Below are 69,258 nucleotides of genomic sequence, written 5' to 3' on the forward strand. Positions count from 1 at the left end.
CTGGAAGCCCGTTCGTCACCTGATCTGAAGGCGATGTTACGTGCTTTCAGTAGTTGGCGAACTTCTTTATTCATCCATGTCACTTCATTTACTCTGTTCTTTCAAAACAGTCACTCTGATAAAAATGGTTGCAGCAAAGTTTGTAACTGTTTTTAATCAGTGATATTTGACTTTCTATCCAAATGTATTTTCCTTTGGAATTGTACTGTCTGAACCATTCAACTTAGTAACAGTTGAGACTGATACTGTAAATCTATTATCTAATTATCTATTTTAGTTGCATTGCAAGAATCTTTCTGAATAAGGACAGGAAATACATGCTGGTTAACTGTATTGACTGTTTTTAAGGTGGCATTATGTGTAACATGTATTGTGCTTTCTACTAAAGCAGTGCTACCTTAAATCCCAGGTGCCTCCCCTTCCGCGCGATTAAACTGCACTTTGTACAAACTTTTCTGCTGCCAAGTGACACAGAAACACTAAGGAACTGGGCTAGGGGTTAGAATAAATATTAAAAGGGCATTGATTTGATAAATTAAACGGACTTCACATGACGAGGAAGAGGGTCGTCAAACAGCATGGTGCATCCTCCGCAGCCAGCAAAGTTCCGAGGTCTGCCCGGGTCCAGAGGGATGAAGCACCGTGAGTTAGTTAGCTTCACTTTACTATGAGTTACGTTAGCTTGTCGTTATTAAATCAGAGGTTATACTGCTGCTAACTCTGCATTGAAGTGCTTCTGGGATTAAAGTCTATATCGATTTATCTTCCCCCCTATTGTTGTCCTAATCAACTAAAAGTTCGATATTTTAGAGATTTCATGATTGCATTTTTATTACAGTGACCACAAGTTTAAATTTAAAGGCTCCATGTCATGCTTTTCAGGTTATTACCCGTCCCCTTGTGTGTTAAGAAGGTTTAATTGTATGCATGTAAACGGTCTGCAAAGTCACAAACCCTCAAAGTAGGACTGCGGAAAAACTCAGCCGTCTCTCAAATTTGCTTGGTCAAATTAGCAGTTCTTCATTTTTGAGTGCGTGATTTATAGCGCCTTTACGGTAATCGCTGAGAAGCGGCACTAACGCAAGAGTAAAATAATGCATGTTTTTTCTGCTTCATGCGATACAAATTATTTTTACCATAAGTTCTTAAAAAAACTAACACTGTTTGACTCAGTCCTAGTTTGACTGCTACCAACAATAAAATGAAGTACTTTTACTGTATTTTTTCTGGGTAATACTCTCAAATTCCCCTCCTGAGAACAAAATCATGCAAATTCTGCTGAATTTGATGAGATAAAATGATTTTTAGCCATACATCCTTAACTCTAACACAGAAAATGGACCAATCCGTGGAGCCGTTACGTTACGTCCGCGGAGCCGTTAGGTTAAGTTTTTGGTTTTGGATTGGGAAAGAGATTCAGAGTGTTGGCAGTACACTTTAAGGTAACAGTGACATTCATATTTCTTAGAAATACTAGAACAATGTGCAGTAAAATAGTTGTCTAGAATACAAATGGTTGCATTACAGCACACTGCAGTTGTGCATTCATTAGAACAATCTGGCATGGGGTTTTGGACCTCTTCTAAAAAGGGTTGGGAAGTTAATGGTAGGCTATAGTAGAAATGTTAACTCTTGGCAGATGAGGCGATGAGTTTGATGGCTGTTGAAATATATGACCTCCTATATGTTTCCCTCGAGCTGTGAGGAGGAATCAGTCTTCGACTAAAAGGGCTCTTCTGGCTGATTAGAGTGTTAATGGAGGGGGTGGGATGCATTGTCCAATAATTGGCAATAGCCTGAATAGCATCCTCTTGCCTGTTGTTGCCTCTAGGGAGTAATGACGGACTCCAATGGCAGCATGCCTTCTTGATTAGATTACACAGTCCTTCTCTCCCATATTAATCCTGCAACTACAGATTGGTGGGACATGTGTGGAGTGGATCTCTACATGCCAATGGGCTTGAGTGTACATTCTCTCGTACATCTGTTGTTTGAATGGCGATGTGTTCATTCACTGTCGACACACTGAACCGCATTTGAACAGCGAACAAACCATAGTGTCAGTCAGTAACTAAGACTCTGAAGTGAATTGGGTTTTCAATCAGTAAAAGTTATTTGTGGTTTCCACCTTGAGACATTACTATTGCTGAGTCATCCAAAAACGTTTGCAGCTCAAACGAAGCAGAGTTGCAGTGGGAGTGAAATAAAGTGAGCCAAATTATCAAGCAGAGGTACTGTATACAAACAGACTTTGTCCTAGAAACCAACCATACAAACTGAATGAAGCAGATTCATGCTCCAAATCTGTGTTTCTTCAAAGCTGTTTGGCTGCTGCTAATGTTTTCTCAGCTCGTTTTACAGATGATTTACGATCCAGGCTTCTGATGACTAAAGTCCTTAATCCGGTTAAAATACACAGAATTAACAATCAGTATCCAAAAACTGTATAATTTAGATGTGGATTAAAAGTGGAGAAAAAACGTCCATTTATTTATTCCAGCACATGCACATAAGGATATGACTGCATTAAAGGAGAGTAAATAAAACGGACAGATACTTAGATAAAAATGATGTATTTCTCCGGGTTTTAAAACGTAAAACGTAGGATAATGTAAGTACACAGCTAAACAAAAAAAAATGTGTCTTTAGAATTCTAATGTGGAAATGTTACATAAACACATTACACTTTTAAATTAACAGATGGTGTTGCATGGTGCTTTTACTCCCCTCAATTGCAGTCTGCTCTTGTTTGGCTCAGTTACAAAAATTACAATTCAACAAGTATTTGAGTCAGTATGCAAGACAACCTGGAGGGTCGTCTGCCATTACTGACACAAGTTATATAAACTAATGGCCAGATGGTGAGTGGTTACATTGATTTATGTCTGTTCTCAGGTCCCGGTGGTGGCTGAAAAGAGGATTATTGGCCCTTGTTATCTTCCTTTTGGTGCCCTGCTTGCAGAGGACACTCCCAGAATTAATCCAGCACCTTGTTTACACTCACAGAGGTATGTGAATTCTATCTTGGCTTCTGTGAAGTATTGTAAATATTCAAGCGGATCACACAAAAAATTTCCGCATCTCCCTTCTCTCCTGTTTGTAGTCAGGGTGCCGTTCTTTATTGACCTGAGCCGACCCTCTGATCTCTCCCTTAATCACACCGTCAACATGTACTTAACATCAGAGGAAGGAATCTCCCTTGGCGTTTGGTGAGTATAGGCCACTTTTGAAATGTTTTTATCTTAGCTATAAAAGGGCTAGGACCTTTTTTTTTAATGATCCAGTTATCAGTTATCAGTTGTGCCTTTAAGCTGCTTTATTGTTCTGCACTGTTCAAGGCACACTGTCCCTGAAAGTAAGTGGAAGGAGGCACAAGGGAAGGACTTGGCATGGTACCAGAACACTTTAAGGGATGGAAGTCCAGTTTTTATATATCTTCACGGAAACACAGGCACAAGGTATGATGAATAATGCATTCGTGTTAAATTGCTCCCGAAGAAGCAGATATTAAATGTTTCACACAGCTAGACATATTTGGGAATGTTAAAAAATTTTTTTTTTTACTATTGGCCCCTGTGTTATCTGTGAATCATTCCAACAGGGCAGCCGCTCATCGGATCGGAGTGGCAAAAGTGAGTGATCATCGGCACAAACATATTAATCTTTTGAAGGTCTAATAAACGTAAGAAGCAGCCATTGTGAAGACAAATAAGCATTATGTGTCAACAGGTATTGAGTGCACTTGGTTACCACGTGCTGGTGCCTGACTACAGAGGTAGGTGAAAATTAAGATTTATGACCATCTCCACGCTTCTTTGGCTTTTTATTGATTGTAATACACCAACCTCTCAAATTGATTGAAAATCATTTGCAGGCATAAGATGTAGAGTGATGCACTTGTGCTTGATGAGTTGTTTGTTGTTAAGTCCTCAAAAGACAGTAGTTCAATTTAAGGTCAGACGCTAGTGCAGGTTTCCCTCTGAGTGGCTGCCCCCTGGTGGCCGTGAAGAGCATCTCTTGGGATCTGACGGTGAGCTGAAGTTGATGAGAGAAACTTTACAGGGTTTGGAGATTCCACCGGGGAGCCGACTGAGGCCGGTGTGACCACAGATGCCCTCTACGTTTACAACTGGGCCAAAGAGCGCAGCGGGGACAGCCTGGTCGTCATCTGGGGACACTCTCTTGGCACCGGGTCAGTGACAAAACACTCCTTACCTCAGCATTTGTCTCAAGTAGAGACTTACACTTAACTTCCACAAGTTAATTCAGGTCAATGTTATGAATGTGTATAATATGCTTTTCTTTTTTTAAATATTGGACTTTGATGTAATAGACACCTCTCTATCCTTTAGTTATCTTAATTGCTGTTGAAACAAAAACATTTGCTGTTCCTCTTATTTGATATACTACCTTATACATGTTTATAATACAGCAGCGACTTACACCATTTAACCTGAGCAGGGATGGCCATGGCTGAACAGATGAAAGAGACCCACACACAGAAACATCTAACCATTGGAAATCATTGCTGTGCAAAACACTTTGAATTCAGCACAGAATCACTACAAAGGAGACTGAACAAATGTTTTCCCTAAATATTGATTAGTTACATAGCTTGATTGACTCATTGGTCCTTAATGTTTCACCATTTCAGGTCCAGTTTATTGAAATGCCAGTGGCAACTATGCAAATAAAATCCTAAATAGTGAGTGTCAGACAAATATTGATACAAACTTTAGATCTCATCATATGAAATACTATCATGTCTGTCAATATATCGACGTAAATGTTACTTTGAATTATATTTGACAGTGCTGTACACATGAAGGCTTAACAATTAGCTCACGTCCATCAAACTCAGAGTTTGAGCTGCTTCCAAAAAATAAACAATATTCCCTTATTATTAAATAAGATACGTATGTGCTCTTTTATATAATATATAACACATTGTTGGCTATACTTTTGTATGCTGTCTGTTGTGAAACATTTGGTATGTTTTGTTATATGCATTGTATGTATTTACTGTACTTGGGAGAAGAAAAAGACACATTTTAATGGTGTAAAATAAAGTAAAATAAGGCAAAGTAGATTTTTAAATATGCTGATAGGAGAGTCATGTTGCATAGAAGATTATTTAAATCAGAAAAGGTTGATTAAGATTAGCCCACAGCTACAATGCTAACATCAAAACTAGCTGAACTGTTCATTCCAACTACACTAAAAGAGACACTGAGGATTTTTCTCTTCTGTGCAGAGTGGCCACTAATGCTGCAGTTAAACTGCATGAGCAAGGTAAGTTGATACCAGTGTATTTTGGAAAATGGAAATAAAAGGACTCTTGATGACTGTTTCCTGTTTTCAGGGAGGAGTTTTGATGGTGTGATTCTGGAGGGTGCATTCAATACTAAAGGACAGGAGGTGCCGACTTTTACCTGGGTAAACTCCTGGAACTTGTCACTTCTGACATGTGGTTTGTGCATTTCAAGTAGCTGCTTCTTCATTATGCTTAACCTTTTAATGTATTATTTTCTTTCTGTTCTAAGTATTACTGGAGGCTTCCAGGCTCTGGATACTTATTCCCAGATCCAGTTGAAGAAAACAAGGCTTTATTTCCTTCTGAAGAAAAGTAAGTTTCCATTTAATGCTTGCTTTAAAACAACAGTTAATCAGCTATTAATATTGTTATTACAATTAAAATGCAATGACTTAATAATATGGACTTGTTATCTTGCAGCTTGAAGAAAATGACATGCCCGATCCTTTTCCTCCATTCAGAGGACGATCACTTGGCTCCAATTCAGACTGTTCAGGAGGTATTACTGGCTCAGAAAGCTGCATAGATTAGGTGTTTTCTGTGGAATAGATTTTTGTTGTAACTGGACCAAACTTTCCTTGCTTTTTTTCTGTCCCAGATGTATGAGTTAGCAGTGAAGGCCCAGAATGCAGAGCGGGTCAAGATGGTGCCATTTGACGGTTCTCTGGGGTATCTGCACAACGGCTTATATCGAGACCCCCATCTGCCTGACAGCTTACAGTGAGAAAACATTTCACTCATTGACATTCAAATGGTTATTTTTTGGCAAATATGTATCTGTTCATATCTTCAACATGTATTTCATCATGTCTCCTCCGTAGGAAGTTTGTCCTGTCGCTGTAAAGTTGGAAGCAGAAGACTTCAGACACACATTGCCAATCAATTGCTTTTGTCTTTATGACTGCATTTGCACAAATATGTGATTTTCTTTACTTTTCAAATTTGTTTTTGTTTGTTTTATATCTTATTTTTTTCAAGAATAAATGCAAACATTTTTCTGGCAATCGTAAAAAAATGGTGTGATTTGTATGAGCCATTGTAGCAGAATCCACCCTCTGCTGGGCATTGTGGTGTGGTGATAATGCTCATCTATAATTCCCAATAATGAGTTTTGTAATCCAAGGCTTAAGATGTCTATGTTTTTATTTCAGAACAATACATGGAGAGCAGCTGCTGGCAAATGTCAGAAATGAGTTGTGAATGTCTTTCAATTCAACCACAGGATATAAAGTGCATTCCTATCGGTTGAAAGAACCTCAGTTCAAATGTTTTTGCCTTTAAATTATAATAAATCTTTATCACTGCTAATGTCAACAAGCAATGCATTGGTCCGTCTGTGTAATGCACTTTTACATTTTGGTTTCATTAGTGTAAAACTCCACAGAAGATGTCCTCCTTGCACAGATAGTAACTCCCCTTCACCTCTCAGTAATTCACATGAAAAGGGATTAATCCATATACATGCAGCATGCTGGAAGTTGCATTGAAGAAGGGACGTTTTATCCATGCTTCATATTAGTTCTTTTAATAAACTGTATTTTTTAAACATGCCTTATTTAAGTCCCCTCTGCTCATTCTAGTGATTTGTATAATGTATAGTTGGCAAACCTGTCAATAAGGCCTTCCAACCTCATATTGTACTGACACACATCTACATTTATATGCTGTTTACTGGTGTTAAATCAGTGTATTTTTCTTTGATATATAGGGTTAGGGTCTGATCTAATTAGAATTCTTAATTCAGTTATATGTCACATTTGGGTAGATGTTCAAAAACATTTAAAACTCAAGAGCATGTCGTCAATGAAGTGGCATCTGTCTCCTTTTGATGAGAAGGTCTGACCACATTTGTAGAAGGATTTATTGAAGGGGAAAGTGTATTTGCAGTACCTTTGAACTACTGCTGTAGATGGAAGATTGTTAAAAATATTGCCCTTTTTATTATACTACCTAGGTGTTGTGATTGTGATAAGAGAAGTACAAATAGCTGTATTCATGAGTTATAAAGGGAAGTTGTTGAAGGTGTTTTATGTTCTCAACAATCCATCTATTCATTGGCATGTGTTAAGTTGTGGTATTATGTTATCCAAACTATCCCCAGAGTGGTATCATGAAATCCCAAATTAATGGGTTAGGGTTAGGGTTAACCTGACGCCGTGGTGAATGCTTTAAAACTACACATGGAAATGCATGAAAAGTGAAATATTGTTTTGAAAACTTCAGACCCATAAGAAGGACTCTGTCTGAACAGTGAATATACCTGTATGTTGTGCGCACGGAACATGTTTCGTGCACCTCCTCTGTCAAAGGTGAGTTGAAGCTCCAGTCTTGCCAGTCGGATGACGTGGCTGAAGGTTGCGGGCGATGCGCCGACAGAGTTTCATTACTCACCGTTTGATCCATCGCTTTTCACTGTGACTGGTTGATACGAGTCACGTGACTCAAGTCAGCCAATCCTATGTGGATGCGGTGTGCGCTCGTGAAGCGCTTACGCCATATGCGTACGAGAGCATCCCTAAAATTGCCTCTGTCATACAACCAGGAAGAAGGTGGGATAGCCCTACAAAGCTAACATCCCCAATCTTTCTGCATACTTTCTCCGAAAATAATGGGGTCTTCCAGGTGGAAGGTGGCAGCAGCAGCCTTTCTCGCTATAGTGGGCGCTTTATTACCTGTCGACGCAGATGAACATGAACACACGGTAAGACGCCGTTTTGAGAGGCCGATTGAAAAGGGGGAGCCTTGAAATTAATGGACGTTTGTGCTCTGTGTAACCTGCTAACTGTAGCTGCGACGGCTAGCACGCAAGAAAACAGAATTACATACACGAGAGAGTGCACGCCTGGGCCTGTTGGGTTATTTATCGATATTTGGCGAGCTATTAAATATATAGGCATTGAATTAGCGAGCTAACTTGTTTCCACTTATCGGCCTAAGTGCTTAAAGCTAACGTTTGCAGCTAGCTTGTTAGCACGTCTTACTCACTGGTCTTCACAAGCTTCCCTTGAGCACCGGAGGAAACTGCAAGTTAGGCTTGCTAGCGTTAGTGAGTTGTTCAACAAAATCAAGAGTACGGCCGTTATAAACGTGAAAGGCTTTTAGGAAATCCAGACAAAAAGGGTTTCCCCGAAGTGATGACTGCGATGGCTGTTATTTCAGCCAACATGACATATGCCGAAACAACAGCTAAACGTCATGGCCTCTCGCTATTTATTCTGTTCCCTTCGTTTTATTACACACATACGCCGTAATTAAAACTGATAAACACATTATTAATGATTTATTAAAGTGTCTTCGTCACTTGGAATGGCTGTTTTAGGCATGAATTCAGTGGAAACGGATATCGCGTTGACGTTTACTTCCTTATCTGCAGCGTCGTTAACGTACACCACTTTTTTTGTTGTGTCTCACAAACGCAGTGATAAGTGTGTTGCATTTTCTTATGTTTGAATGCAAAAGATTCAATGGAAATGTGATGATAACGTTTCATCAGACAAGTCCTTTTAACCCCGGTGCTTAAATTAAATACACCTGTTTAAGTTTGGTCCTTATTATGAGGGTAAACATACATGCAGAGTTATTTAAAAGTCACACTTTATCTGTTTAATGTTGAAAATATAGAATATGAAACCACTGAGACTAGAAGAACTGGTTTAGCATTCCTGGACTTCACAACAAGAGTCCTTGTGTTTCCTCTGCAGTACATAGAGAAGGAGGAGGTAGTTTTGTGGATGAACACAGTGGGGCCTTACCACAACCGCCAGGAGACCTACAAGTATTTCTCTTTGCCCTTCTGCGCGGGCTCCAAGAAGACCATCAGTCATTACCATGAAACCCTCGGAGAGGCTCTGCAGGGAGTGGAGCTGGAATTCAGCGGCCTCGACATCAGATTCAAAGGTATTCTGCTGTTAAAATGACTTATTGGGCACACAACTGATGAGAGCATTGCAATACTACTTTGTCATTTGTCTCTGCATTTGTGGGTGTACTCTGACTTTCCCAAACATAATTCTCACTTGTTATCTTGTGATTCTCGTAGATGAAGTCATGCAGACAACATACTGTGAGATTGACCTGGACAAAGCCAAACGGGATGCCTTTGTCTACGCCATAAAGAATCATTACTGGTACCAAATGTACATAGATGACCTCCCTATCTGGGGTAAGTGATCCATTTCTTTAATTTTTCTAAATGTCCTTCTAGGCTTGATATAGCTCTAATAAATTGGCGGATACTAAATACACATGCTTTTTAGCTTTCCTTTTATTATTACTCTGTTTATAAAGTACTTATTTTCTAATGGTATCTTCCATTCGGAGTTCATTTTACAAAGGTTGTTAGTGACCCGGCTTCTTGTGTATCAGTGTGTTTATCTTGTTATTGGAGAAGTTAAACCAGTTCTTATGCATGGATGGGACTATCCAGTCATTCATCACTGGCCAACTCACTACAGGAGTTACTCTACACTTGTATTGTGTTTGAAATAGCTTACTGAAAAGCATTCAACTCATTACTTGTGCTGGCTCTGTGCTATTCTTGCTTGGTTTTTTGTCAAGAATCTCTTGAACAATGCAGTGTTTTGGTGGATTAGCTGCTGTCTTCAGTTACATTTTGACAGATTGTATTTGTGATAAATGCTGCAAAAAAAAATACTCAAAAACATCAGATAAACCTCCTATTTAATTATATTATAATCATTTTATTCACTGGAATGCTTTATGGAAAATGTATTGGTATATGGAACCAATTTGACATACCAAAATAATTAAATACATCATTAGAATGTGTTAAAAAGTGCTTCACTGTCAAACTTTTCTTAATGCTGCAACTGTGACAAGCGATCGCTGCGAAATTATTATACAGTATGTGGTTATAGTTTGTACAGAGGCGTCACTCCTACTCTAACAGAACCGTCCAGGCTGAAGTTGTTGGTAGTGGGTGGGACTCTGGCAATTACTAAGACCGTATTTTAAGTTGCACACACAGGCCTTACTCACAATAAACAAATATAGACTTTAACCTCATGTCCGGTTCGCCAGCGTGGTAATCAAACAATTGCTCTTATCACGTCTGAGACGTTGATGTTTGACGTAGGTTATGCAGCAGCATCTGTAGTTAATCACTTCTTTCCCACAACACACTTGCAGCAACACTTCCAGTGTCTTATGTTAGTTAGCCTCCTAAGGATGGTTAACTCGACTAAAAACAGTGCCCATCAACATCTATTGGTTATCTCCAGTGTTCACAGAGAATCATATGTTTATTGCATCACAGATAGTGAAAATCCTGTCTTCTGGGAAAATCAAACAATCTTAAATAAGGTCATGATCAATAATAAAGTTCCCCTACTTAAATATAAAAGAGTAATGGCAACATTGGGATTAAAATGTATAAATGGCAACATTGTATGAGTGTGTTCTTTATACATGATAACACGAGCATCCTGTTGAGTCGCTTCAGAGCAATTGTTTTGCATTAAACTGATATGCTCAGAGACTTTGCATCAGATTGTTTATGGAAGGCCAGTAGAGACCCGCTTTGTTTGCCCTGTCCGTTTGACCTCTTCTGAAAGAACCAGAATAATAATTCAACGCATGTAAATGTTATTAAAGGTATTGTTGGTGAGGCGGATGAGAATGGAGAAGATCATTACCTGTGGACGTACAAGAAGCTGGAGATCGGCTTCAATGGCAACAGAATCGTTGATGTGAATCTGACCAGTGAAGGCAAAGTCCGACTCGTGCCAAACACAAGAATAGCCATGTCCTACTCGGTGAGCACAAGATCCACACAGTGGTTCTTTTTATATTGTACTATATTTCATGACTCTAGTGTTTGTCTTTTAATCTCATGTCGTATAAAGTAGTGTTGCCTCGGGTAGTCGTATAAATGAAGTGTTTCTAGTCAAAATATGAATGTAAACCCTTCCTGTCACAGGTGAAATGGAAGAAGTCGGATGTGAAGTTTGAAGACAGATTCGACAAGTACCTGGATCCATCCTTCTTTCAGCACAGGGTGAGTTATATGTCATTGTTTGCGCTGCATCGTGTAAGCCGAGAGCGCCGATGGCTTGTTTTAACAGGGCGCTTATGATTGATCACAAAGCAAAAGTTGAGCCTCGTACTACGAAACGTTTGGTGTAATCTGCAGGTCTGTTAACCTTTGGCTGACTCTTTGACTCAAACTGCTTTTGTAGCAGGCCATCAGCTGGGCTCTCTATAAAAAAGGAAGTTAGACTGATTTCCATGTCATCTATATATTTTTTGTATCCACCAGCTAATGGAAGATAACTTTGTGTCCTGCCCTGACTTTGTAGAGAGAAGCTGAGCCAACTGAGAACAAGCGTTAAAGAAAAAGCAGTATTTTTAGATAAGAGTAATGGATTCAGCATGTTGTTTTGATTACTTTTTTCGCACAAATCGATAGTCCATGGTTTGTTATTGAGCCTTTTGATATTTGGTACATTATGGTTTTGATACAAAAATCTTTAGAAAATTGTTACTTTTTAAAATAATAATAATTGTCTTTACTTTTAGATTCACTGGTTCTCCATCTTCAACTCCTTCATGATGGTGATTTTCTTGGTGGGTCTGGTGTCCATGATTCTGATGAGAACACTAAGAAAGGATTACGCCAGGTATAGCAAAGAGGAGGAAATGGATGACATGGTAAGTTATAAAGAGCTTTAGAAATTAGAACATTGTTATTTGTTGATGTTAAATTTGAATTAAAGCGTTTATTTTTCTGATTTTCATTCCTTTTCTCTTTCTGTTTTTCCTATTCCTATCTTTGTACTTTAATATAGGTGATGGAAGGTGTGATTCAATGCTGTGTAACTGTGTGCTTTGTTTTTATGAACTCCTTCTGATTTTGCATTGTCCCTGTTCTTCATCAGGACCGAGACCTGGGAGATGAATACGGGTGGAAGCAGGTTCACGGTGACGTGTTTCGGCCGTCCAGCCATCCCATGATGTTCTCCTCGCTCATCGGCTCCGGCTGCCAGATCTTCTCCGTCTCCTTCATCGTCATCATCGTCGCCATGGTGGAGGATCTGTACACAGAGTGAGTAGCTAACTGCCTGGTAGCTTATTGTTCTCATTGTGTGTTTGGGGTACGATGAGAGGATCCTGTTTGATAAACCCTATGAAATAGGAAGAATTGTTTTCTCTACGAATAAGGAAAGAGACTGAACGGGATATTAGAGGAAAACTAAAAATGGTATTCCGTTAATAAAGGAAATAAATGATTGTTTTGACCGAAAGTTACTCTGCATGTGTTTTCTCTTTAACGTTATGTAGAGTGTAATTTAAAAGGACACTATTTAATATTTATTGACAAGCTTAGTTTAAAATGTTTATTATTGATTTTGGAAAAACGGTCCCTTTTTTAAGCGCTCTATTAAAATGTAGCTTAGAGAAAGAGATGTGTGTTTAGACGTCAGTGTAGGAAAACACAGACGCTGAGAGAGTAGAGACCTCTCAGAGCTCCACTCATACCTCGGTTCTCTCTGCAGGAGAGGATCCATGCTGAGCACAGCCATCTTCGTGTACGCCGCCACCTCCCCTGTCAATGGCTACTTTGGGGGAAGCTTGTACGCAAAACAAGGAGGTAATACAAAACATTTCAATGCCTCACGTTCTCTCCTCTCTTTATTTCCTGTCACACATGTCTCTCATGATTCTGTTTGATTTGTCTGAACAATCCAGGCAGAAGATGGATAAAGCAAATGTTCATCGGAGCGTTCCTGATCCCAGCCATGGTGTGCGGGACGGCTTTCTTCATCAACTTCATCGCTATCTACTACCACGCCTCCAGAGCCATCCCATTTGGCACCATGGTGGGTTTTGACACAGTAACACCTCCCTAAAAACCACAAAGATATGAACAGCATCCTCCCAGTCAACAGCTTCAGTTTGTGTGGTTGTGTGATATGATGTAGACTTTATCTATATCAGCCTGGAGCAATGACAAGGTGGTTTTTTTTCTTCATTGAGTTAGTTAATGTTCAGGCTAGAAAATGATCCTTTCCTCATCTGAGAACATTAAAAACAGATCACATCCTATAAAATACATTCCACATGACGCCGGGACCCTAACTCATAGCAGTTTCTCAACTCTGATGAGTTTAATTGTGCATTTACTCCCAAAGTTTCCAAACTAAATGGCAAGAAAACAAAACCATGAATGCTTTCCAGATAAATACCTCAGATACTTAATTGCAAACAGCTGTTTGTCTGCTCCACACAACACGCCAGAGTTGTTAAGTGTTTATCAGTGCAACATGAGATCCATCAAGTGTCAAGTAACGATATTAAAATCAAACCACCAAATAGCCATGATCCAACTACAGCGTTATTTCATCCGAAAAATGTTGGGGCAGTCGTAGATTGTTTTGGCTAAACCTGAAGGTATTCTGATAATTACCTCATTACTATATGCATTTGTCATCACTTTGTCTTATTTATTTGCATTTGTACTTCTATATTGGACTATTTTACATAAGGGAAAGCTAACAATCAAGCATCTTAAAACAATTGTAACTGTCAATTGTAGTCCTTTGTGAAATAGCGATGTTTATAGTATGGAAGTTAACGCTTTAGCCTCTATTGGCTAGCCCTCCAACACATTGTATGTAATAGGCTTAGGGGCGGGACATATATAACTAGTCGACCAAACAAATCAGAGCAGACTGGGCTCTGGTTTCAGACCGAGGGTGAAAAGAGATGCTGCAGCACAGACGGTGTAAGAAAAATAAAGAGCTTTTTGAACATTAAAGCATAGAGACACGTCCCAATAGAGGAACAAAATATGAACTGGAAAAGGGGCAATATAGGGCCCCTTTAAACCAATTGAATTTCTAGGACACAGTCAAAAGGACAGTTGAGATGGTGTATCTGAGAACACCCTGTATATTAAACGTGTGTGTTTCCTGCAGGTTGCTGTCTGCTCTATCTGCTTCTTTGTCATCCTGCCTCTTAACCTTGTGGGAACAATTCTGGGGAGGAATCTGTCCGGCCAGCCGAACTTCCCCTGCCGAGTGAACGCCGTGCCGAGACCCATCCCTGAGAAGAAGTGGTGAGTGTGGCCTCACACATATACATACGTTTGTTGTATGTTGTACAGAGCCTAATATAACATCATAAGAATTGTTACTTTGTTTTTTTCTAGGAAAACAAATATGTTTAATTTACAATTATAATAAGCAGTTACAAAAGCAAATGTTGGGTATATTAAATGGAGACATAAGAGCTTGAATAGGTACAGTCAGATAGCTAAAAGGACTGCTCCATTTTCTTTAAACATTAGTCCTAGTTCCAGGCCTGTTATATTGGTCTCCAGCAAGCTGTATGGCAGCAGCTCATTTGAGTGGTATTGTGTGCTTCAGCTTGAAGTACAGGCTTTTTACTAATAGATGTTATTTTGTAGTAAGGGTTTGTTTTGTACTTGGAGAAGAAAACGCTGTACAATGGTTCAACCAGACTGACGATCAAAAGAGCAGAAAGAGACAAAGATACTCCTGAGCAACAGTTCAATAAGAATAAAAGAAAACAACCAATCAATGGTTGAAAATGTGAAGGGTAGCAACGAAATGTGTGCAGATTAAGATAATAACAGGTTAGTCTCGAGTCAGCACTATTGGAACACCAGCTGAACACACTCTTCAGTCTAACCATTACATTACATTACATTGCATTGCATTTAGCTGACGCTTTTATCCAAAGCGACTTACAATAAGTACATTCGACCAGGAAGATACAACCTTGAAGAAAACAGAATCATATAAGTACATCAGGTTTAATAGAGCCAAACATTTCAAGTGCTACTCAACTGGCTTTACATAAGCCAGTCCTTTAACCACTGAGTAGACTGAAGAGGACTTAAGGAAACCGCTTCCTGAAATGTTTCAAGCCCAATTGAATTGCTACGGTTCAATAATGATGATGGGGCTCTTCAACTATTGTCGACTGAAAACAAATAAAAAATGGAAGGGGTATTTGGGAAAAAGATGGTTCCTGCAGTGTTTTCTCTGTCATGCAACAGTGGGGAAATCGACTGAATGAAAGTTAGTCATTATTTTCTCCTTCTTTTAAAGCATTCGCTATTGAAATGTAAATAAAACATTTGAAGTTTAAATGGCCGTTATGGAAAAGTCAATAGAATAGCTGATTCTACACTTCAAGATTCTTGAAGTGTAGCACCGGGCGTGCCGTGTTTACATCGCTGTAGAGAGAAGGGTGATCAATAGGCAGTGAGGAAGTTGTACTTGACGCATGAAATGAATCCTAAGCGTTGTAGGGTTGGTGTTAAAATGTTAGACAAGTAGGAAATGGCATTGCTGTCTACACATCCTCTCAGGATAATGAAAAATATCAAGCAATAAACCCAGTGCATGAACATTTACAGCCTTCAGAGGCTGTGTGGGCAGCTGTGACTTGAGGCCGCTGTCAGACTTATCTTAAGTTTCCAATCTGTCTCCATTTTCCTTCTCATAACACTATAAGTCACACACCCTTTGTTACCTTGTGTCAGGTTCATGGAGCCGGCTGTCATCGTCTGCCTCGGAGGGATCCTTCCGTTCGGCTCTATTTTCATTGAAATGTAAGTCATTGCTGTAGAACTGAACGTTTTTCTTTTATGTAGCAAGTTTATCTTTGCGGCAGGTGACAAGTTTCCTGTCTTCTCTTCTTCAGGTACTTCATCTTCACGTCCTTTTGGGCCTACAAAATCTACTACGTGTACGGCTTCATGATGCTGGTCCTGGTCATCCTGTGCATCGTGACCGTGTGCGTCACCATCGTGTGCACGTACTTCCTGCTCAACGCCGAGGACTACAGATGGTGAGAGTTTGGCACCAGTGTTGACAGCAACCTTCCCCGCACAGTGAAAGATACAATATGTAACTTAAACCTAGCAAAATCCATAATTTGAATCGCCTGTAGTGCTGTCGTTTCCTCTCTAAGCAGGAGTCGGCATCGATATATGACTTTCCATCTAGTTTGAAGCTACGGGTTTTTATTGGACACACTTTGAAGATAGTCCATTACAGCATATTTTAATCAGATAAAGGAATTTAGTCATGGGGTCTCAAGTTATCAGAGAAACAAGCTGAACACACTTCAGCATCAGCCAAACACCTTCACAGAAACACTGAATTTGAACTAACACTGGTTTATTTAGTCTTTGAATGGGTTTTTATTTCCCTGGCCCTGTTAGGGAGAAAAGACCTGCAAATCATTTGTCTTCTATTAAAAACCCTTTTAAGCGATGAACAATAAAGGAATCCTAAAAGAAAGAAACTAAGGGTAGTTATGGCAATGCTCCCAACAACTCCTGTCACCCCACGCTTCAAATCGTCCCCCAAACCCATTGAATGAAAGACCCATAGTAGTAGGAAAGTAAATGTTATGCGTTCAAATTAATGTCCTAGAGTTTAGTGTTGGGAAATAATTTACTCCCTTGCAGTCAGCCTCTTGTTCACCTGCATTAGTGTCTAATCCAGAGCTGAGAGAAGGATTAATGCACCAAACAATGACCTACCTAACTAACTTTGGTTTTCTCTCTTTTCTAGGCAATGGACAAGCTTCCTCTCCGCTGCATCCACTGCTGTTTATGTTTACATGTACTCCTTTTACTACTACTTCTTCAAAACTAAGTAAGTGTAACACTGTATCAAGCACACAGGTCATATACAATCAAGAGAGTACAAAAGCAATGAAATGCATTTGTTAAATGTTTCTCTTTGGTGCATTTCAGGATGTACGGGCTCTTCCAGACGTCCTTCTACTTTGGCTACATGGCTGTGTTCAGCACCTCTCTAGGAATCATGTGTGGTGAGTCTCAAATATAGTTGCTTTAATACTCTAGGACCTTCCAGAGTAAAGAAATTAGGGCTGTCAAACGATTAACATTTTTAATCAGATTAATCACAGCTTAAAAATTAATTAATCATGATTAATCACCATTCAAACTATGTCCAAAATATGCCATTTCTTTATGTATATTGTTGTGGGAATGGAAAGATAAATGAAAGAAGGCGGATATATCCATTTAACATACAGTATGTATGTATGTTTATTATAACATTGTTCTGTGTGTCAAAATGAAAGACAGCCCACACACCCATCAATCATCAAACCGTGGGGTCTTATTTCATTACGTGTCGGTAATGTTGTACCGATGTATATAGAGATGTACTACAGCAAAAGTATTCTCCGTCGGGACTTCCTGCAACAACACCACGCCGTTATCTTGATTCTGATTGACCAGAAGACATTATCAAAGATGTTCTATTGAGAAGACGATCACTACGTGACAAAAGTTTACAAAACTGTTTCTAGTCTTCGGTATTTCCAGACAAGTGGCTACTGAAATCAACCTTACTAACTGCTGTCTGTGCAATTTACTGCGATAATTTTGACAGCATTAAAAGAAATGCATCACTTCTCGACTCATAACACTCACAAAATTCAATTTACTTGAAAAAGTCATTGCAAAATATATTGCTTTACTTGGAAAATACTGCCTTTTTCATGAATGTGAAAGATGTTTTGGCAAAACAGTTATGTGAATTATTAGCGAATATGCAGAGCTCCGTAATATGTTTCTGCAGCTTCCCAAAGAACCCTCTTAAACCTCTTACTTTTCTGTGACGTTTGCTTGTATAAGTGTTCCAGGTCAGACTCAGCAAACCTCATAGCTGTACAAACCTGTTGTAAACGTCTTGTTTCAACTTGATGAATGCTGTCTGTTCATGAGGAGGTGCACGTTCCTGAAATTGAATCGTTGGCACAATGATCCCGAAGCACAAAATTGGCCCGACGGCAGTCTCTGACACTCCGAGTTGAATCCCTCGGGCAGGAGCACCCGTCTGATTTCTGCTTTAGGCATTTAAACAATAGAGCAGATGGTCAAACAAGAAATAAACAGTTCATAATTATTCTACTATGGATTGCAGCCGCATCAATCAGGAACGTTTTTAACAGCTGCTGGGTGCACAGTGAGAGACGACTCCCCAAAGGTGAAGCCAGCTGGTTAGTTAGTTAAAGTGCTTCATTTGTTTCTGAGCCGTGCCTGTTTTTTTTTAACGTCAATATTGCTAGTGATTATGTCGGTTTGATTGTGGGAAGCAAACATCTTCACTCTGCAGCCAACTAGTGCTTGGTTAAAGGGGCCCTATTAGGTTTTAGGGTTTTTTTCCTTTCTGTACAGTAATATATGATTTTGTGCACTGCAAAGGCTAAACTCCCAAAGTCCCCCCAAAGTACTTCCCCAGCCACAGCTGGTACTGTACACCTTTCTCTGTGTGCACTACCTCCTTCAGGGTTGCTGGGATGTCACCTTTATTGGATACCTTCACCAGTAATCATTTCCCTCGTCCTGTGATGGATTAACCAACAAAGTGCTTGCAGTTGCCAGGCCACCTTAAAGAAACTCACTGAACTCTGTTGTTTTCCAGGTGCCGTTGGATACATGGGAACAAGTGCCTTCGTGAGGAAGATCTACACAAATGTAAAAATTGACTAAAGAAGCGAAGCAGCATCACAGGGATATAAATGCATTTGCCTCGTGTATCCTGAAAGACGGCGGGCACAAGTCATTCTTTATTCCTCTTTTTTTCCCTTGCAAAGAGAATGTGAGAATCTCACTTTGTACAATGTCGTTTCTTTTTTCTTCTTTTTTCTGAATGAATTTCAACGCTGCAACTCAGAGTCTGCGGAAAGAGATTTCAAACACAAGGTTCTGTTTTTATGAGTTGTTTCAAACAAACGTTGGGCAAATGTTTAAGGCTGACATATTTTCCAACCCAGTCCCACCTGAGACCAGAGAACATTCACGTTTATCGCTGGGATAGTGTAGCTCTCTTCAGTGAAGAGGCCTAAGTGTATTGAGAGCCTACGTTCTGTTCAGTCAGAATATTGGAGTTGGCTTTTGCGCCGTGTTCTGACTCCATTTCTATTTTGTATTCTTGAAGTCCCTTGAAATATTGTTAACACGCAGTAAAGGTTTGTTTTGGTTAATGTCCACTGCAAAAAAAGATTAACTAGTCAAGAGTCATTCCCCCGTTTTGACGATTCTTAATTCCGTTACAGTAGCAATCCATCCAGTTGTTGAGGGAGATTTTAGTCCTGCTGTAGTTCACTGTACAGACGAGAACAGAGGGACTTATCAACGGTTGAGGTACAGTAAGAAAACCAATTTTTAAATGGATGTTTGATGTGATCCCATTTCCCCGTTCACCCGGGGTTTTCTTAATGTTTGGGTTTGAATGAAGTCTACTTGTAAAGATAATATATGGATGGGTGGGAGTGTATATAACCTTAATAATGTACCTTTAGACGTAGATCCCAAATGTATTTTCGTTGTACAGATTTACTACAGGGTGTTTTTTTTGTTTTTTTTAATCTAAACAAAAAAAGGTTTTTCTTTTCCTCGTTTGGGATGGGGCTGGTGGCGCTGTTACATCTTGCCTGATATTGCATGAAGTTTTCACCAAACCATCTGCTCATCAAATTCCACTTCTTCAGTCAGCGCTGTCGAGATTTGTTTTCCCCTCTGATTGTGAGCATCTTCTCGAAATGTAAAAGGTACATTTTGACGCCGTGCTTGTGGACTCTTTTTATTTTGATTTCTTATATTATTTAAAGCTTTAAAAGCCTCTGCATCCTCTGGTAAGCCATTTCCCCTTCTGTTCTTTTCTAACGCTAACCCCAAACATAATTTGTGAATGTCAGAAGCAATGAGGCGATGGCTTTGTTTCCGCAAACATACTGTACAAGGTGAAGTTTATGTACACTTAAAAACTAGATGTTTTCATAACCACACGCAGTGCTGGCTGCGGAGTGTTTCAAACGCTTTCCCCCCCATTTTGTGTAAATACAGTATGTACCCTACTTGTATGAGAAGTGGCAATGCCTTTTCTTTTTTTTTTCTAATTTCCAGTTCTCCCCACTGAAGTTGATTTTGGCACCTCATGTTGTGTACCAATGTCTGATTAGACATTCTGAACCTGCATATTAACTTGCTGTAAAAAGAGAAAATAAACATGTTTATGTACAGGGGTTATTAAGTGTGGTTTTCACTGAGGCTACATATTTTGGAGTTACTAGAGATGTGTTTCTCTTTTATGCCAATGTAAATTACATTCGGTTCAATCATCAGGAGGAATAGCACATTCAGTTTCAAAACAAAGAGCTGACATTTATAAAGAATATATTTATTAGCATACTCAACAAATGGATATTTAAAATGTAAACTAAGTGTACATGTATTGTTAGTTATGAATTCCGTCTTTAGTTGACTTTTTCAAAGTACTCCTTGGATCCTTCTGGTGTTGGTTTGATCTGAAAAGTTAAAAAAACTGAGCGTTAAAAACTGATTTACTTGAAGCACAACAGTTTCTACACACTTCTAACATGATCAAAGAAAAGACCGTTTGCAACAGATCTTAACACTGCAGTCTCAATGCATGGGTTGATGGTGTTGGAGTCTCATGGCATCAGAGGTTGAGAGACTCACCGTCGGGGACTCGGGGGTCCAGCTGGCTGGACACACCTCACCGTGAGTCTCCACAAACTGGAAGGCCTTCACCAGGCGCAGCGTCTCTTCTACACAGCGGCCCACTGGGAGGTCGTTCACACTCATGTGTCTCACCACGCCGTTTGGATCGATGAGAAACAGGCCTCTGAAGGACAAAAAATAATTAATCAAAACCACTTCTGTAGTTCTCTACAAAACAAACGAAAAAACCGATGACAAAATGTACACTCGCACTGGCATTAAGAAAATGAAAACAGTCATTAGAAATGTTTGGATCACACAATCGTACACAGCGACCGCTAGAAGATAATTGTATACAGTTGCAAGAAAAAGTATGTGAACCCTTTGGAACTACCTGGATTTCTGCATAAATTGGTCATAAAATGTGTTCTGATCTTCATCTCAGTCACAACAATAGACAAACACAGTCTGCTAAAACTACACAAACAATATGTTTGTATGTTTTTATTGAACACACCATGTAAACATTCACAGTGCAGGGTGGAAAAAGTATGTGAACCCTTGGATTTAATAACTGGTTGACCCTCCTTTGGCAGCAATAACCTCAACCAAACGTTTCCTATAGTTGCATATCAGACCTGCACAACGGTCAGGAGGAATTTTGGACCATTCCTCTTTACAAAACTGTTTCAGTTCAGCAATATTCTTGGGAGGTCTGGTGTGAATCGCTCTCTTGAGATCATGCCACAGCATCTCAATTGGGTTGAGGTCAGGACTCTTGACTGGGCCACTCCAGAAGGACTATTTTCTTCTGTTGAAGCCATTCTGTTGTTGATTTACTTCTGTGCTTTGGGTCGTTGTCCTGTTGCATCACCCATCTTCTATTGAGCTTCAATTGGTGGACAGATGGCCTTAAGTTCTCCAGCAAAACGTCTTGATAAACTTGAGAATTCATTTTTCCCTCGATGATGGCAATCTGTCCAGGCCCTGAGGCAGCAAAGCAGCCCCAAACCGTGATGCTCCCTCCACCATACTTCACAGTTGGGATGAGGTTTTGATGTTGGTGTGCTGTCCCTTTTTTTCTCCACACATAGCGTTGTGTGTTCCGTCCAAACAACTCAACTTTGGTTTCATCTGTCCACAGAATATTTTGCCAGCAGTGCTGTTGAACATCCAGGTGCTCTTTTGCAAACTTCAAAACGTGCAGCAATGTTTTTTCTGGACAGCAGTGGCTTCCTCCATTTTATGACCAACTTATGCAGAAATCCAGGTAATTCCAAAGGGTTCACATACTTTTTCTTGCAACTGTAATTCTAACAATTATAATGTGGCGTATACTTTATCTGCAACCGTGCGGTAACACTGGCTTTAAACAGGATGAATGGATGTGCATTTGAATGCCAATTATGCTTGAAGCTTCCTAACTATTCCGTTTTCCACCCTTTGTTGTAAAAAGATAAATTAGTGATATTTCCCTGTTGTCAGACGTGTATAAATGACTGACGTACCTCAGTGCGATGCCTGCACCCTCCAGCAGCACCCCGTAGTCTTTAGAGATCTGCTTGTTGAGGTCGGACAGTAAGGGGATGTGGATGTGACCCAGGCCTCCAGTCTGACAGAACACCAGGAAACAACACCTGTTAGAGTAACTGACACTACTACTGCAGTAAACACATCAGACATACAGTCAGTCATTTGCCAACGCTCCTTTGTGACCCAGATCAAAGAATGAATGGAAAAAGTCAGCGAGTTGAACTCTGCACCTAGTCAGTTTCTGAATAATGATCAAAGAGGGGGAGCACCTTGCGTGGCGTGTTGATCCACGCCAGGTGGGTGAAGTGAGAGTCCACAGACACGCCCACCACCTCACAGTTAACATCGTGGAACTCGTTGGCCTTGTCGCTGAATGAGATGATCTCTGTCGGACATACAAAGGTGCTGAAACAAAGAGAAAAAAAAGATTCAGTGAGGAAATATTATCTGACCAAATTCACACCTAAAGACAATTAAAGGGGCCTTATTATGCTGTTTGGGGCGTTCCTTTCCCTGTAGTGTTATATAGGTTTTTGTGCATGTAAATGTTCTGCAAAAGCTCAAATCCCAAAGTTCCCTCCAGAGGGAGTTTCTCTCCTACACACTCCACCCTGCCTGAAACACTTCGATTTGACTCCATTGTTTACTTCGGTAACATTGTGACATCACTTGATCCAACACATTGTACATGATAGGCTAAGGTGCCCGCCAGGCGCTGCAGCAAAGCAGTATGAGAAAAATAAAGACCTTTTTAAACATTGAAGCATGTAAACATGTCACAGTAGAGGCACACATTACAAATGCACATAATATGACCTCTTAATTGAGAGGACTTTTATTATACAAGTCTGGTTTAACAGCCTGTTGTGGGTGGATGAAATGTTATGTTTGATAAGTAACCGAGCATTTGCATGGACATGTGGAACTGAATTTCTCATTTTTGCTTTACTGTAAGGGTTGGCTGGGACTGCTCTCAGGTTTTTTTTGTAAAAGTTTATTTTTTCTTTTTCTTTTACACAAACTGCTATTTTACTGCTTTTTGTCTCATGTTACCGTTTTATGTTTGGAAACAAATTAATAATGTTTTTTCTTTTTTCAAACGAGATGACTTTCATTCAACAATCTACTGAGCTACATAAAAGTATAATATCACTCAATGTGCATTTCAATCAAAGGGTATTAAGAGCCCTTCTTCTTTTTTCCATGTCACAAACACTCACAAGTCCAGTGGGTAGAAGAAGAGGACCAGGTATTTGCCCTTGAAGTCAGCGAGGCTCATCTCCTTGAACTCGCCATTGCTGACAGCTGTGCCCTTGAAATCAGGAGCCGTCTGGGTGACAGCAGGGGCCCATCTGGAAGAGCCTGATATGGAAAAGACCATTTATTCTTTCTAACTATTTGCCTAGTAAAAACAAGGGAACTTACAGTGTATAGTACAGAGAACTCTGTGTGCAATCTTATTTATAACATTGATGGAACATGCCTGTTTGTGCAACTGTAAAGAACCTGACAGTGTACACAGTAAACTGATCAGTAAGTTAACCAAACATTTTTTTGAATATTTTACATGTGCTAAGATAAGGCGTAACATGTATTATTGAAATAAATTTAAATAACAAAAACAAAATGTTTAATATTCTGATATTATTGCTTAGCTATAACCTGAGGACTTGCTTTTATAACAACTCCAGAGAACAACAAATGATGTATATTATCCTGCACATGAAGATAACCGCTTCTTGACACTGAAACATCTTTGAGAGAACAATATAGATTTGGTGATTATTTAGTGAAAAACTTCAAACAATAAACACAATTGGCCAAACCAATCTCCCGTGTTTTGCCCTCAAGTCAAAGAGATTACGTTTACATATGAAGTAATTCAAATGGTTGCAGATACATTTTTAGACGGAAAATAAATGGTGTCTGCTGTAGAGTTTAATCAGCATTCGACTGTGTATCGTGTGACTTAGGTACATACTGGTAGCGAAACCGGCTCTCTGCAGTGACGGCGTGCTGAGGATCCTCCTAGCTCCAGACGCTCCATGCTGACAGGAGGCTGTGACTTTCAACCCTCCTGCTGCAACCTTAGCCTTAAAAATGTTTAGAAATTCAACATGAACAATTCAGAAATACACTGGAAAGAAAATCTCAAGATATTTTGTGAGTAACTTCACAATACTTATGTATAAAGGATGAACCATCCATGTCTGTTTCAATTGTATTGAGACATATTAGTCCTATTTGATTATTTGTAGATATGAAGCCCCATATAATAATGTAATTATTATCAAAGTGCATGTTTTTTTGTATAAATATCTACAGTTCTGTTATGCCAACATGGACCACCACGTGTGGTATAAAATGCTTAGTTTAGGATAATTCCCGGATTTGTCATAATATGAAAAAGACGACGCTGCACTCAGCCATGGAGAGTTTGTTGTGATCACACTCCGAACAGTGATATCACAGCAGGGATCTCCATCAGCGGCCAAGAGCAGAACACCTGCTGAGAAAGCTCTAATTGGTGTTAATAATGAGAGTGAGGACAAGCACGTTAAAAATAACTGCAGGTCTGATGTGAAGTCAATGTTGTGGAATTAGAAAATAATGTGTCCGTGAAGAAAATACCAAAAATGATATATTTATATTGCATTCTCTGACAGGTTAGTTAACTAGTATTAGTAATGGAGTGTTCTGTAATAAATAAAGGATGATTTTCTTTGTATTTAATTTGATTTAAAGTTGATCATTTAACTAACTTTGTCTTTTTAAGGATATTGTTCAAACATGTTACTGCTACTCTGATTATATGCAAATATGACACAATACCTAAAAACATCAAGACCAGGAAAATATTACATGTATGTGTGCTCGTTAGCTGGCACAGTGTAAAATTGCATTTAACATACTTTTGTATGATGTAATGCTATTCTAATTGGGGGGGAAAGGGTTCATTGTGCGGAATGATTTATAATGTAACACATGCAGATATACTCAGCAGATTGAGAAACAAACATACAGAGTCGGTGGCTCAGCACTTTTAGCTTTCACAGACCCAAGTCGTGCAGCAACATAAAGACGTTATTAAATCACATTCATGTATTTATTTGCATGGTTAATATAACATAATTGAGTAACCTTCCAAGCAAAGCTACTTCTGTTGCTCCAACTTTAGAATGAATCCTTACATGCACTGCTAACAAGATTTAAGAAGATTAACTGGATATATTTTGTAACCCATTTTAGTACACAACAGCGGCCGCGGACCAGAGGTTTGTCAGTACTGTGTCAGTTGGTGCTCGGGTTCACTTAAATGTGCAACACACGTGCGAGTACACAAATACATCGTTTCTTGCTATTGACACAGTTATTAGTTAATAATAAATAGCATACTAAGCATAAATACTTTAAATATAAACATGTGACGCTATGTTGGAGAAGTTTCACTCACAGATGTCCTCAGAAGTCTCCCGATAGAGGCTGCCATTTTGGATTGTCTGTCAGAGGAGGGCGGTTATGGCTAGAAAGGATCCGTCTAGTGTAAATATGACGTCACGTTCTCGTTGTAACTCTCGTTGTAATCGGAGCGGCTCGGAAACACATCTACAGCAGTAACATGATGCAACATACACAATAATGCAGCAGCAATATTAATAGAGAAACATCAGACTTAATAGTAAAACACTGCAAGGGAACATTTTATTGCACCAGGAGCTATCTTGGGACTTTTACTGCGACAACGTTGACTTGCCTGTGAATAAAAAATAAACCATAGTGTTGGTGATCTACAGTGTTGTCATTCTTCTTTGAACACCAACAAGACCGCTAACACCCTATTTCAACAATCACACTCCCTGTCATTGACATAATTAATAGATAGTTTAGCTTCTCACCATCATTTGCTGTGGCCAACTGATGTTAACGATCGTAACTGAAAGGCTGCCTACCAAACGTAAACATTCAGCCACGTGAAATTCAGCCAAACTCTCGCGAGAGTTTTACACAAGACGGATCCTTTCTAGCCATAACCGAGGAGGGCGGCCGGTTTGTTAAGCAGGTCGTTGCGTCATGTACGCACGTGCTCGACGTAAACCTGTGCTCTGAAAAAATATGAGCATAAAATTATTCACTTATATGATATTCTGCACCAAATAAAGTGATGTTAAACTGATTATCCGAAGATACCTGTCCTGGACCCAGTCAATGGTAAACAGGATGCTGTAAACACTCGTATGTACCATGGACATTAAGATCCTCAGGTGTTGAGAAAATGATAAATGTACTCAACCTAATATCACTTTGCATTAAAACTTGAACCAAAGCATGCTTAAAAAATTAAGGCTAAGTCACTGACCTAGTAAACTGAAATAGCAGTCTATAAAACAATTATTTATTTGAAAAGGTTGAACATATTTTTATTTAATATTCAATTATACCCCAAATTTCCCTTACATTTTTTTGTATGGCTTTTCTTTAAATCAATAAATAACGTCTGCGAAGTTATGCGCTTCATACTTTTAGCATCAACTGCACTCTTAAAATTAACACAACTTGGATACATCAGATTTTTCCGATGTCCACGAATGCAGCACACAGTACACAGCCGCCCACAGCTGAACACGGGGTTGAAGGCGGAAGTATTTGCTCAAGATTTGAATTTGACCTTAAAAAGCACAACAATACATGCTGTTTAAATGTGTGCTGCAGAAGGGTTATTGTGACTTATTTAATTTCTGAGAAGTTCCCCTGACGTTGCCCTTGCCACGACCCCTGGCCGTTGTCCCAATGGATCCTAATCTGTTGTTTTGGAAAAGCGAAGGACAGGTAACTGTACACAAACGTTTTTTATATTCAGCTAGAACTGAAACCGGCGTTTACATATCATTTCAATCAATGTGCTAGCACTTTGAATGGTTTGGCTTAATTGAAGCTAATGTACCTACATGATTCTTGTTACTCTGTACCCTCCTGGTTGAATGCACATTGTAAGTCGCTTTGGATAAAAGCGTCTGCCAAATGAAATGTAATAATTTCATCCAAACATGTTTTTAAATAAATGTTCCTTTCCTTTTTTCAGTCGTTCTTTAGTCGGTTCAAGATCTGGGTTAATATCCTTGATCCCACTTCCCTTCTTTCCTCTGATGTAAGTAGCTGTCACTACAGTGTTCATATACTGTGAGATGCATGTGTGTAAGAATATAATGCTTACAAGTCATGCTTCTCTCTGCAGGCCAAAATAGAGAGGGCTCATGGTCTGCTTAGAGGTGGACAGAAACTAGATGATTGGGTCAGATTCTTTTTTTGTATTACTTGAATTAGCTATGGTCAGATGTATGTACCTGATTTATTAAAATCTGTTTGTTTCTTCCTGTAGAATGAAGAAGCAGTCACCCTATCACTTGTAAGTTTTGAAAGAAAAACCTTATGTCTCTGAATGAATTAGAATTCAGTCATGTTTTCCACAATAAACCTCCAGTTCAACTTTATATATCTTCAAACAGAACCTTTACTTAATTACAAATGTATTTTGTATGTGCTGCTTTTTAATGAGCGCTCTGTGTTTACAGTCATCTGTCCATGCTGACTCTGGTGATGTTCTTCCACTTATGCTCCGCCCTGCAGGTGTGGTAAATCTAAGCTTTGACACATAGTTTGCATCCATTATTAAATATGTTCACATTTTTATCATGTAACAAGTATAACAACTGTATCAATAAAGTAGATACTGATGCTCTTACTTCTGTTATTTTTTTATAGCATTTTTGTCCGCATCAGCACCTCTGGTATGTTGGTCATCTAGTAAATATATAAAATAAATGACAACTTAAATAGTTTTTTGAAATAAAGGTTGTTACATATTCAAACAAACCTCTTTTTCAGGTGGTCGCCAGCTTTTTGCCTCACACCAATGTGAAATATGCTCTGCTCTGGCAGGTAAAAGCATATTCATCATATTAATAAAAGTGCAGTATATTACATGTGGGTATTATAACACAGTTCATTCATGTTTAAAAAGAAAAATGCATTCTTTCAGTTTTTCCTGCAGAGTTACCAAACTAGGTTCACCCTTGCAAACAGAAATTCTTCATCAGAAAAGGTAACATTGTACACTCTGTCCTATCACATTTTTAACATGTTTTTATGACAAACTGTCCTTTGACATTTTGAATAATTATTTGTCATACCATATCATTACATTGTTGATGTTTTGTGTGAAAAACTATACTTTACATTTTGTATTGTTTTTTTTTATGCATCTTTACTATTACATTTTTTAAATATTTCTTAAGATCTACTATACTTTGACGTATTTTTGTTTTTCGTTTTATGGTAAATAGAGTGGTGCAGTGACGAGTCCTGAAACCCGGAAGTGAGTTAGCATTTTACCCTATGATTTTACCGATACCGGTTCCCTCGTCTCAGAGCCAATGGGATTTCTCCATAGGATTTTGTAAAATAGCTCGAAATAAGGTCTGTGGTTGACACAAATTTAAGAGACGGATCACGTTTTGTTCTACGACATTAAATACATCAGCAGTGACCCCACTGGTGATTTTTGAAGAGTTTACGTGTCTGAAAAACGATGGTTGTTAACAAGTGGCTGAATAGGACTACAGAAGTTGTGGGGAAGTTGTACGTCATTACGCCAAACTCGTAAATACTCCCACTAAGTTTGTTTGCCCTGTTCTGCTTGAAAGCAAGTACCTGTGCTTTTGCAAACTGTTTAAACAAAGTTTTAACTTGTACAATTTTGAATCTGTATTTTTGAATATCGATCTTAAAGGTGGGTAGGTAATTTTTGGAGAAACCAGCTCGAGTGCGCTAGAATTTGAAAATACACAGCCGGAAAAGTTCTGCCACTTCCTTACAGAGCCCATCCTCCAACACACACAATGACCAATGAGGGGCACGAGATAAGTTTGTGCACAGATGGAAGGCTGACAGGCAGGTAGGCCATCCAGTTATTTTAGCTGGGCCGGCTAAAATGATTGGTCATGCTTTTTACAGTACCAATGCTTCCACAGATGACCTTTTTTATGGATTTTTTGTCAAAGCACTTAAGATATTCATTGCTATCTGGATGTTAAGAGCATTCCATGGAATACAACAAAAAGTGTATCTCGAGCCGGTTTCTCAAACTTACCTACCCCACCTTTAAGTTGGCGTGACGTTGAAGTCGTGCGACCCTGCTGTCGTTCGTTTATAGCATAACATTAGCATTTTGCTTCTGGCGATTAGATTTATGATTTGAAAATTATAAAAGTAGGGTAGACATGTGGATATTATCCGGCTGAACAAAACATGCATTTATCAAACAGGTTCGTTTTCCACAGACCTTATTTCGAGCTATTTTCCTAAATCCTATGGAGAAATCCCATTGCTTTTTTGTCGAGGGAACCCATGCGCAGCTTATTTCCGGGTAAATACATCATCCCTGGACCACTCTATTAGTCTTGCAAGATAATTTTATGATATACCATGCTCTGAATTTGTTACACTGTACTACGATATCACATTTTTATGACCTATTATACTTTGACATCTTAAACATATTTGTATTATGTGCCATAATATAGGAAATGTTCTGTATGGCATACTGTACTATCACATTTTTATGACATACCATATGACTTTTTTATTATTTTGTTATGCCATACTATAACATCTGTAACATGTGGCATACTAAATGAATTAGATGTTTGGCATACTATACTATTTTATTATGTTTTTGACAGTGTACTATACCTTTTGCTATGGCATACTAGGATTTTAATATTCTTTGAATGCCTTAATATACTTTGACTTTTAATTAATTTTTTCTGGCATTAGTTCATATGAAGCTTTCAGTCCTTCTCTGTTCCTGCTTCTCTTAATCACCTTTATCTCTCCCCACCAGAGTAAGAAGCTGTCTTCGAGGCAGCTTCTGTTGAGCGCTGGAACCGTTTGCTATGCAACATGTGCAGGGGTGTGTATAACCTGATTGTAACAATGGCATCTGTGCCATGTTTATTATGATGTGGCAAGTCAACTTTAGAAAATGCTGCTTTTTAAAAACTTTTTTTGTTTCAGTCCCTTCCTCAAATTATGATTTATAAACTTGGTGTAAGTAGTGAAGTAATCAAGGCTGTCTTAAGGACCATGCTACCAATCCCTCTCTCAGGTAAGTATCTATGAAATATAAATACTGTTCCATACATCTGAATACTTTATTTTGCATTTCAGGTAGTATATGCGTAAATTCCCCCCAAAGTAGACAAAAAGTACTTCATCATTTTCATTTCCATTTAATTGTGGATCCAGTATTAGCAGGTAAGACTTTTTAAACTAACATGTATGTGTACCTCTCTCCAGCTGCTGTGGCCTTCATCAGTGTGTACACTGTCAGAAGTGAAGAGTCACAAACTGGGATCCAAGTGTTTGATTCTAATGGAAATCTGGTCGGCCTTTCTAAAGCAGCGGGACACAAGGTTAACGAAAGAAGAGCAAAAGGACAGAAATACACATTACACATTTCTTTTTGAAACATAGTTAAATTGTTCTTTATGTCCAGGCTGTGAAGGAGACTGCACTGTCAAGAGCAGCGCTGTTCGGTACAACCGCTGCTGTCCCTTCCCTCCTGATAACACTCTTATGGAGGTCAGTCACGTTTACAATAAGTTACATTTACCTGGTCGGACGCTCAGATTTAACCAAATAACTTGTCCTTTTTTAGAACAAGAGTGATCCAGAAGAGCTCTGTGCTGATCGCTCCTCTCCGTTACATGAGTGTTGCGATGGGTTTTGGCTTGATGATCCCCGTCTCGTTCAGTCTCTTTCCACAGCTGAGCACGGTGAGATTCAGATCATCCTGTACTGAAATGGTTTCCTTGTGATGAACTCAGCTGACGTTAGCCTTGTTTTACAGATAAAGAAGGAAAACGTGGAAAAGAACCTGCAGGAGGCAGCTTGCGAAGGACTGTTATACTACCATAGAGGACTCTGAGGACCTATAAATACACAAATCTACCAAAACACATGTTGCTATTACTCGCTAGTATTATAATAAATCTCTTCTTTAGCATCATGCAGCTGAAAATGTACAACGCATGTAACACACTCAAAGATGCCCAATGGAAAAAAATACAGTTTGAGAGATTAAAACGCTTATTTTTTATATTAAATGTATTCATCTGGAATATTAATTGTATTATACATTGGAAATATTACATGAATTCATTATAATACATTTATTTTCCAAAGTTAAATTTGCATTTATTGCACTGTGTGTCTGAGGCACAAAACCATCTTTTTGGCAATGTGCTTAAAACAACAGCGCTAACTCAACGTGGATAAAAAGAAAACGTGGACATTAAGACACATGATTCAGTATAAATCAATATGGACATGGAAACACTAATATTTGATCAGCTGCATTTTGATGAACACCTTTTGATAAAGTTTTTTAAAAAGCCTTGTACATCACGATATGCTTGTTTTTAAGTAATTAGTCAAATACAAAATGTGAGTTAAAAAAATGATATAAACACACACATTATGATCCAATAACCACAAATGTAGTTTCTATCAATAAGCTTTTTAATATTAATAATAACTGCATTTCAGCTGCTGCGTATTTATATCTCTTTACAGCGTTTGCACAATATTCCCATAAAGGCATGTACGTGCCGCTTTGCACTGTGGGAGCTCAAATCTGGGAGGATTATTAGATGTACCAGCTGAAAAGTACCAGTTTATTTTCCTCCGTTTCACACAGTTAGAGAAACACTGTAGATCCTTATTGTCCTTAACTACTGATTTCAAAAACAAGGCTAAAGTTACTTCATATTTGTATGCCATCAAATACCATGAAAACACCTAAACATTCAGTGTCCATCTTACTTTTTTTGGCACTTACAGTAGTTCCAAGCCCACTGATACATGCAGCAAAACTAATGTATTCTTGAATTGATCAAATAAAAGGCTTTAACAGCTGGGCAGTGTAAATGTTAACAGCAGTTAACTGAAATAGGATTAGATTGTGCACTTTTTGGGACTATATTTTGCTGTGGATGAATACACATTTGGTGCAGTAGTGAGTATTATAGTCAGCAGCAGTCACTCAAGTATTCACAGTGCCCATATTCATGGTAGTAAAATGCAACATTTAGGATTCAAGTCATTGTTGTTTTGGTCTTTTCAAGGGATTTGTTGGCAATCAAAAATATATAAACATGTATTTATTGGTACAAGTAAAGATCTGAGTCATGTGACACTTTCCTACCTCACATGAAGATAACTGTGAGAAAGTGTCTTCTGTTCACTCTCATAAGAAGAGAGTGCGCACAAGCCTTTAAGACCACAGGAGATGTCCTGACATATTGAGAACAGCAGAGCCAGAGTCCATGCTGTAAGAGACGGTAACATCATCCTGCAGCAAGGAGTCTGAAAAATAAAAAACTATATCCGTAAGAGCTGCTCGGCAGCTGCCAAATGAAAGAGGAAGTTCTCTGTGGCCGGGGGGAAATGATGCAGCTTTAAACTTTCCAACGTGATTTTAGAGTCTTCACACTGATCAGCCAGGGCTGCCAAGTTAGCCAGGATCTCTTTAGTCTTGACAGAAATATCCTGTGGAGTAATGAGTGGGTGTCAGATTCAGGACGTTAATTCTCGATTTCAGACGTGTGTTCTGAGGATCTCACCTTGATGACCTGACTGTCAGACCTCTCAGCATCCTCCGCAGACTGCAGGATGAGAAGTCCAACGTCTTTGTGCAACTTCCCCATAGCCATGGCCTCTGGGGGGGGGGGGGGGGGGAAGACTTCACATCAGTCTGAAGGAAATGCTGTCCTGCTCTATGTAGAATCAAAGGGCTCTTAAAAACATACTGCTTTCTCTCTGAACATACCTTTGGCACTCTGGGATACTGTGATGACGCTGTCCGGGAGGTTCACATAAACATCAAACAAGTCCGATCTGTTGCTCACTTCTGGATCTACAAACCCCGCTACATATCCTGCGGAGAAACATATTGTTGGGTGAATAATTCATTTCCCCAGCTTGAGATCTCAGAGCAGATGGTGGTTTATCATCAACAGAGAGGAGGAGAACTAAGAGTAAATAAAGAATCCTCACCCGGGCATTTCTTCAGATCCTCTAGTTCAGTATCAGTCAGGTGAACGTACGGGTGGAGGATGGACCAGTCCTTCCTGTGCCAGGTCAGAGAGGGCAGGACTCTGAAGGGACACACAGAAAGACTTACACACGGAGGAAAATACTCACCTCTACAAATACAAATGTCTAGCTAAATAATTGGAAAAGGGATGCCAATATCACTGAGATAACCCATTTCACATGTTTGGATTTTGAAAGAGTTCTTGACATACAGTCTATGTGCACCTGAGGATAATAAGACTTAATGTTTTGAGCAAAAATGGATAATTTCATTTTCTATAGCTCTTTTTCTAACCAAATCTAACTGATCAAACTGTTATCACAGTAATAGTTATGACTCATTTGGGTTGTCTTTCTCTATCGGAGTTCTTAGATGCAGCACTTGTTAAATAATTGCAATCAACTGGGCTATCCATTATCTGCAAGACTTTTAATATTAGAATTATACGTATTTGATTCTGTAATTAATCTGCCCACTTTTTATTGCCATCCTTAATTTTTTATTTGAGTCTAAATCGCACCTTGTAAACTCCAGCAAGGCTTCAATCCGAGGGTGATGGACAACAATCCTCTTCTTCAGCATGAGAGCCGTGTACAGGATGATCGTCTCCAGGCCAAACTGAGACACCACGTCTAGAGACAAAGAGAGAATGCAGACATGAAGTGCACTGGATGACCTGCTTTTACTCCTTAGGAATCCAAAAATGGACACTGACTATAGAAGTTTCTCAATACTCAAATTTCCCCTCCTCGACTCCTCGGTTCTCCGGTAGTGACCCGGAAATGAATTTCAGCGCGCCATGTTGAAGGACATCTCATTTATCTAAATGCACTTCGAGGACCGAGCATCGAGCATCGAGGAGGCTCTCTGGAGGAGCTCTAACCGAGGAGACACTGATGCATCCTCCACGGCTCCTCCACGGATACATTTCCGGGAACTGTGGATGCGTGACGCACGGCCGGACTTATCTCAGCCAATGACAGCTCTGCATGCATCCCTTGGATATTATTTTAGTAACTGCTTTCATCACAACGCGATGTTTACAGTGAGAACAGCTGTGAGGTCCGTGCAGAAAGCAGAGCAGTGTGTAAAATATATATCACTCAGTATAACAGGCCTACATTACTTTGTGTATTTGTATGCTGTAGTTTAGTAGATATCTACAAACAAAGAGTCAATATTTTTCTAAGACCATTTAGTGCTTCACATAATAAAATACAAAACGGCTGTAGCCTGATTATGCTTTAGGAGCTGTAGGTGTGTGTGGTACAGTGTGTGTGTTGTACAGTGCGTAGATGCGGCGGACAGACGGGTCTCAGTGGGTTTGGTGTCCTATGCTTACTTTTAATACTTCTACAACTTTTGGCCCGTAATTTCAATTCCCCATTTCAGCGACCAGAGAGAGAGGGGGGGGGGGGGGGGGGGGGGGGAGATATATCCAGTCTCTGATTGTTTGACGTTATTATGAGAGTGCTCTCATACTTGTTTGATTCTGAAATTGTATATATTTATATTTTATATGTGTGTGTGTATATGTCCGCATCTGTAGCCTATTATTGTCTCATTATACCGCACTGTCAATGAATTAAAAGTAAATATATAAGTCGTCATGAACACATCTGTCCATCAGAGTGCTGCTGTGCCTCCTGTCATCATTAATGGACGTCTCTTTAAAATGACCGCTCAGAGGAGAGGAGTTCTCGTTTCTCTAATCGCCTGCTGCTTCCACTCCTCTCTCCTCGGTTCCCTTCCTCAGTCCTCCTCTAGCATCTCCTGTGGGCGGCACCAAGTCTCGAGGATAGGAGTCGAGGAGGGGAAATTTGAGTATTGAGAAACCTCTAATGGGTGCGTTTCATTTCGGTTAAATGGAATCCTTGCGTCCCTCACTTGCGTCGTTTCCCTGCGTCTAGTCCCTCCCACCATGGAAGCATGGAGAGACGCAAGGAAACCACGAGAAGCAGGGAAATTAGTTTTAAGAGCAATGGGACGTCCTTTCCTTTCCACGTGAAGCGACGTCCGTTTGTGATGACACCGCACAGCTGATGTCTGACAGCAGCTCTGTCCCCGTTGTTTTCACAAACACCCCCGCCTCTGTTAGTACACATTTACTGACTACATTTGTATCATCTGTTGTAGACCCAAATAAATAAAATAAAATAAGAACTCATTCTCAAAAAAGATAAGCGCCATTCTTAAAATGTATAAACGAAAAAAGCGATCATGAAAATGTTTCCAATAAATTAATAAAGTAATTGTTGACCACTTTGTTGTTCAGATATATTACATATTTATAACTAAATGATACATTAATTGAAACAAAACACAGTATGGACTGAGGAGTGACTCCCGTGAGGTTCATGTATTTTCTTCACTCTGCTGGGAAACAGCTCTCATGTCAAGAAGCATCAGATCAGTGCATGCGCTGCATCGTCCAATCAGTGAGTAAGGGGGCGGGGCGAGTGTCAGAGGATTTCATCGGAGGATGGTCTGATGGTTCCTCGGTTATCGCTCCTCCATTATCGCTCCTCGGTCCTCCGGCACAAATAAGGCCACTGGGACGCTACTCAAGGTGGCGCAGACAAATCAACTTCCGGTGATACCGAGACCGAGGAACGAGGAAATGAAAAATAAGAGAAGTGAAATGCACCCAATGTTTTAAAACAGCTGTCTGTAAGATCAGATGACAGATCATGTGACAGTTACAGTAAATTGCTTTTTTCATCTTTTTTGTAGATGACTTCTGAAGATAATTGCTAGCTTTACATAATATTTTGGTGGCTTCTTAGCAAATCTGCTGTATATGCACACACCACTTTTTAGTTGTTTTACTAGAGTTTTTTTAAAACTATCTTTTTCATTTCACCTCACCAATTTTTGGTTGGATACACATTACATAAAAAGCAGATAAAAAACATTTATATTCCAGGTTGTATTGGACCAAAATAGTGAAAATAATGTGACTTATTTTGCAGGGGAATGTACTACAGTGGCATGAACAACGTATTAGTAGGACTTGTTTATTTGTATTTCTGCATGAACGTTTAACAATCACAAAAGGATCCCAACATACTGGTTAGTGTTCCTCTTGAGAGACTGAGGTGTCTTACCTTTGACTGATCCAGCCAAGAAGGCTTTCCGAATATCGTAGTCCTTTATTAGAAACGAGCCGTTTTCATCACTCTGGCAAATTCCTTTCGTGAGGACGGTGACGTAAGCCTCCATCATCTTCACTGGGCTGCCATGTTTGATGTACATCCTGGAGAATACACAGTAACACATCCTTCAAATGAAAAACCCTCTTGAAATAAAAGTGTAACAACAGTGTTATCTGAGTTGAACACTGTACCTGCAGAGGATTCTGCTGAGAGCAGCATACTTCTCAGGGTTGAAGTCTTTTGCAGTAACAACTATTGAAAAATGAGTGACCTTGAAGGGAGAAAAAAAGAGACAAACAATAAACTCTATAGAAAGATAGAAAAGTAACTCTCATGTTCCTTGATGGAGATTCTAGTAGCAGCTGACTCTCTGGACAGTGTACCTTGTTTAGCGCTGTGGGTTCCTGCACCTCCACAGTGCTGATGTAGAACCAGATGCGACAGAACTGCCCGAACACAAAGGTGTGGAAGTCCCGGCTGTCCTGAGTCAGACAGCACTTGCTGAGCAGGACTTGCCTCAGGTCTGAGCTCACAGAGGGATAGCACCACACCCACAGAGTGTCTCCGTTCACATCTTTCTCTGGGCAGAGGGAAAGAAAACCAAATAAAACATAATATACTAATTTCATAAAAAATAGATAGCCAGTAAAGGGAAAGTTACCATTTTTTTTAAATAGGGTTGTATAAATAAGTCCATAGTCAGTGTATACCTACAGTAGATGACTGTTGGCATGCACACACAGGAGTACTAGCATTGAAGCTAAGCAATATCCTGCTGTGAATGAGGGTAGCAAAAATATTTAAGCCACCTACAAAAAGGGCCACCTTCAAAAGTTAAAATGCCATATTAATAATATTTTCACTGTTTACCTTTTCATCAGTGAGCCCTTTCTGACTGAGACCTTATGCTGTTAAATCCACTTATGCTCTCTTCACAGCCACCATTGACCAAAACAGTTACTTTACCTCGCCGAACATGGGAGTTGCTGGCTGCCTCGATTGGTTAGTTTGTGAGGATCAGTGTGTGACTTAAAGAGAACGTTTTCTTTCCTCAAAGTCAAAGAATAACACAAACAAACAAATCAATCAAGGAATCAGTGGACCAACAACTTTAGTTATCAACGTACAACTAATGTTTTTTTTTTAATGTATGTGTTTGGTGGCTTTGAAGAAGACAGATAACTACTTCAGATCCCTGTCGAAAGTTGTGTCCGACCTAAAGATTAAAAGACTAAATAAATATTTCTTAATATAGTGCACACTAAAACTGATGTTTTAGGTGGCCTTCCTTTTAGTTTGCTAAAATATATTTAGCTGTTGCCAATTTCTAAAGCACCACACTGCTTTCCTTCCATGCTGGTGCTCCTGCCTACCAAACTGGGGGACATGGAGCTCCATCTACTGCAGCAATACACTGATAAGTCACTCACACAATCCGAACTATCCCTATGGCATACTGTTGCCTTCAGGCAACAAACCACTTTTTTCGACCTCACACTGGCCCTCTAAATATTTTTATTTTTTTAAATATACACAATGTCACCTGACATGCTGGTGTCCAATAAAATGAGGGAATTATATGGGTATGGCCTTTTGTCTGGGGGTGGAGCTGTCCTTTCTGCAAGCAAAGCTGCAGGGGACTCAGGGCCACCACTTGGTAAGATACATTTCATTTTTTAACATATTAGAAATGTGTGTGCCCTGATGAACCTGGGGGCTGTGTTGTCTGGAACCTTGTGTTCCTGGTAGGGTCTCCCATGGCAAATTGGTCTCAGGCAAGGGGCCAGACTAAGATTGGTTCACAAGATCTCATGAAAGACGACACTCGAAGTGAGGATACCCGGCCCGGAGGAAGCCCGGGGTCCCCTTCTGGAGCCAGGCCCAGAAGGAGGACTCGTCGGCGAGCGTCTGGTGTCCGGGGTTGCCACGGAGCCCGGCCGGGCACAGCCCGAAAAGGCAACGTGGGCAACACCTCCGCTTCTCCGTCCCACGGGCCCACCACCTACGGGAAACAGCGATGAGGTCGGGTGCACTGCCAGAAGGGTGGCAGTGAAGGCAGAGGGTCTCGACGGACCAGACTCGGGCGACAAAAGCTGGCTTTGGGGACGTGGAACGTCACCTCTCTGGGGGGGAAGGAGTCGGAGCTTGTGCGGGAGGGATAGACCTGGCAAGCCCAAACGTGTAGTTTAGGTGAACTGGTTTGTTATCCCGGGGGACTCCCGAGGCAGCTGCAAGGTACCGACAGGCCCGAAGGGCAGCAGCCTCAGCCGTGGCCGAGGCAAAGCAGCGGGTGTGGGAGAAGTTTGGAGAAGACATGGAAAAGGACTTTCGGGCGGCACCAAAGTTGTTCTGGAAAACTGTCCGACACCTCAGGAGGGGGAAGCAGGGAACTATCCAAGCTGTGTACAGTAAGGATGGGACGTTGTTGACCTCAACTGATGGAGTGTTAGGGCGTTGGAAGGAGCACTTTGAGGAACTCCTGAACCCGACGACTCCGCCCTCTATGTTAGAGGCAGAGCTGGAGTATGACGGGGGATCGACACCAATCTCCTGGGGGGAGGTCACTGAGGTCGTCAAACAACTTCACAGTGGCAAAGCCCCGGGGGTGGATGAGATCCGCCCAGAAATGCTGAAGGCTCTGGATGTTGAGGGACTGTCATGGTTGACACGTCTCATCAACGTTGCGTGGAAGTCGGAAACAGTACCGAAGGACTGGCAGACCGGGGTGGTGGTTCCCCTTTTTAAGTTTACTCTAAGGTACTCGAAAGGAGGGTCAGGCCGATTGTCGAACCTCAGATTGAGGAGGAACAATGCGGATTCCGTCCTGGTCGTGGAACGACGGATCAGCTTTTTACTCTGGCAAGGATCCTGGAGGGGGCCTGGGAGTACGCTTATCCAGTCTACATGTGTTTTGTAGACTTGGAGAAGGCGTATGACCGGGTTCCTAGGGAGTCACTGTGGGAGGTGCTGCGGGAGTATGGGGTGAGGGGGTCTCTACTCAGGGCCATCCAATCTCTGTACTCCCAAAGCGAGAGCTGTGTCCGGGTCCTCGGCAGTAAGTCGGACCCATTTCAGGTGAGGGTTGGCCTCCGCCAGGGCTGCGCTTTGTCACCAATCCTCTTTGTAATATACATGGATCGGATATCGAGGCGTAGTCGTGGGGGAGGGGGTCTGCAGTTCGGTGGACTAAGGATTGCACCACTGCTTTTTGCAGATGATGTGGTTCTGATGGCTTCATCGGTCTGCGACCTTCAGCACTCACTGGATCGGTTCGCAACCGAGTGTGAAGCAGCTGGGATGAGGATCAGCACCTCCAAATCTGAGGCCATGGTTCTCAGCAGGAAACCGATGGACTGTCCACTCCAAGTAGGGAATGAGTCCTTACCCCAAGTGAAGGAGTTCAAGTATCTCGGGGTCTTGTTCTCGAGTGAGGGAACAATGGAGCGTGAGATGGGTCGGAGAATCGGAGCTGCGGGAGCGGTACTGCAGTCGCTTTACCGCACCGTTGTGACGAAAAGGGAGCTCAGCCAGAAGGCAAAGCTCTCTGTCTACTGCGCCATTTTCGTTCCTACCCTCACCTATGGTCATGAAGGATGGGTCATGACCGAAAGAACGAGATCGCGGGTACAAGCGGCCGAGATCGTTTTTTTCCGCAGGGTGGCTGGTGTCTCCCTTAGGGATAAGGTGAGAAGTTCGGTCATCCGGGAGGGACTCGGAGTTGAACCGCTCCTCCTTTGCATCGAAAGGAGCCAGTTGAGGTGGTTCGGGCACCTAGTTAGGATGCCACCTGGGCGCCTCCCTAGGGAGGTGTTCCAGGCACGTCCAGCTGGGAAGAGACCAAGGGGTAGACCTAGGACCAGGTGGAGGGATTATATCTCTTCGCTGGCCTGGGAGCGCCTTGGGATCCCCCAGTCAGAGCTGGTTGATGTGGCCAGGGAAAAGAAAGTTTGGAGCTCTCTGCTGGAACTGCTACCTCCGCGACCCGACCACGGATAAGCGGGAGAAGATGGATGGATGGATGGATGAACATATTAGAAATGTACACAACTTAAAATAAAAAAATACATGCATGTGCATGAATAAGTAAAGAAGTATATTTGATTGTTTAAAGACTTATTATGTATTTATTAATGAGCTAAAACTATGTTTTTTTGCGCGTTGCCTCAGGGCAACACTGTGCCACTTGGACCACTTTTTCCAGGCAATATCATGCAAGTGTGCAAATGTGCTCAGCTGTAAAATTATAAACCTAGTCAATGTTTTTACTTTACCATCTACTGATATATATAGGAAGTGGACACCAAAACATGTTATGGGCAGAAGGGACACGATCAGGCTGTTAGGGCTATTCCGTCTGACAGTGAAGGTCAAGATAGGGTGTCACACACACACACACACACACACACACACACACACACACACACACACACACACACACACACACACACACACACACACACACACACACACACACACACACACACACACACACACACACACACACACACACACACACACACACACACACACACACACACACACACACACACACACACACACACACACACACACACACACACACACACACACACACACACACACCCCCTTTTGAATTCATATAGAGTTGTTTTTTCTATTTCTTCTGAATTGTAGAAATCCTTGGTGTTACAATACCCTCGTAGCACATTGTGCTACGAGGGTATTGTAACACATTGTGCTACGAGGGGACCCCTTAGCTCCTAAAACACATGGTGAAACATTTTTTTCCTCCCAAAATAAAAAGTCATGCCATAGAGGGTTTTAACATACTGTCATGCCAGGCAGAGCTCCCTGGGAGCAAATCGTTATCACATGGGGCTCCGTGTTATGGGATGCGTTTAGGAACTCATTGACCCTGACATGCAGGATCAATTAACCAATGAGGGACATGCAGGCCTGCTGATGAGACAGTTTTGGGTCACACTGATGTCATGTGATTCTCCTGCACGTAATGAGGCGCGAGCTACACTAGAAATCCTAACAAGAGACGATTGTTTTAATGAGACTTACCGATTAATCCAACGCTTAACATAAGCTGTGTTTCAGTTGCTGCCATATTCCATACCTGAAGGAGTTGAAAAGCACAAGTTAAATGAAGAGAAAACAACAACAATCCCCTTATGCACAAACTAGTGTCACTGTGAAGTACCTTGAGGGCTCCTGCTACTTCCGAAAAGCACAATGCGATGCAGGACAGATGTATTAGGACAGTAAAAGTGTTGTCAGTGGCCTGGGTGTGATTTATGCTGTCAACAGACTTTCCTCTGTGCGACTTCTGGGTCTTCCTACTTCCGGGAAAAGGAGGATTGTGCAGGAGGAGGAGACACGGTGCTGACAACCAATCACAGCTGCCGAGACTTCCGCTGGACTGGTGTGTTCAATGTTGCTGCAATTATTCGACTTTTTCTCAATTGAGCAATTTATCATGGTATAAAGATCTCTACATACACAGCAATATAATCAAATCCATAACATAATACTTTAAATCATTCTGAAATACATTAAACTCAGTTTTAATTGACTGTCCATAGCAAGTCCATAAACAATGACCTTTTGATAGATGTTTTGAATTTGAAGCAAGTCATTAAGCCATAATGCTTCAGAATACATACATTGTTAATTGATCAGCATCAGTATCATCACCAACTGCACAATTATTGGTTTTAAATCAAAAATAATCGTAGTAACAATTCACTGCAGACACATAATACAGCTACTACTAACAACTAAGTGAGTCACCAACCAAATACCTTTTGGCATCCAGTCCTTGTAATATAATGGTTTACATATTCTAAAATGAAACAACTATAGCCTATGTATCAAAATCCTTGTGTATGAAAATAAATTATTATCCTCTAAACTTCTGGCCTGGATCAGTCAAACTTTGTACATCAGCTCTGTAATATAACCTTATTGTCATAAAATATAAATGTTGATGTTGATATTGTTTTAAGAACTCATAATATAAATGACACAGGATATCCTTAATCTCTATCGGTTGATACTGAGTCAAGTTTGCAGTGAAGGCTACATTATCATCGACATGTAACCAGGGTTACCTGAACACACCACCGGGCATAGGGGAACTTTATATACACCCAGGGTTGCCAGGTTTGTTGAAACCGCTCTTGCATTGGTTTTGGTTCAAATTAAGGCTATTAAAAATAGATTATTTAGGATTAGGCAATTCCGTACACTTCATGGTATTTCGTTATATTTTATTTCAAACACTTTATTTAGCTGGTACTTTTTTTAAAAGTATCAACTAAATAACCCATGGACACTACCAGTGAGGTAGAAGTTATGCGGCAACACAATTAATAATATTTGGTCAAAATACAGAAAAAACACATAATCAGGACAATAAATGATGAAACCACAACATTGGAACTCAAACACAAATGCCACAGAAAGTCAGTGGCTGTTAATAACAGTTTTTAACCATGAGGTCTATAAAAGATGTGCCTAATGATTAAATCTGCACAAAATAAATGTAAGAGATAGTTTTTTTTACAAACAGACTGTGATTAGTTTACAAAGTTTACATATATGAATATTAAGATGTAAACACCCTGAGAATATGGATGCATTAAACCTTAATATTGTAATAATTGTTCGCACTCAGTCCCTTCACGTGTAAGAGGGATAGTGCATGACTGCTCTGGCAACCCATGAAGGCCGCTCACGAGGCTCTTCCTTTCTCAGCCAGCACCGTATCAGCCGGTGAGTGCGTGGCGTGGATGGACTGGTGAAATTTGTCAAAATTCACTCTACTCAGCCAATTTGAGTCTCACTAGAACGCCGCAAACATGCCGGCGTATTTTCAAAGGCCGGAGAATGCTCTGAAACGAGCGAACGGTAAGTGGAAAGACAACATCATGTTGTTCAAATGTCAGACATTCATGCTAACAAGCTAACATTAGCTAGCCGTCGTCACTGATGTTCCGCTAGTTAGCTTAGCATGTTAGTAAGGCGGGTAAGCCATATGTGTTCACGGCTTCATTAAGCTAACCTGGTCTGCGATGTTTGTTGTACTGACAATTGATTGCGGCAGTGACACAATACACATCAGTAGTTAGGTGGTCATCAGATGACATTCAACACTCGTGTCAGCTTTAACGCTGTTTTCACAATGCCTCAGCTGTTGGTGCTTTTTGTTCGTGTAGCTTTGATGCTAATGTCACGTTCACCAAGCACCACGGGCCTAACAATGTCAGGCTGATTTAGCTAACCACGGTAATAGAGCTAATGCGAAAATCCTGTGGTTTAGTGGTTATGCTATGTTTTGAATGGTTATTAATGACATGTTATGAATCTAATGTTGGTCTATTTCTGGATGTGTTTACACAGAGTTTCTTGAGGTGGACAAGAAGCAGCCAGCTTTGGATGTTTTGTACGATGTCATCAAGAGCAAGAAACATCGAACATGGCAGAAGATCCACGAGCCCATCATGCTCAAATACCTGGAGCTCTGCGTGGATCTTCGCAAGAGCCATCTGGCCAAGGAGGGTCTCTACCAGTACAAGAACATCTGCCAGCAGGTGTGTGAAATGTGTTATGTTTGCAAAAATGGGGTAGTTGCTTTTGTCTGACTTTTTGGAAATTAAATTGGAACATCTTGCTTTCAGGTGAACATCAAATCTCTGGAGGATGTGGTTAGGGCTTACCTGAAGCTGGCAGAGGAGAAGACTGAGACCGCCAAGGGGGAGTCCCAGCAGATGGTCCTGGATATTGAGGATCTGGACAATATCCAGACTCCTGAAAGGTGAGGATGATCAAATGTCAAATGCAGAATATGTTTCGGTGAAGCATAAAGGGGCTTTAATATCAATAGTTGGATATCTTTTAATTTACAGACAGAAAAAACTGAATCTAAACGTATCGTTTTGTCCGATGATTGTGTTATACAGTTTACTGGTTTCACTTTTAACACTAAGCTTGTTGTCACTTTAGTGTTCTCCTGAGTGCTGTGAGTGGAGAGGACACTCAGGATCGTACCGATCGCCTGCTGCTCACTCCTTGGGTGAAGTTCTTGTGGGAGTCCTACCGCCAGTGCTTGGACCTGCTGAGGAACAACTCCAAGGTGGAGCGCCTGTACCATGACATCGCCCAGCAAGGTATTGACACACATGGAATACTTTTTATTAAGGATGTTTTGTTTGCATTACATTTTATATTGTCTAAATTGCTACCATATGTCCAAATGATAACCTATGTACAAAAAATGGCATCGGCACCAATTTTTAAATAAAAAACTTTCTCATAAATCAAAACGACTAATTCAATAGGTTTCATTATGAAATAAACATTTTAATATTTCATGTGAAAACTGCTTTTATCTATATGGTTTTAATAAGATTATACCAAGTTATGAATATATTCAAATGTACTCAAAAAGAAAATGATGAAATAGAAATTCAGCCATACATTAAATGTTGAATGTTACAAACTAAATGCTGATAATGACTGGTAATCTTTTTTGCAGCATTCAAGTTCTGCCTACAGTACACCCGTAAAGCAGAATTTCGCAAGCTGTGTGACAATCTGCGTATGCATCTGGGTCAAATCCAGCGCCACCACAACCAGAGCACGGCCATCAACCTGAACAACCCAGAGAGTCAGTCCATGCACCTGGAGACTCGCCTGGTGCAGCTGGACAGTGCCATCAGCATGGAGCTCTGGCAGGTCTGTACACCATACACTGATTTTGTCTCAAGGGATTAATACAACTTATAATATAAAGTGTATGCTCTGTATGAAAACCCAAAGGCAGTATAGTAAATACATGTCTTCCAGTGTATTGACAAATGTGACATACTAGAAGTGAAGCATTTATAACAATGTAGTACTGTTTGTCTTTTTCCAGGAAGCATTCAAGGCTGTTGAAGACATCCATGGCCTGTTTGCCCTTTCCAAGAAGCCTCCCAAGCCCCAGTTGATGGCCAACTACTACAACAAGGTGTCGACTGTGTTCTGGAAATCTGGAAACGCTCTCTTCCACGCCTGCACCCTCCACCGGCTCTATCACCTCTCAAGGGAGATGCGTAAGAATCTGACCCAAGATGAGATGCAGAGGTATTTTATTTACTATCCGTGTACATATTCTGCTTTTGGTAGTAAACAAATGGTTAATGATGCTTACTTTGGATCTTCAGGATGTCCACCAGAGTCCTCCTGGCCACGCTGTCTATCCCCATCACCCCCGAGCGCACAGACATTGCTCGGCTGCTGGACATGGATGGCATCATTGTTGAAAAACAACGCCGGCTGGCCACCCTCCTGGGCCTGCAGTCTCCACCAACCCGGCAGAGTCTCATCAATGACATGGTACAGCATCTGCATATGAAAGCTTTGTTATGTATTCTAGGTTTCAACAGTGTTCCTCAAACCTTTTTTAGTAGGTACAAACAAAACTCTTAATTGTTTGCTTTTGTGATGAGTAAAATGGTTTGAAATGTGTCTTTAACCTGATCTTGTAAGGCTGTTAGTACATATTGCTAATACGTTTTTATTCTAATGTTTTTATTCTAGGTGAGATTTAACTTGCTGCAGTATGTTGTACCCGAAGTGAAAGAACTGTACAACTGGCTCGAGGTAGACTTTCACCCTCTGAAGCTGAGCGGACGAATGACCAAGGTAAACATTTTGCAACAACCAGCTTTATAATACGGACAGTATACAATACATTTTTGTCATTTTAGTTGCAGTTAATTTACAAAACTTTTGGATTAATTGATTGTAGTTGGTCATGTATCATTAAAGCACATGTTAACACACGTATTATCCCACCAGGTGCTGAACTGGGTGAGAGACCAGTCTGAGAAGGAGTCTGATCTGCAGCACTATGTCCCTCACCTGCAGGGTAATACCATCCTGAGGCTCCTGCAACAGGTACGGTAATTCACTTCACTCTTCACGGCAGGAAATTATAAATGGCCCGCTGGCCCGTAAGCACTATTTAGACACCCCGGGCCAGCATAATGTACTTTCCACTTGCCCGCTCGGGCCACTAAAAATATTGCTTTAAAAATTGTCCTGTGGTATTGGTATTTTGACTTGCATTTTAGTTGAATTGTTTCATTTATCAACGCTACAACATAGCGTTTCGTGAGGCGGTTGTCGTTGTTGTGTGAAAAGCAAACAGCTGTTTGCTCCGGAGCGCAGCGCAAGCAGGCTCCCGTGAGCGGGAGCGCGCTCCTTCTTCACTACAGACTATCGCGCCACCTAATCATTCGCCAAAATGTTTTTAATACCAGCGGTAACCGGCCAAGCGCCGGGCAAAAAACAATCTTCAAATAATAGAAAGTCACCGGAGGAGTTAAAGGAGAGTGACAGGGAGTATGAGAAGAAGAGGGAGAGAAAGTTTCAGCCAGCTTGATCGATGGAGTTGTTTTCTAATGGTGCAGTGACGCGTCCTAAAACCCTTTTTATAATCTATCCATTAGATTTATGATTCGAAAATTATAAAAGTAGGGTAACAAAACGTGGAGATTATCCGGCTGAACAAAACGTGCATTTATCAAACAGGTTTGTTTTCCACAGACCTTATTTCCAGCTATTTTCCAAAACCCTATGGAGAAATCCCATTGCTTTTTTGTCGAGAGAACCAGCGGCTTACTTCCTGGTTTTAGGACGCTTCACTGCACCTCTCAATATGATGCCAATATAAACAAGGTCTTATGTCGGCTCTGTGTACATCAATGCCGACCTATGCTGACAAGTAAGTGAAGAGTAGACAATATAAAGGTATTGGCTATAGGGAAATGTCCCAGCAGTTTAGGAGAATGAAGGTTCTAATCTAATCTATTACATAGCCATTACATGTCTAACTCCTAATGACAGGAAGGCAGAAAGCAAATTATAAAAATAATAATACTCATAATAATAGCAGACATTTTTTAACAATGACCACAATATCATTATTTTAATAAACCAAATATGAACAATTGAGGAAAATGAGGAAGAACTGATGATTCAAATGTTGTAGTACAAGTAGTAATGTAGTTAGTGCATAAATTACTATTGCAACAAATGTGTTAATGTTTTTCATTATAAGTCGATTTTTTTTTGGACGAATGCTCCGGGCCAGTGTTTACAATGGTGGGGCCAGTGATAATACAATTCCACCGGCCCGGAGGGCCAGTGGCATTTTACCCTTAATGTCTACCCCTGCTCTTTTCATTCCACTGGAATGCTCTATTCTTAGAATATAATAGCTGAATCCCTCCATTTGTCTCCATTGGTTTTATTAGGTTGCACAGATCTATCAAAGCATCGAGTTCACCCGCCTGGCCTCCCTGGTTCCCTTTGTGGACGCCTTCCAGCTGGAGCGCTCCATTGTGGATGCTGCCCGCCACTGTGATCTGCAGGTAAGGTCAACCCAAGGAGAGATCCATAAACTACTGATCAACCGGTACAAATTGTATAACAGTTGAGTGTGTTTTTATTTTGACTGTTTTTAACAATTCATCAAATATTTGCTGTTCCCTGTAGGTCCGTATAGACCACACCTCTCGAAATCTGAGCTTTGGCTCCGACTTGAACTACTCGACCAAAGAAGACGCCCCTGTCGGTCCATTCCTGCAGAACATGCCATCAGCGCAGATAAGGAACCAGCTTACTGCCATGTCTTCTTCTCTGGCTAAGGCCGTCCAGGTCATCAAGCCTGCCTCCATCTTGGTGAGTTCCCTTCCTACTGAACTCTCATATACAGGCACACAGAAACAGCAATATTAGCTTTTTACCTACCTGCAAATAAAGGTATCTTCATGTGATAATAATTCTATACTAAACAGCATTTAAATATGTCTCCTTCTCAGCAAGAGCGCGAGGAGCAGAGCCAGCTGGCAATGGCTGCCTATCTGAAAAACGCACGCAAGGATCACCAGCGCATACTGGCTCGCAGACAGACCATCGAAGAGCGTAAGGAACGCCTGGAGAGCCTGAACATTGCGCGTGAGAAGGAGGAGCTGGAGCTGCGTGAAGCTGAGATGCAGAAGGTTCGCAAGGCCGAGGAGGAGCGACTGCGCCAGGAAGCCAAAGAGAGGGAGAAGGAGCGCATCATGCAGGAGCACGAGCTGATCAAGAAGAAGACAGTCCGTGAGCGGCTGGAGCAGATCAAGAAGACCGAGCTTGGAGCCAAGGCGTTCAAGGATATTGATATTGAGGTAATATAGATGTAACTCCATGTTGCAATACATGTTCACTGTCATATTAGGTTTAAAGTTGAGACTAACAAATATGTTCTGTACAGGACCTCGAGGAGCTGGACCCTGACTTCATCATGGCCAAACAGGTGGAGCAGCTGGAGAAGGAGAAGAGGGAACTCCAGGAGCGCCTGAAGAACCAGGAGAAAAAGGTAACTTGAGTGAGGCATCAGTGAAAACATCAGTCACTTAGGTGAGAACTGGACACTAATCTATCTTTCTCTCCAGATTGACTACTTTGAGAGGGCCAAACGTCTGGAGGAGATTCCTCTCATCAAACAGGCTTATGAGGAGCAGCGAATCAAGGACATGGAACTATGGGAGCTCCAGGAGGAGGATAGGGTATAAAAATACATACATACATAAAAATAAACACGTGTATAGATCTGATAAATTAAATGAACCCAGGTGAATTTGTAGAATATAAGATTTGTGTCTTTTCTTATTGTAGATCAGTAACATGGAAGTCGAGCGGGAGAAGGCTCTGGAGCACAAGAAGCGCATGTCCAGGATGATGGAGGACAAAGAAAGCTTCTTGGGCAAAATAACTGCTGCTCGTAGCTGTGTCTATGAGGTAAGACTTACCCCGTCCACACAGCGGCGTTGGACGCTTCTTCCAACGCTTCTGCCCAGTCACTTTGAATGGGGTGACGTCACTTTTCGCCGAACTGCATTGTGGGAAGCAGAGCGGAGCTTTCCTGGCGTTTCAGGCTGCAAAAATTGAGCAATGTTCAACTTTTGAAGCCTCGGCAGAAGCGTCAGCCAATCAAATCCCGTTTATGCAAATCTGCCAGTACAAGCACTGCCTGTCAGCCTTCCATCTGTGCACAAACTTATCTCGTGGCCTCATTGATGATGCACGTTCGTATGTGTTGGAGGAGGGACTCTGTAAGAAAGTCTGAAGGAAGAGGCCTATTTTTTCCGGTTGTGTATTTTCAAATTCTAGCGCACTCGAGCTGGTTTCTCCATTCTTACCTACCCTACCTTTAACTCTTTTTAGGGTGCAGCTATATGTTTTATTTATTTCAAAGTGGGCCCATTTTAATAATATTTTTTTTTCCTTCAAATGTTCAGAGGACTCCCCAAGTGATGTGTTTAATTTATTTTAAAGTAGGCCTGTGTATTATTTGTAATTCTCCTTATAGGAGTTCTTTGTTTCTTATTAGAGGTTAACAGTTGTATATAATGTAATAAATAGCCTAATAAATGTAAAAAAACTGTAGTTTTTGTCTGATATAACAATAAATACAACTTTATTAGCTATCAAGCTATGAAATATGCTTTGCGGCTCCAGACAAAAAAATTTGGGGGGAAAAGGAGCAAAATGGCTCTTTTGGTCAAAAAGGTTGCAGACCCATGGTCTAAGCTAACGCACTATATGCTCCGACCGTCCACACTCGCAACAACGGCCTATACCGACATAAATAAACCAGTGACTATACTCGCCATGACCCGACAGACAGTCTGGGGTTTGCTCATGTTTAACTTTTGTCTAGTTTCTGAACAGATATTAGAAGCTGTGAGCTCTGAGAGCTAACAGCTAACGTTGGTTTTGTGGTTCGCATTGAAGATGACGTCACAGCTCCGCCTACACTGCGTTACTATAGTTACTGCCCCAGCTACTAAACTGTAATGGAAACGCAGCATAAGTGAGCCTGGCCTACCGAGGCCTAACTATACCGTACTAAGCTGTGCGAGGCCCTGCAGTGGAAATGCGCATTACAGCAGTCATTTGCTTTTTGCAACTTAAGTGCCCCCTTGCTGGGGCAGCGAAATAGTTTTTTTTCTAGGGTGCAGTGTTAACAAATTCACTGTTCTGTCTTTGAAGGAAAAACTGAAAACCTTTGAGGATCGCTTGGTGGAGGAGAGGAAAAAGCGCATGGAAGAAAGGAAGAAGCAGCGCAAAGAGGACAGGCGTAACAACTTCTACCGTCAGAAAGAGGAAGATGCTCAGCGTATCCATGAGGAGTCACTCAAGAAAGGTATTTCATTTCTGTTTTCAAACTTTCATGCTAGGAAGCGAAGGAGGACATTTGGGTGTTCTTTTAGCAGTTGTTTTTGGGGTTGTTTCATTGGCCTGATGACTTTCGCATGGGTATTGGAATTGGACATCACAAATGATCAGTCAAGAATGAATGTTTTTCTTCCAATAAGCAAGGCCACTCCAAGTATATCGCACCCTGTTATATATGTTTTTTATCCAGGCTTAACACTAGAACCGCCAACGGGTAAATTTTACCCGCAGCTGTTTGATTGTATGTAACTTTTTTTCAATTAAATATTAAAGTCTCCCAGTCCGTGACTTTTCCTGAAAGTGTGTTATGTAGCACCCTCTGTTAAAGATTGTCAATATGAAGTCAGATTGAAAAAATCGCCAAAAGATTGCCATTTATACCTATATCCGGTTAATATTTACCTCATAGAAAATGCAGCGTAAACATGACGTGCTGCTATAGCAACGCCTTTTTGTCTACTGCGGTTCCTTATAGATATATTGATTGAGAGATAGATAGATAGTAGGGGTGTAACGGTTCACAGAATTCACGGTTCGGTACGTACCTCGGTTTGGGGGTCACGGTTCGGTACGGGTTCGGTAAAACAAGAAAAAGCAACAACAAAAAAGTCCCAATTGCATAATTCCAGGTTTGTTGTTGTTTATTTTTTAACAGTAGTGCAAGTTTCAGTTTAAAAATAAGGAACTCTAACATTTTGAATAATTAACTGTATTACACTGTGTGAGACTGACCGTTGAGCGGCCCAGACCAAGCAAGGAGGCAGAGGCAGAACGTCCAAAAATATAACCCGACGTGGGCATTTACTCAAATATGCGTACAAAGTTCACAGCCTCAATCATGCTGTTCTCCTTTCTCACATCCTGCAGCCACAACGATCTCACACACACCCTCAGCACTACAAGAAACAGCACTTAAATATACAGACTAATTAGACACAGGTGAGGGGGAGCAATTAAACAAAGGTGAGGGGGGAGGAGACAACCCAGGGCCCCAGGTGCACACAATCATTAGCCACAGACATTCAACATATTATTTGCACCCTGATTACACTCAACCGCTGTCATCCTTATATACCAGCATCCAGACGAAATTTCAAAAAATACGGTTTAATCAGTTAAAAAAAATACTAAATTCAATAATTCGTATAAATTATGTGCAAATACCCAATGTTAACTGTAATGTGCAATCACGCTAATAAAGTGCAATATCACCCGGCCCAAAGCCGTCAGTCCATAGTGACGAAGTCGTCACATTTCCTTCCTCCTCTCCCCAGGAAGCACAGTGTCTTACAGTCTCGGGACCACCAGTCAGCCACCCGGTTTCAACGCCGCCACCTTCAGCGGGGCCAGTGAAGCCGTTAAACGGAAGCTGTTTGTCCTGTTGTAAGGCGTTGGTCTACCTCTATTCCAACCCAGGTTCTGTCGACTCCTCGTGGGTTCGTTAGCTTTTCCGTTAGCTCGTCCGTTAGCTTCTCCGTTAGCTCGTCCGTTAGCTTCTCCTCCTTGTCTCTTGTCTCCTGCCGCCTCAGCAACCGTGGCCCCCTGGTCAGTTCCAGGCCTAGCCACCCCCAGCCGCGGTTCCTCTCCTTGGTCCCTCTTCTTTCCTCTCGTCATTGTCACCTCCTCACTTGGTCGAATCCCACTTCTGACACCATTTGTGAGACTGACCGTTGAGCGGCCCAGACCAAGCAAGGAGGCAGAGGCAGAACGTCCAGAAATATAACCAAACGTGGGCATTTACTCAAATATGCGTACAAAGTTCACAGCCTCAATCATGCTGTTCTCCTTTCTCACATCCTGCAGCCACAACGATCTCACACACACCCTCAGCACTACAAGAAACAGCACTTAAATATACAGACTAATTAGACACAGGTGAGGGGGAGCAATTAAACAAAGGTGAGGGGGGAGGAGACAACCCAGGGCCCCAGGTGCACACAATCATTAGCCACAGACATTCAACATATTATTTGCACCCTGATTACACTCAACCGCTGTCATCCTTATATACCAGCATCCAGACGAAATTTCAAAAAATACGGTTTAATCAGTTAAAAAAAATACTAAATTCAATAATTCGTATAAATTATGTGCAAATACCCAATGTTAACTGTAATGTGCAATCACGCTAATAAAGTGCAATATCACCCGGCCCAAAGCCGTCAGTCCATAGTGACGAAGTCGTCACATTTCCTTCCTCCTCTCCCCAGGAAGCACAGTGTCTTACAGTCTCGGGACCACCAGTCAGCCACCCGGTTTCAACGCCGCCACCTTCAGCGGGGCCAGTGAAGCCGTTAAACGGAAGCTGTTTGTCCTGTTGTAAGGCGTTGGTCTACCTCTATTCCAACCCAGGTTCTGTCGACTCCTCGTGGGTTCGTTAGCTTTTCCGTTAGCTCGTCCGTTAGCTTCTCCGTTAGCTCGTCCGTTAGCTTCTCCTCCTTGTCTCTTGTCTCCTGCCGCCTCAGCAACCGTGGCCCCCTGGTCAGTTCCAGGCCTAGCCACCCCCAGCCGCGGTTCCTCTCCTTGGTCCCTCTTCTTTCCTCTCGTCATTGTCACCTCCTCACTTGGTCGAATCCCACTTCTGACACCATTTGTGAGACTGACCGTTGAGCGGCCCAGACCAAGCAAGGAGGCAGAGGCAGAACGTCCAGAAATATAACCAGACGTGGGCATTTACTCAAATATGCGTACAAAGTTCACAGCCTCAATCATGCTGTTCTCCTTTCTCACATCCTGCAGCCACAACGATCTCACACACACACACACCCTCAGCACTACAAGAAACAGCACTTAAATATACAGACTAATTAGACACAGGTGAAGGGAGAGGAGACAACCCAGGGCCCCAGGTGCACACAATCATTAGCCACAGACATTCAACATATTATTTGCACCCTGATTACACTCAACCGCTGTCATCCTTATACCAGCATCCAGATGACATTTCAATAAATACGGTTTAATCAGTTAAAAAAATACTAAATTTAATAATTCGTATAAATTATGTGCAAATACCCAATGTTAACTGTACTGTGCAATCACGCTAATAAAGTGCAATATCACCCGGCCCAAAGCCGTCAGTCCATAGTGACGAAGTCGTCACACACTGTTAAAAACACACACTCAGATGCCCAGATTATCTATGCAGTGTTTCCCCTAGGTTTACTGCCCTGGCAGGGTGCGGCTCGAAAAATTTTTTCGGGGCGCCCACATTTTTGTTATCCTCTGGAGCAGAGAGGAGCTGTGGATTATTGTTATTGATATCGTACAGTAACAAAGTATTTGTACATTAAAAAGTAATAAAATACAGTGTTACACTGTGCTGTATTACTTTAATTCAAACTGTATTCCCTTCTTATCATGTAGCCTACACTTCTTCCTTTCATTGATACATTTCAATCACCTGACTACAGCATATAACATACCTGCTGCAACCCTGTGCTGCTGCTGCTTCTCTCTGCCTCATCCTCTATTGCTGGAGGCAGCTCCACCTCATCTGATCTCTGATATGAAAGCAATCCTGTTATGATCATATTGAGCTATTGGTGTGAGTCTAACATTAAACAAGCAGTCTGCTTGTCATACATGGCTGACAATACATCTTTAGAGGCAATGTGTCGAGTCACTGCCGCTAAATGCCGGTAGCATCAAGCTAGCAAGTCCTGCATTAGCCTCACATCAACAGGTGTAGACAGAACATCCAATTATCCTGAGCTAATTTACTGAATAAACAAACTCACATCTCAATACTGTAGTTCAAAACCGGGTTACCTGCTCCATCTGTGAGCTATTTTTAGAATGCGCGCGCTACGTTCGTTGTCGCGTTCGCGCGCGTCCACCTGGGCAGGATGTGTGTGTCCTTCTCCCGTGACGATAACGGCTGGCGGTTAAAAAATAATAATAAACGAATTTGAAACTTGGGGGGGGGGGGACAAACGGGCGGACAGCAGAGCTCGGGGCAATAAAGCAGATTTGTTTGACTTTTTTACACTTTGTTGTTCTCCTCCTTTCCTCCGCTCTTGTCTCTGATTGTGAGCGCGAGTGTGTGCATTCGTGTGTGTGTGTGTGTGTGTGTGTGTGTGTGTGTGTGTGTGTGTGTGTGAGCCCCGCCCTTCAGAAACAGAGCGGAGGGAGAATGTGAATACGCAAAGCAGTGGACACTGAAACATGAACACATTGGATAAATAACATGGCGTTTAGTTTATTTAATAAAAGAGCACATGTTCAATGTGAAAAGTGACCGTAGATAGATTACTTCAGTTTACATTTGGTGCTATATATATATATTTTTTTTTAAACTTCAGGCAGGGCGCGGGGCTCCGTTGGCAGGGCGCAGCGCCCCGCCAAGTCAATGGTAGGGGAAACACTGCTATGGCTGATGTCAAACAAAAAGGTTCAATAAGCTGTAAAACTAAAAAGAATGTTTTGAAAATATTACATCATAAATAATAAGAAATAAGAAATGCCAATAGCTTCTGTTATTTATTTTGGTCTCACGGCTTTAATGTCTATTGGCTTCTTAAAATCAGCGGGGATAATCTGTTGAACTGCTGTTGTCTTTTGCCGGCCCCCGGTGATTGGCAAATCTGGCTGATGCCTTCTGATATGGTTTGGCGTGTGTTGGAATTAGCATACCGCACCGCTGTCGAACAACGCCGACACAACGTCCTCGTCCGATCCACCACTCGCACTCCATCGTTATTTTAGTCCACAGGGAACCCGAAATGTTCCCACACAGCTGATTTAAAAGAAGCAGGTGGGTTCTAGCTCCTGTGTGTTATCTGAAATCGCCAATACTAACTTTTCTTCTTCTTGTATTTTGTTGTGTTTTCTTCTTGTTCTTCATTTGTTGTTTAAGGGCGGCTGGCAAACAGCTTTTAGGCGCAATACCGTCCCCTGGATTATAAATAGTGTAATGGATACTGCCCTGAATAACAGACTTTTTTCCCACTCGTAAAAAAAAAGGCGTATTCGTCGTGTGACTGCATGCGAACCGTGACGGTACGGGACGATGACGGATACCGTTACACCCCTAATAGATAGTGTAACATCTTGGAGAATACAAGATCTTGGATGACTGAGCCCACGTTGAGGACGTAATGCATGTGTGCAGGTTACGTGCCAGTTGAATAAAGATGGAAGTAGTCCGCGTCGTCTGTTTATGTAGACAATTATATGTCCATAGAACATTACAGATAGTTATAGATGGATAGAGAGATTTGTACCTAAACAAAACACAAGTCTAACACCAAGCGTTTAAATCAGCACTGGTAGCAATATTTTATACTTCATGCTATCTGCACAAACTATATCATATGAAAAGCTGAGAGTCCACAGATTATATTGGTATAATTTTCATCCCTGTGCGATCAAAACTCACTGTTCTGTATAGGAATGTCCAGATCACCTTTTTTTGCTTCCGATTCCGATCATTTGATTTTGACAATCTGCCGATACCGATTTTTCCCGATCCGATCTTTATGCAATGCATTAAGAGAAAAAAAAGGAAAAAAGCGTTCAAGTTGAGGTTAAGGTTATTTTTTATATTTGTTGTTTCAGTGCAGTTACCTGAGTGGCCGCTTTGTACTCGTCGTGTTCTTCGTGGTGTTTGTTTCTCAGGTGGCGTATTATATTGGTCGTGTTGAACGTAGCTCTGTTCTTTCCACCACGCGGAACCTCCGCCTTGCAAAAATTGCATATGGCTGTTACACTGCCTTCGCTTTCACTTTTTAAAATACTTCCAAACTCCTGACATATTCTCTGTCCCGACTCCGGAGTCACCAGCTTAATGTAGCCTCTCGTTAGCTTACTGCTACTATTAGACACTGCGCCATGCCCACTCTGTTGCCAGATTTGAGAGAAATAAGCAACCAGGTCTTGGTTGCTTATTTCTCTCAAATCTGGCAACAGAGTGCCCAAAAGAAGCAACACATACATGATGTGTAATTATAAACCAAAACTAAGGCCTCAGGATGACTTTAAGACGTGAACATGGTCATTTTTGTTTTGTAACATTAAATAAAATAATAAAAATAATTTATTTTAAAAAAATCCCCGATCCCCGATCTTTTTCTCCCGATTCCGATCTTTTGAAAATCACGTGATCGGATCGGGACATCTCTAGTTCTGTGTGATAAATAAAAGAACATTGTACCTTGAAAATCAATAGCGGGTACATTTTACCCGTTGGCGGCTTTAGGTATACAGCGACCTCTGGCGGTTCTAGTGTTAATGCTGTCATTTTGTAAAGGTTTGAACACATAGTTTTCTTCTTCTCTTGCAGAGCGTGAGGAGGCTGAACGCATTGAACACGAGCAGCGAGAGGAGGAGGATCGGGAGTACCAGGAGCGTCTGCGCAAACTCGAGGAGCAGGAACGAAAGCAGCGCGCTCGTCAACAGGAGATCGAGGAGCGGGAACGCCGTCGTGACGAAGAGAAACGGGTCCCAGCGGAGGAGAAACCCAAGGTACAAATAGATTAGCACTTATTTCTTGCCTCATGGTCAGAGCCTACAGTTACTGACAAGAGCAGTGGGAATTCTATGTTATTTCTCTATACGTTTATCATGCTATGTTACCAAGGTAAATCGGGACCATAGTGCCTGGAATAGAGATACAATTCAAATAAAGTTTTTTCAAAAACTAAATTTGACTTTATTTTACTGCATCATGAATGGCTTTCAATCAGTCAAATATATAAAATGAGGTAAGGTCACACCTGTGTATACATGTTGCTAGTTAATGAGATCCACCTTTAATTTATCATTATAGTTTGTCAGTTTAGATGATGGAAAGGAGCACAAATCTATCATGTCAAGAGTGAATAACTGAGTGCTAAATAATGGACATCAGGCCAAAAAAAAGTGATGGTGCTGTAATAACACAATGTGTGTTGATCGATATGTTTTGCTTATACAGGATTGGAGTGAAAAGGAAGTTGCAAAGGACACTGAGAAGGAGGAAGGAGGAGGAGGGTGGAGGAAGCGCACAGCTTTGCCTGACAAGTAGGTGTTGGTGCCCGTTGGTTTTAACACCATTAGGAAAAAGGCTCCCCTAACAGTACCTTTGCTCTCCAGGGAAAAGAGACAGGAGGATGACACCGAGGAAAGAGAAGCTCCTGTCAGGCGAGCGGAAGGTTTCCGCAGGGATGGAGAAGACAGAGGACCCCGTCGGGGGGGCTTCGATGACGACAGAGCCCCCCGCCGTGGCGAAAATGAGGACCGCCCAATACGCAGAGGCTTCGACGATGACCGTGGTACACGTAGAGGTTTCGAGGAGGACCGTGCCCCGAGGCGTGCTTTCGATGACGACCGTGCCCCGAGGCGTGGCTTTGATGACGACAGAAGTTCTCGCAGAGGCACGGATGACACCTGGGGTCCCAGGAGAGGAGGAGATGATGAAGAGAAGGGTGGAAAGAGAGGCGTTGAAGAGGCTCCACGTCGTGGTGAGGATGACAAAGCACGGAAGTCCTTGGTCAGGCCTGGTAAGCCTGTGGCCTTTCAGCTGGTAATAACTGAAAGAGCTGTCTTAGTTAACTAGCAGGATGATGAGAAAATGCATGTGTTGCAGGTGGTTGGCGTGAGCGAGAGAAGGCTCGCGAGGACAGCTGGGGTCCTCCAAGGGACAAGTCCAGGGAGAAAGACGATGATACTGAAGAAGAGCCCAAACCAAGCGAGCGGCGTCCAGTCAAGTGAGCCTCACAGACTTATTCCTTTTTGTAACAATGCGGAGGACATCATGACTACGTTTTTTGCAAGGAGTTGTGTTAATTAGTTTCCCAATCTATTCACAGAGAGGAGAGTGTCTGGAGGAGACCCGGCACAGAGGAAGGAGGAAGCAGCTGGAGAGACTCTCGAAAAGAGACCGCTGACAGTGATGATCGTCGAGGAGGGCGTGAGGAGCGTCAGATCGAGCGTCCGCGTGTGGAGCGTCAGATCGAGCGTCCTGCCGAGCGTCAGATCGAGCGTCCTGCCGAGCGTCAGATCGAGCGTCCTGCCGAGCGTCAGATCGAGCGTCCTGCCGAGCGTCAGATCGAGCGTCCTGCCGAGCGTCCTGCCGAGCGTCCTGCCGAGCGTCCTGCCGAGCGTCCAGCCGAACGTCAGATCGAGCGTCCTGCCGAGCGTCAGATCGAGCGTCCGATCAGAGAGAGCCGGGATGAGCGTGAAGTCAGAGCCCCACCCAGAGAAACAGAGGATGGTAAGCAGTTTGATTTCAAAATGTAACTGCTGCATGAACATCGGGGATACAGCTTTGCTGCCTCATTTGTTTTCCTTAAAAGATGTGAAGTCTTGTTGACCTATGTGGCAGTGTTGAGTTCAACCAGCAGAGGTCGCTTTTACCCTAATTTCTGCTAGAGCCTGTGTTTGAGGAAGAGTCTTGCTTGTAATATCAAAATGTCTCTGTTGAAACCTCTCCTAATTGTTTCCGTAAGGAGCTTCTTGGCGTCGTGGAGGCGAGGAGAAGCGGGAGGTTCGTCCCAAAGAGGGTGAGACCGAGGAAGAAAAAGCCAACGCTCGCCGCATCAAGGACGAGACGGATGATGACGGCTGGACCACTGTCCGCCGCTGAGCAACATCTGCATCCAATTGGCTCAATGAAATTGGTTCTGAAAAATAAATTTGGATTCCCATCAGCCAGTTATAAATTAATGGCCACACAATTCTAATACTCATGTGCGTTATTACTTTGAATTGAATAATTATAGACAATAGTTTTCCTGGGGAATTTTTTTTCTTTTATCTCCATTTCTTTACAGTTGTTTGAAACAGAGGCTCCCACCAGCCAGAACAACATCAACCAATGAACTTGTGTGTGCACTTTGGCCTCATGCAAATCATCAGAGTAAGCAAAGCTGCCCCCAGTGGTTAGGAGTATTATTACCTTACATGAAGAAGTAAATCTAACTATACTGATAACATAATTAACTGCAACAACTTTCTATGAAAATTCAGAGCATCACCAACTGCCTCTTTTTAAATAATTGCCATTGCATAGATAATATGATATGATATATGTTATGATATATTATGATATGATATGATATATGCCACAGATCCACAACTCCCTGTAAAGGCAATGACAAGAGTTGGTCAAATGCTTTAGTGATCTCTGCTCTTCATGCAATGTTTCAGATGCTTCTTAACCTGTTCAAGAACTATATACATTTACACTTGATGTGCATGCATTCAATTGATCTCGCCTGATATCCAGTGTGTGGTTTTATCTCTGCAACCAACGGTACCCAACCAGGTTGCATGTCAACAGTTAAAGCCTTTATTAATAAAGATGTTTGCTCACCACCTAATTGTTCATTTAATCTTAAATGATATATCACCAATAAAGATAGCATCACACTTATTAGTTTAGTGTCTAGTGTACAAACATGTCACAGTTCCCTACGTGGGGTAGGAGGATTAACCTAACCTTATAAAGTAGTAGAAGTATTAATGCTATTATTCATTTTAAGTACCTCTGTAAAAACTAAATTGTGAAAGTACGACTTGACTTGGAAATAGGTGTCCACTTCAACATCTTGGATCCCAGCAGCTGAAGTATTAGATCCACCTGACGTAACTTCTTCCTAGTGCAACACCAGTAAAACTAAACTACTCATCATGTTGTGGACTTGCTGGCCCTTCATCATTTTAAGTTACCCTAAAGCTCTTCAAGCCCCGTTTTGGTTCCATCGTATACACCATTATGTAACTGACCACTAGAGGTCGGTAAAGCTCCGTGCAGAGGACACGCGTCTCCCTGTCAGAGATGCTCTGGTTCATGTCCACGATCAGCAGCTAACTCAGGAAAACTCCGAGAATATGAACATGCATGCAGCGGTCAGAGTCAGCCACTTAGAAAACCAATAACATCATGTTAGAGTTGTTTAAAAAAAAACTTCAACCATACTGAACAAAAACTAAATATTCCGTCACAACAGATCGCTTTGAATGTGGCTGACCTGCCCCATTTTAAAGCGTTGTATAGAATAATGTTACTACTATTAATAGATCAAATAATCATCAAGATAATAAAAATGTGTGTCATGTGTAAGACATTGACATTTATTTGGTACGATGTTGATATATAAAAAATGCACCTTTATAAATTCACTAAAGAAAATAAAACATCCAAACTGCTTGATTCCTGATAATTACAATTGAATATGACACACTTTAACAATGTCCATTCAGTTGTATTATGTGATGCAGGCCTACAGCTGTTGAGGCTTTGGTTCACAGCCTATTGTATTCTACACAGACCTTTAACCTGGCCGCACAAATAAACCGACTGCTTCATAAGCTGTATGAACAAGTGTGTCCTATTAGTCATAACAACAATAATAATGCCATACTTAAATAACATGTTTACTTTGACTGCGACTTCAACTTTCTTGCATCTGAAGTCCTTCTAAATGCATTTCAAGATCCCCACCAACACTCAAGAAACATGTAACCAAGATATACAAACTGAAAGAATATATATATTCAAAAATAAATAAATACAATGTTAATCACAATACGTTTTTTTTTTCATTGTTATTGCTGCATCTTTCAATTATTAGTGTTTTTTGTTTTTATATTTATGTCTAACTGTGCGTGTTATTAATGTTTTTCATGTCTTTGTGAGGCCCTCGGCGCGCGGCCATGGCTGCAGCCTCGTCCTGCTCTCAGGGGGACAGCTGCAGTCACAGGTAGCCCCTCCAAAAAACACCTGAGCGTTTTCATTCAAAAACACTGAACGGCAACCAGCGACTCATAAGTTTATGACACTATCCTGTTGTATTGACAAAAGCTCGAAATATAAAGTATACCAGAGATCCCACCCAGCAGAAATTAAGTGCATTCTTTAATTTGAATCCTACTAATAGTATCTGAAGAAATTAAAATGAGCTCGGACCAAACAAGAATTAAATACATAAATATAGTTAAAAATTGAGAAATAAATGAAGGCCAATTAAACAGCTGCTGTTGAGTATTATCCGAGCACGCAGCATCAACTTTAATAGAGTTGATTTGATGTTTGCGCAACATTGTTGTGCATAATTATAAGTAATCACTTGCTAATACTAACACTACACGCACACCCACCCCTAACAAAAAAATCAGTTTGAAGCTGTCATAGCCATTAAATGCAAATAAGCAGGCTACCTTGAGCTTTACTGGTCCAGATGAGTGTGTTAAATGTCCTGGAGATATGTGCGCGTGAGTAAGTGCGTGCGCGCGTGTGGGGGGGCTACTCTGGACGAATCCGTTCCGTGTTGCGCGTTCGAGTCCGCCTCTCCGCGCCCCTGCTTCCCATTGACGCACTTTTTAAGCGTCTTCCCCTTCTCCACCTTAAGGCGAGCAGCAGTGGCAGCGACCAATCACCATGCCATTACAGCCTTCAGAGGAAGCTGTTTATGGGACTGCAGCGCTAATTAGGCTCATGAACTAACAAATCTGCCTGCACGAACCCGGCGAGGAAAACGATCATATCCATGGATTAGTCTGGGAGTAGCCGAGCTCTTTTTATTTTGTGGCTTTCTCGACACTGCAAACTTATTTACTGCGCAGAAAACTTTCCTCCTTCCTTGGGTGTGGAGTATTTTTTAAAGCGAGAGCGTCTACCACAGCTTCACCTTAAACTGGGGAACCTGGACTATCAGACAATGTTTCAGCCTACACCCAAGAGGTGTTTTACGATAGAGTCTTTAGTGGCGAAGGATAATCCTCTACCGCTGTCCCGCACCGAGGAGCCCATCCGGCCAGCGGCACTCAGCTATGCAAACTCCGGCCAGATGAACCCCTTCCTCAACGGCTTCCACTCCGGCGGCAGGGGCGTCTACTCGAACCCGGACTTGGTGTTTGCGGAGGCGGTCTCTCATCAGCAGAACTCTGGCGCCCCGATGCATTCGGTGGCCCCGCCGCACGCTATGTCCGCTCACCCGCTTTCCTCCGCACACAGTCCGCACCCTCTTTTTGCCAGCCAGCAAAGGGACCCCTCAACTTTCTACCCCTGGTTATTACACAGATATAGATACTTGGGTCACAGATTTCAAGGTAAGTTATCCAAATGCTTCGTTTGGCTTTTTACGCACGATCGGCAGGGGATTGATTTCCTTCTCTCCATCGAATACAGACAGCATATAAGGAATCAATGTAAAGCTATAGAGAGCAGTTTTTCAGCATGTCATGTCCAAATTTCAGGCCAAAATATGACACGTATTTATCGGATAATTTCGCTAAGAACATGACCCTGTAGTGGATTTCTTTATTTAAATAAAGGGAAATCTCGAGGAAAATGTAAAAAGAAACGTGGCCGTTGCTTCTTAAACTGTTTAGAGAGACTATTCAGGTCTAAAAAAAGATTACTAGAAATGGTGACTTGTACTGTAGTGGGGGTTATTTTTTAGCATTGGATATATGATCTTATTCATGCGTAAAAACGAAACTAATGCAACTCGTTGCTCGGCAGTTTATGCAAAGACTTAACTCACATTTTAAATAAAAATACAAAATGCAGCAATTAGGGTTGTTATTTATTTAATCTATGCTAATTATTTCAGGCTGACGTGAGTAAAATCTCTGGGTAATTTGGATTTTATTAACTGAGTTGACTTGGCCCCTTGCATTTGTATACTAGGAAAATGTCTTTATTATTTAATGATTTTGTTCGCTCATTTTATGGTATTTATATTCGAGAGTATTTTTTTTTCCTGACAAATAAAAGTAAAATTAACACAATTTAAAGAAATGCATTCTAAATTAATGTAGGCCTACAAAGTGTTTTTAGCTGCTGTTTATTTGAAAGTGTTCATGCTGCTTCCATTTTACCTGTTATAGTGTTTATAGGCTATTTTTGAGAAAATGTAATTATAGGCCCAGGATTACACCCCTGCTTTGTGTTTCTTTATCCCTTTACTTCATGCTGTGTCTCACACATTTTAAATGAAAAAGGTCAACAATAGGAAATAATTTAAAATAGCATATGTGTTGGATAAATGATCTCAAGTTAATACTTATATCCAGCTCCTTCTCATGTATTGTTATCATGCCGTATTTCCAGTCTGCCCTCTGTACACTATTGTTTCCTAGCTGTGCGCAGGCCTGCTTGTTATGGACATGTTAATATCTTACAGAATAAAAGAAAGGTCATGACTGATCCTCGTTTTGTGCTCGTTTCCAGGTAATGAAACGAGCCCAGAGAGCTTCCTTTTGCACAACGCGCTGGCAAGAAAGCCAAAAAGAATCCGGACAGCTTTTTCACCTTCGCAACTCCTGCGGCTCGAACACGCGTTTGAGAAAAACCATTACGTGGTGGGAGCAGAAAGAAAACAGCTCGCCCACACCCTTAGCCTCACAGAAACTCAGGTAAGATTTTTTATTTTATTAACATTAAACACATGTTGCTGTTTTCTTTGACCTGGGCAGTGCGCTCATTTTATTTTGAAATTGATATATTGCTTTTTGGTGAGTTGTGTCATATTATTGCCATTAGAATTGGCCTATTTGCACTTAATTATTTAGTCATTTCAAATATATATCCCATTATGGCTGGTGGACTTGATGTGATATTTTTACTTTTGGTCATAAACGTGGCTCCTTGCGTAAGGATGCATTTTGAATCAAGCTGGTATAAAAACAATGTATCTTAACGTATGACAACAAAGAATAGACATTTAGCAAGCAAAACAATAATTTTAAATAATCAGCATACAACATTGTTTCTACAGACCAGAGTCCATAAATGCATGTTGTCAATGGCAGACAGAGGCTTTCTGTTGGATCCGATCCACTGTCATTGTATAGGCCTAACCTCATTTTAGGAGGGGTTGAATTACTTTGTTTTGGGGGGAGAATGTTGCCTTTCAAAATGGAGGGCAAATTAACCAGTTAACCATTTTATGGGATAGGCGATACAAAGAGCGAGGCGGGTTCAGTGAATTCCCCCTGCCATATTTAAGATGCTGTTTGAGCCCATCAGCCGCTGTCTTTTGTCCGCTGCGGCTGCTCTGGGCGGCGGGGCCTTTGGAGGGACTGAAGGGAGAAATGGACCATCACCTACTTTAATTGGCCCACGGAAGGCTTATTAAATGCACCTCGGTTGCCATTTAAGAGATAAAAAGGGGGCTGCCGAGTGAAAAAGCAGGAACAGACAATTCATCGATTTAGATGTTGTTAATTCCCAGAGGTACCGTTTAACAGAGCTCAGTCGATTTAGAGGACTGTGTGAAGCTGTGTGTTAAAAATGTCACTCCTTTATTTCTTATACAAGTTCACATGCAGGCAGAAATACTATTTTTTCGAAACAAATGTTGACCTACTTTACCTAACTTTTCCCAAACATCATTGATTTTTAAGGGCATATTAAGTGCAGTATTTGTGTGTAAAAGTAATATTATATCAGCTTTAATTTGAGGATTTAAATGCATGGCTGACAATATAATTAATCCATGTTTATTCTGGAGGTTGTGTCCTCTCTGATCACCACTGCAGATCCCAGTTTACCTTATTTTGTATTCTCATTTCACAGCTGCCTGCTTGCAGTAAGCCCTGCTACAATAACAATGTGTCCCTTTTACGCGTGGTTTTGCGCACTGGCCAATCGCGGTTTATCTAGTGACACTGATCAAGTTTCTTTTCTTTTCTCTCTGTTTTTTTCTCCTCTTCAGGTAAAAGTGTGGTTTCAGAACCGGAGGACGAAGTTTAAGCGACAGAAGTTGGAGGAGGAGGGCTCGGAGTCTCAGCAGAAGAAGAAAGGATCGCATCACATAAACCGGTGGAGAATGGCGACTAAACAGGGGAGCAGCCCAGAGGAAATTGATGTCACTTCGGACGATTAAAAAAAAAAGGAAGACTTTATTAGCTTCTGAGTGATGGAGGACATGGATAAAGGACGCCGTGTAGAGACAGTGAGGGGGTACACAGCCAATGTCACATTTCAGATATCCGGATCGGCCGCTGAGGGTGAGAGAAACCCGACATGTGGCACTGTGTCACCGCGTGGGTCTGTCAATCCAAGTGACCTAGGAAATGTGGCCGACAGTGTCTCAGTCCCCCCACCTGAACCCTTCCATGCACCGACCCCCACCACTACAATCTCCCATCTACCGCCACCTCATTTTTTCTCCAATTCATATTGGACGTTTGCACTTCAGAAGGTTTTTTTTTGTGAAAAAACAAAAAAACATTTCCACTCCAAGATACCAAAACACCGAACAGCTTTTGTAAAACTTGAATTGCATGGTATAGTTTTTTTTTTCTCCTGGTAGTTGTTTTTTTTATTTGACACGTTTTTTCTCAAACCAAGAAAAAAAAAATCAATATTGTTTTTAACTCTATTTTCAAACAGAGATGTCGTGCTTCTTCCTTTTTACAAAGTGTGCAGTCTTTAATTAATGATTCTCGTGTAAAAGTGATTGTGAAAACATATGAAGTAGCGGTGCTGCGTTATAGTGTTTTTTTGAAAAAAGAAAATAGAACAAAACATTTGAATTTCGATTTAAAACAAAAAATACTTTTAATAGAGTGAATCAGACTACAGATAAAGTACTTAAATGGAAGGTGTCAGGGCTTTCCTTTAACCTAAAGCTTTACCAATGTGTCGCTGTGGCCCCACACAGCTTTCTGTCAGGACGTCCCTCCAGTGAAAAGTTGCCACGAAGGACTAAATGCAAGAATTGAGAGTTAAAAAAACAAGCACTGAGCGTATTCCATGTACAGAAATGCTAAAAGTTAATGTTTCTGTTAAACCCTCTTTTACAGAATGTAAATAATGTTTGTGTTTGTGTTAAGTTTGCTACAATTTTAACACAAAGTATACTTCCAAGAAGTATGTAATTGTCAATATTTTGTCAATAAAGTTTTATCAATATGTTGCGCGCAGTAAAAGTAAAGACTTTTGATTATAGCTGAAATATGGCCTCTGGCGCTTTAAGGGCAATTATCTTTATTTTATTTTGTGGCATCAAACGGAATCGTTTCGGATTTAGTGTACAGTGAGGTTTTTAAACTAAATGCTGCAGCCTTTAATGCTCTGCGTTTGTTTCTCAGTCTGATTTCTTTTTGTGGGCTGCTCCGCTGCAGCTACAAAGAGTCCCCACAAGCTTTTGTGAAAGTGCAAATCAGTTTGGGCAATTATCATGCGGGTAATATGAGGGGGAAAGGGGATGCATTGCCCAGTGGTCCACTTTAATCTCTTAATCCACGGATCCAAGGGGCCTTGGTTAGACATATTTTAGTACAATCTGACTACCCCTCACGACGCGATAAGGAAGGTTGCAATGTGCCGCAAAATGGGATCTTTGTTTAAAATCTTGTCCTGTATGCTCCATCCTGCTGCAAGCTGCTAGTGTTTTTGGACTGAAAGGGAAAATAACAGGATTTATTTAACAAAAAATATATATATATTTACATCAGGAAATTATTTTCTGTTTACACACAAAAAACCCAGGAAACAATGCACCGTTAAAAAAAATCAGACACATTTACATTGGATTATGATTTTTTTTTTCTTTATTGTGAAAATCTTATCAACTCCAGTGTTGTCTGCTGCGAGGTTTGTTTAATTGTTTCCTAAACTAAAATGGGCTGTTTTTGTGATTTTGTTTGGGGTTCGGAGGGGGGGCATATAGGGAATTCTTAATCGGCCCATAGATTATAACAGCAATAAAAATCTTTAGAGAATACCATTAGCTTTGGAAAAAAAAACCTAAAAGCTTTATTACAAACCCAGCTTTGAAATAGGGGGGATTAGAGGACTGAAAGGGTCCCACAATAGTTAGAAGAAAAGGTTTCATGCTAATGAGGTTAATGCCCTTTGTATCTCCGGACTCCACAACTTCATTACTCCTATCTCGGGCAACACCGAGCGGCTCAGAGCTTGACAATCCACTCGAGCTTTTCCCTACCCTGCCTCTAAAGAAGGATTTGATAGCAGTCCTGTTCAAACTAGATAATTATATCTTTTCAAGTTGGAATTAAGATAAAGAAAGTGCAGTGGAGGCGGTGAGCCTTGATCCGCCGCAAACAAATTTGGCGCACTCTCCCCCCCTCTGTGCGCCTGTATGGACACACAGGAGACAGGACAGCTTCTCATTAGAGCTGGCACAGTTTGATTCATGTAAACGCGTTTGTTTTTAACCTGGAATTATCTACACAAAAATGTAAATGTAGCAGCAGTTATTCTATTGGAAATATGTGTTTTCTGCTGATATGGTTTTAAAAATGTAAAACTAAATTTTGCCAAATGAAAAAAGCGACTGGCTTTAAATTGTAAATTGCAAAAAATCTAAAAGCACCCATTACACTATTTAAATTATAAAAACATTGTAATTTAGAATTTTTGAAATTATAGTGCACTTTTCTATAGATTATTCTCGGTCCAAACATTCCAAAATGATCGAATAATAAATACATTGACCATATAATTTGCAAACCACAAAGCTTGGCTAATAATTACATGTATTTTATTGCGTTTAAAAAAATTCAAAGCGCCATTCTCTTAAGATCTAGCCAAATTGAGAGTAAGGTCAGATGAATGTAATCGGTTCGGACATAATTCAAACAGTGTGTGTTAAGACGTGAAGTGGGCCCTCACATATCAGATCCCTCTTCCAGACGCTCGTGCTGTGCGTAAAGGGCCAGCTGTGGGGACCTTTGGTGACCCGCTTATCTAAACTTAAGCTGCTCCGCTCCGTCCAGGGGCCAAACTCTCCATAAATCATCATCACAGCTCCTGAACTGCTGGATTATTCCTTAAATATTCACCACCGAGCCAGGCTGGGCATTTTGGACCTGAGCCCCCGCCGCATGAAACATTTAGGCTGAACGTGAAATGATTATCCGCCATTGAAAAGAGTAGTCGGTCCTATCAAGTGACCCCACTGACCCAAAACCTCTAATCTGCAATTAGTAGCTATAATTACGCCCGCTGACACCACTAATGTGGATAGTGGCGCGGGGAGGCGATAGGCGCGAGACAGGACTTGGTATTAGAGCTGAAAGTCAATAATTGATCGAGCTAAGATAGGAGAAGGGCTTTTTGAAAGGATGGATTAGTTTGTCAACATAATGTGTAAGATTTATTTCATCTTTCGGGTAAAACGTTCCTGAGGTGGCACCTGTAGGCCGTGCTGTCTCAACGCGACGTCAGGACTAACTTGATCTGTCCTGTTTCACAAATTGCTTCTGAAATTGATCCTTGAAACGAGAGAATGAAGCCCACACAATTCCCTTGGCCTTGACATAAGGTGCAGCAATAAATATACAAGACTAATGAGCAATTACAATACAATCACCCTTCAAATAGCTTACATAATAATAAATTAAACATTGGAGCCTAGGATTCAGTTTCTGACTTTATTATTAA

General features: G+C 41.2%; 7 protein-coding genes across 12 annotated transcripts; 5 read left to right on the plus strand and 2 right to left on the minus strand.

The window, feature by feature from the left end:
- Positions 1-433: 433 nt before the first annotated feature.
- LOC307043818 (lysophosphatidylserine lipase ABHD12) lies at positions 434-6,631 on the plus strand. 2 transcript variants are annotated; one of them, XM_079688693.1, is made up of 13 exons: positions 434-646; positions 2,896-3,008; positions 3,104-3,209; positions 3,339-3,458; positions 3,602-3,632; positions 3,730-3,775; positions 4,063-4,192; positions 5,255-5,292; positions 5,363-5,436; positions 5,544-5,626; positions 5,735-5,813; positions 5,913-6,034; positions 6,136-6,631. In XM_079688693.1, exons 1-13 carry the CDS (start codon positions 579-581, stop codon positions 6,155-6,157), a joined length of 1,032 nt encoding a protein of 343 aa, XP_079544819.1. In that variant the 5' UTR covers positions 434-578; the 3' UTR covers positions 6,158-6,631. The 2 variants fall into 2 exon arrangements, with proteins under 2 accessions (XP_079544819.1, XP_079544818.1); XM_079688692.1 differs by having other exon boundaries at positions 434-642.
- A 1,179-nt stretch (positions 6,632-7,810) lies between these two features.
- On the plus strand, positions 7,811-20,371 carry tm9sf3 (transmembrane 9 superfamily member 3). The gene is made up of 15 exons (XM_079688681.1): positions 7,811-8,015; positions 9,016-9,211; positions 9,354-9,476; positions 10,928-11,088; positions 11,253-11,330; positions 11,852-11,983; positions 12,211-12,377; positions 12,829-12,923; positions 13,022-13,152; positions 14,251-14,390; positions 15,846-15,914; positions 16,007-16,153; positions 16,885-16,968; positions 17,070-17,146; positions 18,772-20,371. The coding sequence occupies exons 1-15, from the start codon at positions 7,923-7,925 to the stop codon at positions 18,837-18,839; spliced, it is 1,761 nt and encodes a 586-aa protein (XP_079544807.1). The 5' UTR covers positions 7,811-7,922; the 3' UTR covers positions 18,840-20,371.
- A 137-nt stretch (positions 20,372-20,508) lies between these two features.
- On the minus strand, positions 20,509-26,371 carry prdx3 (peroxiredoxin 3). 3 transcript variants are annotated; one of them, XM_079688699.1, is made up of 8 exons: positions 26,243-26,371; positions 25,801-25,952; positions 24,328-24,439; positions 23,567-23,708; positions 22,616-22,751; positions 22,322-22,425; positions 20,832-20,997; positions 20,509-20,656 (listed from the first exon to the last, which is right to left on the minus strand). In XM_079688699.1, exons 2-8 carry the CDS (start codon positions 25,834-25,836, stop codon positions 20,606-20,608), a joined length of 747 nt encoding a protein of 248 aa, XP_079544825.1. In that variant the 5' UTR covers positions 25,837-25,952; positions 26,243-26,371; the 3' UTR covers positions 20,509-20,605. The 3 variants fall into 3 exon arrangements, with proteins under 3 accessions (XP_079544825.1, XP_079544826.1, XP_079544824.1); XM_079688700.1 differs by lacking the exon at positions 25,801-25,952 and having other exon boundaries at positions 26,243-26,263; XM_079688698.1 differs by lacking the exon at positions 26,243-26,371 and having other exon boundaries at positions 25,801-26,118.
- A 562-nt stretch (positions 26,372-26,933) lies between these two features.
- Positions 26,934-32,537, plus strand: sfxn4 (sideroflexin 4). Its single transcript, XM_079688697.1, has 14 exons — positions 26,934-27,173; positions 27,427-27,492; positions 27,580-27,636; positions 27,724-27,750; positions 27,917-27,971; positions 28,107-28,132; positions 28,230-28,283; positions 28,384-28,446; positions 30,247-30,315; positions 30,420-30,510; positions 30,702-30,817; positions 30,901-30,986; positions 31,063-31,180; positions 31,255-32,537. The coding sequence occupies exons 1-14, from the start codon at positions 27,135-27,137 to the stop codon at positions 31,330-31,332; spliced, it is 945 nt and encodes a 314-aa protein (XP_079544823.1). The 5' UTR covers positions 26,934-27,134; the 3' UTR covers positions 31,333-32,537.
- dennd10 (DENN domain containing 10) lies at positions 31,908-42,004 on the minus strand. Its single transcript, XM_079688704.1, has 10 exons — positions 41,845-42,004; positions 41,706-41,760; positions 37,040-37,236; positions 36,848-36,927; positions 36,609-36,757; positions 34,022-34,133; positions 33,462-33,562; positions 33,235-33,342; positions 33,029-33,123; positions 31,908-32,954 (listed from the first exon to the last, which is right to left on the minus strand). Exons 2-10 carry the CDS (start codon positions 41,749-41,751, stop codon positions 32,787-32,789), a joined length of 1,056 nt encoding a protein of 351 aa, XP_079544830.1. The 5' UTR covers positions 41,752-41,760; positions 41,845-42,004; the 3' UTR covers positions 31,908-32,786.
- Positions 42,005-43,366: 1,362 nt separating this feature from the next.
- eif3s10 (eukaryotic translation initiation factor 3, subunit 10 (theta)) lies at positions 43,367-60,212 on the plus strand. Of its 3 annotated transcripts, none has more exons than XM_079688638.1 (22): positions 43,367-43,553; positions 44,046-44,236; positions 44,324-44,460; positions 44,649-44,812; positions 45,181-45,380; positions 45,562-45,770; positions 45,851-46,022; positions 46,227-46,331; positions 46,488-46,586; positions 47,948-48,064; positions 48,189-48,374; positions 48,515-48,862; positions 48,949-49,053; positions 49,130-49,243; positions 49,353-49,475; positions 50,730-50,883; positions 57,199-57,380; positions 57,832-57,917; positions 57,990-58,396; positions 58,483-58,603; positions 58,706-59,109; positions 59,345-60,212. In XM_079688638.1, the coding sequence occupies exons 1-22, from the start codon at positions 43,505-43,507 to the stop codon at positions 59,479-59,481; spliced, it is 3,810 nt and encodes a 1,269-aa protein (XP_079544764.1). In that variant the 5' UTR covers positions 43,367-43,504; the 3' UTR covers positions 59,482-60,212. The 3 variants fall into 3 exon arrangements, with proteins under 3 accessions (XP_079544764.1, XP_079544765.1, XP_079544766.1); XM_079688639.1 differs by having other exon boundaries at positions 43,368-43,553; positions 59,348-60,212; XM_079688640.1 differs by having other exon boundaries at positions 43,368-43,553; positions 57,990-58,357.
- A 2,049-nt stretch (positions 60,213-62,261) lies between these two features.
- emx2 (empty spiracles homeobox 2) lies at positions 62,262-66,764 on the plus strand. The gene is made up of 3 exons (XM_079688701.1): positions 62,262-62,948; positions 64,075-64,259; positions 65,561-66,764. The coding sequence occupies exons 1-3, from the start codon at positions 62,558-62,560 to the stop codon at positions 65,729-65,731; spliced, it is 747 nt and encodes a 248-aa protein (XP_079544827.1). The 5' UTR covers positions 62,262-62,557; the 3' UTR covers positions 65,732-66,764.
- The last annotated feature ends 2,494 nt before the right edge of the window (positions 66,765-69,258 follow it).

Source organism: Notothenia rossii (assembly GCF_949606895.1).
Source record: "Notothenia rossii genome assembly, chromosome: 6".
NCBI lineage: Eukaryota > Metazoa > Chordata > Actinopteri > Perciformes > Nototheniidae > Notothenia > Notothenia rossii.

Coding starts and splice junctions, on each gene's coding strand:
- eif3s10 (XM_079688638.1), top strand. CDS start 43,505: ATGCCGGCGTATTTTCAAAGGCCGGAGAATGCTCTGAAACGAGCGAAC. Junction 45,771..45,850: donor ACCCAAGATGAGATGCAGAG/GTATTTTATTTA, acceptor TTGGATCTTCAG/GATGTCCACCAGAGTCCTCC. Junction 58,397..58,482: donor GAAGTCCTTGGTCAGGCCTG/GTAAGCCTGTGG, acceptor CATGTGTTGCAG/GTGGTTGGCGTGAGCGAGAG.
- prdx3 (XM_079688699.1), bottom strand. CDS start 25,836: ATGGCAGCCTCTATCGGGAGACTTCTGAGGACATCT. Junction 22,426..22,615: donor GGATCAACACGCCACGCAAG/GTGCTCCCCCTC, acceptor GTGTTCTGTCAG/ACTGGAGGCCTGGGTCACAT. Junction 20,998..22,321: donor GGTGCAGGCATCGCACTGAG/GTACGTCAGTCA, acceptor TTTGTCCTTCAG/AGGCCTGTTTCTCATCGATC.
- tm9sf3 (XM_079688681.1), top strand. CDS start 7,923: ATGGGGTCTTCCAGGTGGAAGGTGGCAGCAGCAGCCTTTCTCGCTATA. Junction 15,915..16,006: donor GGCTCTATTTTCATTGAAAT/GTAAGTCATTGC, acceptor TCTCTTCTTCAG/GTACTTCATCTTCACGTCCT. Junction 16,969..17,069: donor TACTACTTCTTCAAAACTAA/GTAAGTGTAACA, acceptor GGTGCATTTCAG/GATGTACGGGCTCTTCCAGA.
- emx2 (XM_079688701.1), top strand. CDS start 62,558: ATGTTTCAGCCTACACCCAAGAGGTGTTTTACGATAGAGTCTTTAGTG. Junction 62,949..64,074: donor CTTGGGTCACAGATTTCAAG/GTAAGTTATCCA, acceptor GCTCGTTTCCAG/GTAATGAAACGAGCCCAGAG. Junction 64,260..65,560: donor TTAGCCTCACAGAAACTCAG/GTAAGATTTTTT, acceptor TCTCCTCTTCAG/GTAAAAGTGTGGTTTCAGAA.
- dennd10 (XM_079688704.1), bottom strand. CDS start 41,751: ATGGCAGCAACTGAAACACAGCTTATGTTAAGCGTTGGATTAATCG. Junction 37,237..41,705: donor GTTAAGCGTTGGATTAATCG/GTAAGTCTCATT, acceptor CCCTCTGCCCAG/AGAAAGATGTGAACGGAGAC. Junction 33,343..33,461: donor GGATCTGAAGAAATGCCCGG/GTGAGGATTCTT, acceptor GTTTCTCCGCAG/GATATGTAGCGGGGTTTGTA.
- LOC307043818 (XM_079688692.1), top strand. CDS start 551: ATGACGAGGAAGAGGGTCGTCAAACAGCATGGTGCATCCTCCGCAGCC. Junction 3,459..3,601: donor CACGGAAACACAGGCACAAG/GTATGATGAATA, acceptor TCATTCCAACAG/GGCAGCCGCTCATCGGATCG. Junction 5,814..5,912: donor CAATTCAGACTGTTCAGGAG/GTATTACTGGCT, acceptor TTTCTGTCCCAG/ATGTATGAGTTAGCAGTGAA.
- sfxn4 (XM_079688697.1), top strand. CDS start 27,135: ATGGATCCTAATCTGTTGTTTTGGAAAAGCGAAGGACAG. Junction 27,493..27,579: donor CTTCCCTTCTTTCCTCTGAT/GTAAGTAGCTGT, acceptor TTCTCTCTGCAG/GCCAAAATAGAGAGGGCTCA. Junction 27,972..28,106: donor ACTTATGCTCCGCCCTGCAG/GTGTGGTAAATC, acceptor ATTTTTTTATAG/CATTTTTGTCCGCATCAGCA.